Here is a 66,331-nt window from a genome sequence, read left to right as displayed (position 1 = left end):
GATGACAGTGGAATTGCTGCAGCATCTTCCCTGTCTGAATATGCCATAAAATTTCATGAGATGGTATCTAGAAGGGCTTCTACTTAACGTCAGTTTCTGTGGAAATAATCTTTTATCACTCATCTTGACTTTGATATTCTGGGAACCCTTCTAATTCCAAGATCGTTCTACCAGTATTAAAAGGACTTTTACAACCTGCCAGAACAATGTGGTCCAATCCAGCAGTGAATTTGGCAGTGCATTGGAGGTGTCAGACTATTTAGATTTACCCCTATTTGTATAACTGGCTCACAAAGGCCTTACAGAAGTCATCGTACATGTTTACTTTTTGAGAAAGTGGGACTCGGAATAAATTGAAAGAAATCTTACCTTCTTATACAGAAAGTTTTTTTTTGTCTGGGTGATGTGTAGATTTCAAGCAAGAAAGGTTTTCCTTCCAGAGGCAAGTCTGCCATTCTCAAACATGAAGATAATTCCAACCAACTGTAATATTCTTCCTCAGAGTGATAGGCCTTATGGTTTCAGTAATATATTCTTCCATATGCTTATATCAGAATGAGAATATTATAACATTGACTGGTAATAAAGTACCTGTTAAGTTCAGACAACACATACATGAAAACTAATTCTTCCAAAATTGGTATTCCTATCTCTTACTGCATGGACGAAGCATATCCCACCCTGGGATGGGGAACTTAGGTTGTTTGAAGTAACAACCCACCGTCATTTTCTTTTGAGTGAATGTTTGCATGTATTCCACTTCTAATGACTCAAAAGCAATGATTTTGTAGGTTGGAGATGGGTGCTCAATTTATTTGAATTTCTGCCAAACCAGACATTGGATCTTAATGCTGTGTCTAGGGAATAATATGGTGTAGAAGTGTGGACAGATCACAGTGTAGCTGCCCTGCAGTTTTCAGAGATTGGTATGCTTTTGTGGGAAGCTGCAGAAGCTGTTTGACCCCTGGTGGACTTTAAACTGTGGGTTTAAACTCATAGCAAGATTTAATACAAGTAAGCATCCATTAACACAGCATTTAGGTAGACATTGCTTGATCCCTCATTCTGTCTTCCACACAAGAAGTAGCCTAGGGTTGCTCCTGAATGACTTCAGCCTGATCAGGTAAAATGATAGAACTTTAGCTACACTGAGGGTGTTCTCTGAATCTGCTCAGTTTTCTGTTTGTATCTTGCAATACTTTGCTTGTCACGTCATACCTATATAATAGTCTCTTGTGAGAGACCTTGTCAAATACTTTTTGAAAGTCTACATTATCAGCAGTTTCTATTTTATATACTACATTGACACATTAAAATAATTCTACCAGATTAGTGAGGCATGATTTTCCTTTGCAGAAACCATACTGGTTAGACCCTACCTTACCATAATAATGTGCTCATTGTGAATTTTTTTTAACTATCATTTTAACTAGTTGATTAGGTAAAGATGTAAGATTTATTGCTCTGCAATTCCCTGGAATACCCTCAGAGACTTTTTAAAATACAGATACAACACTTGCTACTTTACCACTCCTGTGGCATAGAAATTATTTCTAATGACATCTTTGCTAATAACTCAGTCATTTCACAGATGAACTCCTTCAAAACTCTTGGATACATATAATCTGGATCAGTTTGTTCCAGGTCCTCTTTATTAACCAACAAAGAGGAGTTTTGGGTAGGTAATTCCCTAACATCATCTGTGGTGAAGACCCACACACAACAAAACAACCCGTAACATTTAGCTTTGCAGCTAGGTGCTTATTGTCCTTAATTTTAACCCATACTGACCCAGCAGATGCACTGATTCTTTTGCAGGTTCCTTGCTTCTAATATATTTCAAGAATTCCTTGTTTCTTTTATAGTGTTCGCTGTTTACTCTTCAGAATCTATTTTATACCTCCTAACTTCCCTCTGAGATATCTTATTGCCTGCTGTAACTTATGTTTCTGTTTGTTAGCTTCATTAGGATTTGATTTCCAAATGTTGAAAGATCTGTTTTTCTTGAATAACTTTTTCAATCTTGCCTTTTAGTTATATATTTCTTGTGTGGCTGTCTCTTTTTTGCTTAGTAGTGTGCATGCCTCCTTAAATGTGGTATGGATTTGACTTAAGAAAAACATAAGATAGTCCAAGAATTTTACTTTAGTACCTTTGACTAGCTCTCTCCATATTGAAATCTCCCTTTCTAAAGTTTAGAGTTACTGTACCAATTTCTGGAATCTTATTTCCCCTTAAGAAGTTGAACTTAACTACTGTATATTGTGGTCACTGTTTCATAATTCTCAAAAGTGAGTCTAACAGTAGCTATTCTGTTGTGCATAAGACTGAATTGAAGAAAGCCTCGCCTCTTGTGTGTTTTTAGAACTGGTTGTTTAGAGAAACGATTTTAATGATTACGTCTTCAAACAAAACTTTGTCCTGTTGTGCCATTGGACCAGTTCCCCCAGCGATGTCCTAGCCTTGGCTGGTAGTTTGACCTCTGAGTAGTGTGTGCTTATCATTTTGAGTCAAACTATTAGTGTAGCCCTCCTAATATATTTACATCTGACTGCAGAAGCTTTGTATCCATCCACATTCAGCCACGTGGTGTTCTCCATTCAATACTTCTCATTGGATTCAATTGAATCTTTTAAATAATGTGCTGTTTGGCCACCTCTTTGGTATAGTCTTATCTTTTCTGTGTAATTCATAGTGAAGTCTTAGCCTAACTGATGTCATGTTTCAGTAATGCTTATTATATGAAAGGCCTCTGCCATTGCCAGGCATTTTAATATTGCTTTTAAGCTTCTTGCATTTGTACATAGACCTCACTTTCACTTTTTAACAGATGCCTTGTTCATTTACCTCCTTATACTTTGCTGATGGCCTACACGCTTCTTGTGATCTTTTCCTGGCCTGGTTTGTTTTGGGTCCTTCCTTTCACTGGATACAGATTTTTGTATTACCTACTTCCTTGATCTAAGTTCTGTCTAAATTATGTGCTCTTTGGTTTCTGTCATCTTTCCCTTATGTCCTAGTTTAAACACTCAGCTAAAGCCTTATTAAATTTATATGCTAGCAATATGGTTTTACATTGCTAAAGGAGCAGGCTCCACTTTAATCAAAGGGTCCCTCTTCATAGCCACACTGTGAGACCATGACTTCCAGTCACCTAGAGACAACTAAGGAAAATCTACCTTATCTGACTAAATTCTTCTTGATACTTCTCCCATAATAAACCACCAACTTGTTTTCATTTATAGTGTCCTAATGAGGATCTCACAGGGAAAGTAAAGAGCTATTGATTTTTACTTATTTGCACAGAAATACTCACACACAACGCTTAAATGGATCCAGAACTTTAAGGCAATGTAAGGGCTATCAAATGTATCAAGCTTGCTGTTACAGTACAGTAGTTTCTGCTTTATTTTCATGTACAATTTCAGAGTATATAAAACACAGAAAATGGAATATTTTCAAGGCGGAGTAGGTAAAAAGAATATCCTAAAATCATGGTTTTCCTCTCAAGACACAAACTGTCAAGAAAAGTTTGAGCTTTCAGTTTACAAAAGATTCACACTTGGTCTAACTAAAATATGGCAGCATCTATAGATAGCTGTATGTACTCTTCCAGCATATGCTATTTGCTTTAGGGTGTTAGGGCTTTCATAATGAAAGCCCGATTGTGTATACATGTATGTACATATATGCATGCTGTATCTTACATATTTAAATAGTCAAATATAAAATGACCCAGGTAAAATGATTCACTATCTGTCAAGTAGCCAGTAAGTGGCACAATTAGTATTTATACTGTAATGTATGAACTTTTATAAAATATTGGACTGTTGGACCAAAACTATGTAGCTGACTTATGGCTAAGTATTTGCTTTATAATTTCATTAGATCATTTTACTGTTCATTACATGAAATGTAAGCCAGAATATCAAATTCTTGGGGTGAATGCTACTTTAACCCTTTCCTTATAGTACATCTGTTTATATACAGAACAGATTCTATTCTGTGTACCTAATTATTCCTTTAACAGAATGAAGATTGGGGGATAAATATTACAAATTAAAGGAGTGTTAGTTAGGAACTTCACAAGTTAGGACACACTTAGAAGGAAAATAAGGAGATTAGCACTGTCATGTTACAAGGGCAAGAAAGCATAGTACTAGGACTACTTTAAATCTAGTTTCCCTCTTACTCTACCTGTTCTCAAAGGCCTGGGCTACACTAGGGAGGGAGGTTTGAACTAAGATACGCAACTTCTGCTACACTATTTGCGTAGCTGAAGTCAAAGTATCTTCGTTCGAGTTACCTGGCTGTCCTCACGGTGGCAAGTCAGCTGTGGTGGCAGCAGCTCCCCTGTTGACTCTGCTTACTTCCTCTGCCGAGATGGAGTACAGGCATCGATTTATCTCATCTAGATGAGACATGATAAATCAATCCCTGATAGATTGATCACTACCTGCTGAGTCAGTGGGTAGTGAAGACATACCCTAAGCCATTAGTTTTTTCCTGCCCCCTGCAAGTAATACATAACCACCACCAATTTGGGAAACAGAGCAAGACCCATTCCCATGTTTAAGATGGTGCACTTAGTTGTATCCATTCCTACCTTGTGAGTAGTCAAACAAGTGTTATCTCACTGAAGATGTGTGGGTCAGCTATTTCACTGATTTATAGGGTGTAGCTCTGACTTCAGTAGAGCTATGCTACTACTGATCTGACTCAAGTGTAACTAGTTACAGGCCTATTCAAAACCTACTAGCTTTCCTTTTTCTAGACATGGGGTTTGTCCAACTGTGGTAGGTAAAAAAGGCCATGATTGATTATGCCAAACTATAAAATGTTACTTTAAACACACACTACAATAGACAAGTAAAAATGACAACCTTCAAGGATGATCAACCTTTAAAATCACCATTAACCAAAACTGTATTTTACAGTAGAGATTATTTAAGTTTAATAACTGATATAAGCCTGTACTAGGTATTTCCATATTAAAAAAATCCTTAAGTCACTTTAAGTTTAAGTACACAGGGCTAAATGGCTTAGGAAAACCCCATCCTGATGTGTTGAGCTGGTGTGTTTAGGCTCCTTTAAACATCTCCAACAGAAGTTAAAGGCCACCTGTACACCTTTTGCCAGGATTTCCTAATGGGCAGTCCTGAATAATACTTTAGCATGACATTCCTGTTTGTCATAAAGTCACTTTACAAGTAAATACTTCATGCTAACTTGTACATCCAAACCTACATGTGCTATCAGTGGGGAACATGTTAGCTTAAAACTTTTTTTTTTAAAAAGCCTGAAATAGAGGCAAGCAAATTTTAAGGTAGATCAAGAGTTGAGTGAAGTTATGCACAATGCAGAGTTAAGAGCATTTAGGGTTTGTTTTGTTTGTAAATTAGCTTCAGCATGTACACACAGAAACAATTCCAGACCCAAAACGTGCAATGAATTATTGACAGTTTGTACTGCTTGTGTCCAGAGCATTCACAATCTGAAAAAATTCAGCATACAAAAGGGAGTGGTTTACTTTTTCAAAGCAAGGGGTTTTAATAAAAGCTTGTAGAGCATGTATTGTAGAGCTAAACAGCAAGAATGCAGGTTCCCTACTATGATAGGCACTGAGCATATCTTTGAACTCCCCTAATGGTTTTTTAGGTAATGTAGAATGTGTGTGTGTGTGTGTGTCTTCTTTCCCCATACTTATCCCCAAGCAGATTTCTAGTAGCACATTGCTAACAATGTAATAAGCATGTACTGTATCTTTTCCACTATACATGATGTGAACCATTTAGAGGGCAGGATCAAACTCTTATGAATGCCTAATTTAGTGGCAGCCCTTTAAAGTTGTGAAATGTACAAAGGAAAGCTAACTTGGCCTTGGCTTGTTCAGACTCTTGACCCTAGCTGGCAAAGTGTTCCAGTCAACTTGCATTATTTTTTCCATATAGCTTTCATACCAAGAACACAGTACATTTTTAGAGAAACAATACCTTTACTACAAAACACAAATGATTATATACAAAATGGTTACTGAAATTCTGCTTCTGGACTGCAATGACAGAAATAACTACCTGCTGACATTTATTTACGTTTCCTTAATACTAGGTACATGACACCACTGATCAGAGTAAAAGCAAATGCAATCCAGGCTAAGATGAAAGAATATCCATATTGGCCACTAAAATCAAACTCATATCCAACACTCCTGTGCAGATCTTCATGCCTATTTGTGTAAATGGAGGCTGCCATCATAACACACAGGCCTGGAGGAGAAAGAAAGAAAGAATTAAAACAATGTCTGTTACTTTTTAAAAAAGATTTAAAGCAGTTATACAGGCTCACAGTGTGTAGTTCAACCACTCTATTCATCCCCTGCCCAGATGCTGCTCTTTGCAATCATAACTGTATTTAGAGTAATTCAGGGCTTCCAAATCCTTTTCTTAAGCCAAGTTGAAATAGTCATGTTACTAAAATACAGTCAGAGCTGGATGAAGTTTTTCCAATCAAAACATTTTTGGCAGAAAATGGAGATTCTGTGATACCAAAATGTTTTGTGAATGTTTTTTTTAAATTGTCAAAACCAAAGTCCAAAAAAAAAAAAAAATCAGAACATTTAATTTGAAATTTGTTTTAAATTTAAAATGTAGTGTTAAGCTAGAAATCTAACAAATGTTTGGCAAAAAGCTTACCAATTATGTACAACATTTTTCTGCTTCTGCTTTGTGTTGTACCATGGCTCCATTCTGAACCCTATTTCTCACTTTTAATGGAAGGGCTATTGAAGTGAGACATGTCAAAGAACCACTCACATGACAGGAGCTGGATCGTAGAAGTCAACACAAATCTTTCTCCTTGCTTTAGGCGGAAGAGTTGAAGAATGAAAACCAGAAATGCCACACAACACAGAATAGTAGACAGGATCATGGTGGCCTGAACAGCCTGCACAGACTGATATTCTGTGAAAATAGAACCAGGTTTTATTGTAAACCTTCCTCCCCAGCCGCTTCCACTACCAGCACCAACCCTTACCTGTTCCCAGGTAGTCTGTTCTTACTGGGATTTGCTGGCTACCCTCCTTCTTGCAGCTTTCCCTTCTTGTTTAAGCCACTGCCTCTGTGCCACCTTCCTACTTCCACTCACCCTTCCCCTCTTACTGACTTTTCTAAAAGATGTGCTGTAGGAATTACATGGGGGACATTTGGTGGTCTATACCAGAAGTCAGACTGGATGATCCCAATAATCCCTTCTGGTCTTAGAATCTATTACTGCTTTCCCATTAAAGGCAGCTTTTTAAACAGTCTCTGCCAGCCCTGCAACCACAATGCACAAATGGAGCTTCCCCAGCCTCTCACACTACACCTTCCCAATTCCATCACTTGCTTCCCTTCAGATGCTTCTGTCTGTTATACAGAGGTGAAGTCAGAGAATATAGCAGTGCAAGCATGATCTGCAGTATTCAGGATGGATTCCAGCAGTGGTGTCCTTTAGAAAGTACCTAAGGTCAGGTGTTTGAGGATTCCTGTGCTAGTGTGTCTCTGGTTGCCTTTTCTTAAATAAGGAAGAGTGGACAGTGCAATGCTAAGCAGACGAGTTACTGTAACACAGGCCAGTGTGAATGGCTCACTGTTCTGCTTTCTACACTGTGGCCCTATAATACAGGGTACAGTTGAAGGTGAAGGGATGTGTCTGTACTGAAATTGGAGGTGTGGATTGCAGCAGATGTAGACGTTCTTGAGCTAGATTTAATCTAACTAGCTCAGGTACCAACAGCAGTGAAGCTTCGGCAGCATGAGTGGCAGTGCAGACTAGCCGCCCAAGTAGAAGCCTGCCAGGGAGCCCCCTGGGTATGTACTCAGGCAACGAGCTCGCTGCTGTCGATACCTGACCTAGTTAGATTAACCCTGGCTCACGTTCATCTACACGCGCTGCAGTCACACGTCCAACTGCAGCGTAGACACCCTTGGTCTTGATATGCAAAGCCTTCAATAGAACTGACTTTAGTTATTAAAAACACTGTCTTGCTCCAAAATAATGTCCTCCTGTACCAGGTATATTCCACCACCACCACCGTGGAGATGGCTCGTGAATGCAGAGCAGGGCATTGCAGCAGACCTAGAAGAGGTAAGTGACCACGGACCTACCGGCTTTCAAAACTCAGTGTAAAACTCTACTTCCATTAATCTCTTCCTCAGTTTAGTCTCACAGCCCTGTAAATTAATCCAGCTATTGCTCTATAAACTGAAATGGAAAGGCTGTGGAGACTTTTAGTTTGGTTTTGTTGTGTTTAAATACTTGAGGTCCTTACTGTAACCATACCATGGTGGAGGCCATAAATTACCTTAATAATCTTCATAACTCCTCCCTAAATGGACTTGTAGACAGACAATACAATGATTTTCTATCCATCCATGATTATACTTGTCAAATTGTTCACCTCTTGGATATAGACCAAGAATGAATGGATGGGATAAGAGAAATTGTTACTACTGTTTCTCTCGTAACTGAAATACATCTTTTATTCCCAGTGAAGTCACTCATGTTAAAAATGGGATAATCTAGTCCATATTGTACATTGTTTTCCCTTAGTTAAGATTTTGCATTGCGTTCTGTTTTGTTAATCTTTAAGTTAGACCCCTCAGAAGTATTTCTGGTAACTACCATTAATACTAGAAGAACCTGAATAGCGAATAAGTTAGAATTTGAAAACTGGAACTTATTTTTAGCATTTAATGCCCTTCATTGCAGTCACATGGGACCTCCGTTTTGTTTTAGTCTCACTAGTTTGCTGTGGACTCTTGATGCCAGAAAATAGGGGGTGTACTTTATCTCAGACCTTTCAAAACACACTCTAGTGCTCTTTATGAACATTAATTCTCAGTTCCTTTGTAGGATGGAGAGAAAGCAATAGCATCCACATTTCATAGATGGAGAAATGGAGGCAGAGAAATGGAGATATTAAGGTTTTTTTGTCTTGCAACATTTTATAGTTTATTTACATGATACTGTTTAAAAAGCAGCTTCTAGTTTGACAGCTTAATAGTATGTACTAATACTCACCTGAATTGTTTTCATTAATGACTGTACAGTTGGTGATATTGATGCAGACTTTCCAGACATCTGTAGAAAAGTCTTTTCCTACCCACCAGGCCTGTAAAACAATATAAAGGAAATATATAAAAAAAAATTCAGACCAGGAAAGTTAGACCACCTCTTAAAATTGTTTTATAAGAAAAGTGTTTGGCTTAAATATATTAACTGTGTCCAAAAACTGTACTGTGCACTTCTTCACAGCTCTACAAGTGGGCATCCGTGTATAATAACATTCTCAGCACCCATCTTCAGCCACTTAAATTACTTGGAAGTGATGTTTCAGCCTAGAGATACAGTCTAAGGATACAATTATGTAGCAACCAAGAAACTGATCACAAAGATCAATTGCTACTCACTAGGTTACAAATGAATAAAAACAGCTTCTGCAATAAATAAACAAACATACATTTCCTGCATGAACTGGTTACACATTTTGAAATGAAGTAAATCTTACAATTCCAATCGCTAAGTACAATTTAGTCTTCTGTGAAGAGTGGGAAGGGAATGGGCAAGAAACAAATATCCAGTTACTTTGTCCAGATGTTGGAGAGACTTTCTGCTGCTCAGGCAAGTGTTTCAGGTGCTTTTTTAAGGACTGATTAAAAATCATAAGTTGTTCAGATTTAAAACTCTGCTCATGCCATATACCTGCTTCTAAGTGAGGAACTTGTACATTACCGTGTCTGGAGAAGCACCAATTTTCTGCTGGTCAGATGTCCCCTTACCCTCAAGAAAAAATAGAGATCAGATTCCTAGCTCCAGCTCCCAGAGTTCACATTTTCTAAATTTCAAATGTGGCCCCCTGAAGATCCAGGAGTTGGAATTTTCATACGTGTTTAAGTTGCTTCTTTTTCTGTAACCTCTCATGTATGTTTGCAACATTTGTATTTCTCCCTATGGCTTAAAACCCAATCAACAGGTGAAGAGCAGTGGGAACTGTCTTACTGTAAATATATCCAGTGATGGACACTGGGGTAGTAAGCACTACTGGAATACTATTAATCTCTGCTCCATTGCTATGGTTGGAAAAGTAATAGAGCTCCATGTGGGGAAAGGGGGCACAAATCTTTCTACCCATCTATGCTACAGGAGGCTTACATGGTAGATCTCTGCAAGGCAACAGCGAAGTGTGGTGGGTATAGTGAGGTTAAGGTAGGCGAGTGCACGGAGCACAAGTCTACAGTGACCAGAACTATAAAACAGAAGCTGATGGCTGCATCTGCTACTCCTAGCCAGAAGTAGGAGATCACCAGCCAGAAATGCCAGTGTCTGTTCCTTTAATGAACAGAAGTAAAGCCTTCTCTGGTACATTCAGGTGGGGCCCTATGTTATGTGAGCATATAAGATACTCTTGTAACGCATGTGAGCAAGGGAGTAAAACTACAGGCGTGGGAAGTTGGAACCTTGTGCATGAATTTCCTAACTGATTTAACATCAGACATCATGCAAAGTTGGTATTGACTTATCTGTACTCTTGGTACAATGTCCAACTGTAGGACATCAGACTGGAAGCGACTAGTGACTCATTAAGGTCCCCTTGTGATATTACTATTGTTGGTATACCATTTGTTAACACAAACTAGCACTGTAGTGACTGAACGCCTTCTTCATAGCAACACTACAAATACTGCAAGCTGTCCAGCCAAGCATATTTCCTGAGGAAATCCAGACCAGTTAAAATAGCTACCTAGGCCTTTATTCTGCTGGGCTTGGGAAAATATGCCATTTAAATATTATCTACAGTAGTGTCTGCTGCTGGAATAGCCCATAAGAAACCTAAGAGATTGTTAAGTCAGTTAATGCAACAATTGTTTGGAAAGCAGTTCTGGAATTAGTCATTTTACAAGGAGAATTCAGACTGGATAGTGTCCTGAAATGCTGGATATTAATTCAAGGAAGACACAGATAGACAGTTTCACATCTGCACTATCAGGTTTTATTATGGTATTGACTTATCTGTATTCTTGGCCTTTGTTCAAGACTAAATAAACTGGCAGTTTAAGGATGGCACAAAGAAGTGTTACAGTTCAATATAGCATTTTGAACACCCATTTCTTATACGGTTTTATTTTTCATTATATTCAGCACTGTGCAAAACCCATTCAGGCAATGAGAAAAAAATTGAGAAGGTGGTTACAAACCTATAGGTTTCATTATTATTATTTTTTAAAACAATGCAACTAGATGACCAAGAATGCATGTTTCTTTATAGCTAGGGTTACTTGGGTTTCATTTGCTTGGACACTAGTGTATGATATTTGCACTGAAGTTAACATATTTCCTAACTGTCTTTCAGTCAATATTTTCCCAAAGTGTTTATAAAGGAGACAACTGATAGAACTTGAGTTCTTAAGATAGAGATGTAGGACTGAACGGGACCTCCTGGGTCAGAGTCCAGTTCCCTGCTATCGCAGGCAACCCCGTCAAAGAGAGTCAAAGTTTTGCAAACAAAGTTTCTGCTACTGTTGGGAGGGGGAAGGTGGGGGGGGGGGGCGCTTTGCTGAGCTAGTTGAAAAACAGATGGAGATACAAGCTGTGTTTTCAGTATCCCAAAAGCCTGTGTGTACATTTGCCTTCTTAGCAAGAGTGTACCATGATAAGTAACTGCAGTGGCAACAGTGGGACAAAGGGTGTTCAGCAAAAGATCCAGATGAAGAGCCAGACACGTACAGATATTGCTAGAGCAAAATCCCTTTATGTAAGAGCAAAAGGTCAGTAATGGGAAAATTCACCTTTCCAAGCAACACTAAAGTATTTCTAAACTTTGAGGCTCAATTGACTCCAAGCAGGCACAGAAGCTGTAACATATTTCAGCTTCTAGTGTGTCTTCCATGGTACATCTTGCATAAATGTATTAATAAGCCTCTTTCTGAAGGCTTATTAGGCTCAAAGTCTCCCCCTACACAAATATTAAATTTACTGGCTTTGTGTATGTGACATTGGCAGAAGTGCAGTAGAATCTTCACCTCTCCCCAAAGCCACAACTTCAGCCTCCAAGCTATAGTAGTGTTTGTAGATTGCTACACTTCTTCTGTGTAGGGTTCTTGGCTAATAGATCCATGTAAGTGCAGGCCCATGGGCCACATCCCCCTGCCCTGCTGCAGAATGCTGCTCTGTGAAACATAGTGCCGTGGCATTGATTTGGATTGCCTCTTCCAGGCACAGTGGCAGCAGGAGGTTTCAGGTCTTTCGAGCAAGTACAAGAAGCCTAGAATTTCCCCATTAAGTAGATCAAGTGTACTAAATCTTAACACTGTCAAATGCTTTTGAGAGCTCAAAAGCAAATCTTAAGATAAGTATATGAAATAAACACAAAACCAAGAGAGAAGAGACTGAGCTGCAATATGTTATTTTATACTTACAAATAGCTGGTTTTTACCCAGGCTTTTGGGAAGTGAGGGATCTGATAAAAAAGGGGGGCATTGTTGAGGTTAAATATGCTAGTTAGTTACATTTTGGGTTGGCCTGATGAGCAACTAATTTAATTTTTGATCTGACTGTATTTTTAATGTTCAGCTAGACTCTAGGACCAGGAAATGTTTTTCTTCACGTTTTATATAAAGGTGTATTTATATTTCAATTATGATTGTGCCCAGATCACACGCTGGGGAAGCTGCTTTTTCTGTGAACACACAGCTAGACAACACATAATATGACGCTTGAGTCAGTATAACATGGAGAAACCTATGGCTCTGAATTACAATTTCTAGGTGGAATGAAACTTACATTGTCAATGGTTGAGATGAACAACAGCGCTGCTGAAGTTATGTGAAACACGATAATGAAAGCCAGAAGAATCAACATGTTTGCTCCTTGAAGGTTTAGCCTGAGATAAAGCTGTTTAAAAACAAGGAATATATACAATTAGATTATGTAGTGATAAACTGAGTAGCTGACATCTTAAAACAGGGATATAATCTCAATTGCTTGTGGAATAGGAAGGTCTGAGTATTAATTAGTTTCAGAGTAAGGAAATACTGTACCTGCCAAAATGTTACTATTCTGTATATTTTGAGCCAGGAAGTTAGAGCACTCGCTTTTATAAAAGATAGAAGGCTCACCTGTAGCTTTGGTCAATCTTAGTATAGAATAGCATAATGCAACAATTTCACTGGATATACAGGATTAGTTAGTGAGTTCCTTATGTCCTTTCCTGTTGCAATGAGTTATAATTAAAAAAACAAGAGTATGAATGGGAGTGTTGCATTTTGAAATATGCCAAATTACAGACAGATGCATTGTGCTACCCTTGTTGGGTGACACACAGTTCTACAGAATTTCCTAGCTGCACGTATATTTCTGACTGTGAGCCTCTCCAGCAAGCAAACAGGGCTTAGGAGATCTTGTCTTTACTTTTAGGAAAGTTAGTGTTTTAAAGACCAAGGGCGAGATCCTGGCCCCTCTGAAGATGATGGAGTCCTGGCAATGTGATTACAGTAGGGTCAAGATTTCACCCTAAATCTTCAAGGAAGAAATACTGGATTCGAAAGGATGCTATTGCCGATCAAACCAGGACAAGATGAAGCAGTTCAGGAATTATTCGCTAGGTTTATCAATAACCATGGTATACTAGATTATACCATACCAAAAAGGTCTTTAGTTTTTCCTTAAACAAAAACTATTCTAGGTCTTTTGTCTATTGCTGACTGAGTGTTAGTACTTTTCCCACCAAAGTGTAGCTTTGCTCATACTCATTGTAGCTGATTTACTGTCAGTCACTTAATTTTTTTTCTGTTCCACCTTTATCTTATTGCCCAGTCAGCCTAGCTTTGACATCAAGAGCAATCAGAAAGGGACCACTAAGAAAGAGGTATGGGTAGTCACCAAACACAGAGCGGAAAGTATGGTCTTTAACATATTTAAACTTGTGTTATTGCCTGCTATCCATTGCATTTTTTCCCCTCTTGCTATTTAAGAATGCTTGTCAATGAGAGTGTATTTTAGTTATGTTCAGTTGTGTATTTTTCTGTTTCAAACTCTTTATATTTCAGTATAAGGCTATTGTATATACCATTATGAGTCACACTGATGTGTGACTGAAATTAAGATGTTTACATTAATGGATGTTTCTCCATTTCCTTTACTATGGAGGGTTTTTTTTAAAATGACCAGATTCACATAACAGACTTAATTTAATGGTCAATCTATTTTTACAAATTTACCACAACCAAGTTGCTGCACGTCTAATCGTCTCAACCCCAGCCTTATCTGCTGGACTCATCAACTACATGTACACTCAGCAATGCAGACAGTGAGTTTAACCAAACAAAAGCCTCTTTTGACAGCATTTTTAATGAGCAATGGATCTACTGGCATTCCCCTCCTCCAAAATACAACTACTCTGCGAAAGTTGAAACAAAAAAAGCTGACAACATATAGACATACTGGAAACAAGGAGTTCCAGACTAATGTGCTGAGTCTACTATGGAGTATCATAAGATGTATAAACCCACTTAACAAAGCATTTTTTTGAGAAAAGGAAGACTGATCTGATAGGTCTTTTCCATATATAGTTGGCAAAATCCTACTGGAATATTGCAAAGTTAAATCTGGATTCTAAATTAAAGGAAACTACTATTTATGCCGGTCTAATTACTCACGGTTAAACTTTGCCTTTTCCACATCTAGCCTTGTGTGCTAATTTTCACCAACAAATCTAGGTTATTATATGACTGAAGTCACTAGTCATGTTTGTTCCTATTAATGTCATCCAAGCTCTTCCTTGAACGAAGAGCACAAGTCTTGTGGTTTTGTATACAGGTAGTTTGAAATCATCTATACCACTGATCTCCATACTGAATGGAGAGCACACTCCCTCCCCAGTTTAAGATTTCATTTGCTGGACAAATTATTCCCAAACAAGGAATCAGGAATCAACAGGTCAGTTGCCACACCATGAGAGAAGCAAATTGTATTACAGTATAAAAAGCAGTATGATGCAATTCTGAGTTCAATTCATATCTCCTATCCTGCTGTACAAACTAACCAGATTTGCTCAAATTAAAGTCAGCCTTGTAAAATCAAGTTTTATCAGCCTAGGGGGAAAAAAAAAACAAAACAAAAAACTTAACCAAGTTAATGGTTTTGATTTAACTGATTTTCAGCCACAGATTTAAGTACTTTAGAAAACTATAGATAAACATCCTCCTTATTTCACAGAATGGGTCATGAGGAATTAGAGATTGGGTATTAACTTGGTTAAGGCACAAGAAGTCAGTATTACTAACCTTAAGCTTTCAAAACACTTCAATCAGGTCCTCAAAAAAAAAATCTTTAACAAAAAATGATTTTCTGCCATTGAAATTTGGTTTAGAATCTTCTAATAACTTGAATCCAGGAGCCAAAGCTTGAAGAAAAATCACCCCATCTAGATTAGCAACCCACTAGAATCTAAACTCTTTTGTGCTCAATCCACTGGCCAACAGCTCCCTTATGATGTAAATAATGAAACTGCTAATGATTTTAGTCACCTGTCAAATTATTCAGCCTGGCCACACAGATGTTTACAAGACCCAATGCTCAAAGAATCAGAAAACCCTGCTGGTGAGGTACATTTAATTGATAGGAGAGCAAAAAATATTTACAGGTGTCAAATTCAGCACCTGGGTGCACTACGAATTTAACAGTGGCCAAGCAGGGAGATCCTTCCTTGTGGCAGCCAGAAGATAACATGCAAATGCCAATACCTGTTGTCAACTATCCAGTTAAACACAAGTCAATGAAAAATGCAGCTTCTTCAGCAGTGACAAGCTTAACCTATTTTATAAATTACATTTTTATTACATCAGAATTTCTCCCTAAATTCAAGTAATTGACATAGACTCAAATCTCCCAATTTGTTGTTTGGAAGCCAGCCAAGAAAGTCTGAAATCAGAACTATACTAAAGAGCTTTCTCCAGGTTTGGGCTGGTAAAGGGGCCTTATTGGGATCCAGGATGTCTACAGCTTCGTTAACTGAGATCATACCAAACTAATAAGGCCCAAACTTGGGATGCAATGCATGACAAAGACCTACAATGAGGGGAATTTCTTTTCCCTCTTGCAGAATGCTTGAAGTCTTTAATGCAATTAGCTTTCTAGACCAGCAGTTTTATGATTCTTCATTGCAGGCATGGTTGGTTTAGGATTTGCTAGGGTCAGCAAGTTTGGGTGGAATACAAATAATTTCTGGACTAACATGCCCTTCATAATGAAGCACACTGAGGCTTGATAGACTAAACTAGGGCTTCTGTGTTTAAATATAAAGCTGCCTGTCTTTTTAAGGTTTGAAAAGAAATAACCCTTCCTCAACTGCCTCTTTCTGGAATGTCTCAGAATGCATTGCTGTAAACCAAGGAGACTGGCCCTTCAGGATACTGGGGAAGAGAGGGAGATGCCTCAAGTGCTAGCGCAAGACAGAGCAGCAATGGGAATAAACCTGCCACCCCAACATGCTGTAGCAAGGCAGAAACTCAGGAAGAGGATGAAGAAGTCTGTGTGGCCCAGACATTACTAGCAACAGCTCACTCCCCTTTGCCTCAGGGCTGAGAAGAGCAGAGGTATCCCTGCCTTCAAAGTAACAGAAGCGGTCAGGATGTATGTTCTACCTGAGTGCTGTAGAACGTGGGCACCAGCAGAAGCAGGCAGCGGCTTTCCTCCCTGAGGCCAGCCTGCAGTAAAGAGAACACCCGAAACAGCAGGTCTCACATACCACTCAAGAGACAGGAAGAAGATGCAGCTTCCTCCTCCTCTAGCCAACTGTCCTACCTTAACCTGAGAGACAAGGTGAGTGAGGTAATATCTTTTATTGACCCAACTTCTGTTGCTGCAACAGACAAGCTTTCGAGCTACACTGAGCTCTTCAACACTGCGAACAGCTAGTTTAGCATGGACAATGTCTTGTTCTAGGGCATTGGAATCGTGAGTGAGGTATTCTTCCCTCTGACCTCCTCTGCAGGCAGCCTCTTTCTCATAGCAGTAGGCAGCTTCGGCTCCCCTTCCCTGGCTGAGCTAGGGAAAAAGAAAGGATTGGACCTTCACTGAGAGAAGTTCTGAGGCAGTGGGGAATAGAGGAAAACACTGAGGGTCAGGAAGGGATAGGTCCTATGGACAGGGAATAGAAGATGGGATTCACTAGGGGCTTTTTGGAGGGTTTGTGCCTTTTAAGCTAGCTTTCTCTGCTCAGCTCTCCCCTCTGCCCAGTGAAGTCCAACATGGTTCATACACAGCCCTAAGGTGGCCTGACTTTAGATGCTTTTCCTGGAGAGGCACCTGAGCTCAAACAAATGCAGAGGAGCTCTCCCCACCTTTGAGGAAAAGATCCCCTCAGCTTTGTGTGCACAGACACCCCCCTCCTCCCCCATCAGCACAGAACAAAAGGAACATCTCTTTCCATTTCTCTTACTCAAAAGCAAGAGGCACAACACTCATCTCAAGAACATCCTCAGGGTATGTCTACACTGCAGTGTAAGCCCAGGGTTAGCAACACTCAAGTTAGTAGACCCTGGGTTTGTTAACCAAGGGCTTGAGAGCTACACTAATTTGTAACCTCAGGTTAGGAATAGTTGGACTCAGCGTCCCAACTTGTGGCTCCAGGGTCCACATTGCTTTATATAGCCCTGACTCCAACCACCCATAGCCCAGATTTTCTAGCATCCTCCCAAAATGTGGCCGCTGTAGCCCTTTGTATGTGGGGCAGTGTGGGAAAACTTGACTGTCCACCAAACTTGATTGCTAGAGAACAAAGAAAATTGGCTCATGCGATTGTGGAATACTTTTGACAAATACCCAGAGCACAAGTCCCACAGGGCTGTGTCTACACAGTAAAGCAATTAGAGCTTGAATCCTGAGCCCCAGCTTGACTCAAGCTTGGACTCTCCATCCCTGAGGGATCCTGGAACACTGGATTAAAGTGCTTTGTGTGTAGAAGGAAGCGGGGGTTAGGCTTGAGCCTGAGTTTGAACCTTGGGCTTACACTGCAGTGTAGATATACCCACAGCTGGCCCATATCAACTGACGGGCTATAAAACTGTGGTGTAGATGTCCCTTAAGGGTTCCCAAGCCTGGGCTCCAGCTCAAGCCTGGATGTCTACGTTGCAGTTGTATAGCCCCACAGCCTGAAACAGCTGACACAGGTCAGCTGTGAATGTTTAACAGCAGCATAGACATACTCTCAGAGGCCAGGCTACGCAATCCCTGTAGGCCCTCCCCAGAGTCAGATGCTGGCTTTCTCATGCCTAATCCTAGGGGAGCAGCTCCAATTCTGTTCCAATCGAGAAAGAGGTAGTTTGATTCTGAAGCAGTGTTTTTCAGTCATTCTTCCTCTTCAGAGTTTGTGCAGGTTTTTTAAAATGGGAGGTTGTGATGCGGTGTTCCGGTCCCCCCCTCTCCACACACACACACTCTGCTGCTAGGGTTGACGAGGGCCAATAAGGAGGCTAATTAACCTGAGAGGCCACAGCTGTCTAGGACTGCTGAGGAACTATACCCTGAAAGGGGGAACTTTGAGTGACCTAGCCAGAGGGCTGAGTCACGGAGAGGATGCTGCGGTTAATGAGGGGCTGCAGAGTTGGAGAGAGAGGTGGTGTGCAAACCATGGAACAGGGTGTTAACTGAATGAGCTAATCCCCAGAGCGACCAGCAGGAGGCATCGCGAGTTGTGTGCCCTGTGACAGAAGTAATGAATAGATTTCAGCTGTGTATCTGTAGGCATCCCACATTCCAATATGCTGCAACAGCAGTGGTGCCTTTGTAAAAATTAAGTCACCTCTTGGATGCTGGTGGTGATCTTTGCTATATAGTATTTTGTGGGGGTAGGGAAGGAGACAGTAGGTGTAAAAATTGTGTCGGGTTTTTTTTTTATATCATTTGACTAATCTCTTCTTCCTCCATTCACATGGCCCTGTACTTATTCCATTATGTGAAGGGGGAAAAAACCCAGTCCACAAGCTGGCAGGGAGGGGGTTAAAATCCCTCCTCTGGAGAAAGAGGCACATGTATTCCCCAAGTGCAGACTAGAAGGGCTGGCCAGAAGTAGGAAAGTGATTCCCCCCTAGCTATCTATAACAATACTGTACTGTGGAGAGTTAGAAGGTAAATCTGGCAATGGGTCAGGAAAGATGGATCTGTATGAAAATGGCTGGTGCAGAACACTGGATGGACCATTTTTCTCCAAGGAACTTTGTTGTAGCAAGCCATGCCTTGGCCATCCAAACCCCTCTGGGCATAACTTACCTGATAAAAGTGCTTAGGTCAGAATGGTCATTTCTCATGGAATTGCCAAGTTGTACATAATATTACAAGCTTTTACTACTCCTAGCTTTGTGTTGCCATGGCCAGAGTCACAAATCCATGCTACACTGCAAATTTTTGCACCTACAAGTAATATCATAGACTTTAAGATCACCTGAACCTCGATTTCCTTGATATCCGTGTAAAGCTGCTGCACTTAGCATATCGTTGTGCATGTGCACACTTGTATAAGTGCTGCACATCTTCACCAGGTGTGCTCGTGGATGCCAGGTTTGTATAATTTTTGGTGGTGCCCAGAACAGGTCCAAGCAGAGCTGTCTCATCCATAGGACGGACTGGGGCAACTGTCCTGGGCCCTGCGCTTTGGGGAGTCCTGCACATCAGGGGGATGCAGGATCAAAGGCAGCCTGGGAGGTTAGCAAGGGGCCTAGCGCTGCCAGCAACGAGCAACCCAGCCCCAACCCACCCTGCTCCACCCTTTTGGTTCCCAGCATCTCTTGGGGGGGGAAGAGGTGGAATGGTGGCAGGGAGGGGGTGGAGTAGGGGCAGAAAGAGGTGGGGTGGGGACTTGGGGGAAGGGATGGGGGACTTGTGGGTGGGGCATAGCAGGAGTGGGCTGGGGCTGGGTTGCTTGCTGCTGCCAGGCCCTCCGCTAACTCCCCAGGCTGCCCTGGACCTTGCATCCCTCTGAAGCGTGGGGTCCCCCAAAGCACAGGGCCTAGGGTGGTTGCCCTGGCCAGCCCTATGGATGGGACAGCTCTAAAAATATAAGCCCAAACATTCATGGAGCCAGGCCTATGTTCCTAAATATTGGTGGGGCCCTGGCATTACGGGCCCATATAACTCGCCACCTATGGGTGTGCTCATGTCAATGTACAGTGCAGTACACCATGGATAGGTCTTCTAGTGCACAACCCACCATCATCCAACACAGTATCTTCTGGGAAGTTTTGGCAATGCATGGCAGGACAGAAACAAGTTGTGCAGGGATGATTGGGAGGAAGGAGTCAATTTCCCAGCATGCAACTGTATCCATCCCATAACATTAACCATAGCCTGTAATTTTCACACCTTTTTTAAAAATTCCATGAACCTACATGGTTCTCCTCACTGTCTGCCATCTTGACAGAAACATGGAGCCCGCACAGCTCTGCACTATTTTCATAAGCATTGCAAGCACAGAGTGCAAAATCCTCTAGAATTTACAGAGCTGCAAGAAGAACTGAATCAGGGGGAATATGATGATTCCTGGTAGGGCAGATTGCTGTGGGACATAGCGTGAACCATGAGTGGCAGAAACTCTCTAAATGTGTGTGAGGGCGCAGGGCCCTCATCCCACCCCTTCTCCCAAGCACCACCCCCTGCTCACTCCTCTTTGCTCCCTCCCTCCCATCGCTCACCCTCACGGCCAGTAAAAACTGGGAGGGCATAACCCTCCCACTTTTAAAAGTGATGGGTCCCCTGTTCAGGGAGCCACAGTAATGCCTTGTGGTGTACTGTGCTCTTCCTGGCCCAGTTATTTTGGGGAAAGTTAGGATTCGTATGATGCTTGGTGTACACCTGTGAATATAACATTGTCAATGGACCTATTAATCTTGTGGCGCTTGCTATATATTTAGGATTATTCCACTGTTTGTCACTGATCCTATGAGTTGTCACACTGTGCAGTGACAAATAAGTGGGTGTGTTCGGTACCACGAGGCATTCTGTAGCATACGTTGTGAACTAATCAAGAAGAATTATTTTCCAAATAATAGAATTTTGAGTAACACAACCAGTGTAATGAAAAATCTGTGAAATTTTAAAGCAAGTACATTAACAATTTAATAAATTAATGGAACAGAGCTTAACAAGGGGAAAGAACATGCATGTCCATTTTACCTACACATACAGCAACCATGGCTTTCACAGGTCAGCCTATGTGAAGCTGTGGCTGTCCTTAATGTCCCTTGGTGTGGAGTGGTATGGGTAGGGGTGCAGCCCCTGAAGCCACAAGGGATACTGAGGAAGCAGGAAGGTGCTATAATGAAGTTTTCCATGGACTGCAAAGAGAGACGAGCCCGTGATTGATTGTTGAACCTATAGGTCCACAAGAGTCTGCAGCATCCATGTTAGCTGTCGGAGAAGCCCCATCATGTCCTGGTTCATCTCTGTCTCCTTTCCTGATGGGCGTCCTGGGCCTTTCTCCTGTCCATTCTTTCCTTGTCTAAGCTGTCTGCAATATTCAACCTCCAGGCCCTTTGCGCACAGTCTGATGCAACACTGGCTAATAGGATCCCTTTGAACATGTCATCCAGAGTCCTCTTTCTCCTCATCTGCCCTCAGGCGTTCTGCAGGTGTGGAGGGGGAACCCCTCAAGGCTGCAGTGGCAGCAGCTACAGATAAAACACAGAGAGGTACTATTGTCAGTATAGTCACAACAGAAAGCGAAAGTTAAGATTTAGAACTCCCTTTCCATGCTCCCCTAAAGTTTTAAACAAGATATGCTTATTGACACTTCTGCTTTGAAGTGCTTGAGCATGACACCGCTCACAACACCAGCCAGGGTGAATATGGCCTGTCAAGGGTGAGGGAAATGAAGAAGGAATCGTTCATTTGCATGAAACTAAGCATAGGGCAATGGCACTGAATACTGGCACCATCTTCCACAGGCAGTGGTGATTTTAGCTGATATCTCTCCTTAAGGTGACATGGGTTGAGAGAGCACAGCTGCTGCTGGCATCTTAAAGCCACCTCGGCCTGTATGCTGCTAGCCTGTGTACTGCGATGGTGTCTGCTGAAGTTATCACCGACTGGTGTGGGAAAGTGTCCTACCATGGAGGAAGAAATAAGGCTGCCACCCCTAGAAACCTTCAAGGAGAGGACTGCAGAGTACCCCCATCAAAGTTTCAAGATCTCTCAGGAGGATGTAAGGGACATGCTTGTGTACATAAAAAACTGGTCTGTATTCCCCACCCCTGCCTAACTCTACAGGGGAAAGAAAAGAAGAGAACTTCTTTCGGTACTGATAACTACTTCTCCTTGTACTGCTACCTTTCCTAGTGTAAGTAAATTAATGAAAGGTCAATAACTGTGTCTTGCTACGTTAGGGGCACCAAACTGTAATGGGAAATATATTTACCCACATACCTGAGAATCGTTCCCTGGGACTGACTGGACTGTGGTGGTGTCTCAAACTGGTCCTGACGCATGGCGTAGCTGGAGCCCATGGTTGCACGTCTCCCACCACCTCCTCGCTGTTCATGTCAGAGGTCTGTGACTGGATCCTCAGAGGTATCCACATTGGTCTGTGGGGAGGTAGAGGGGTCTCCGCCAAGTACGGCATGCAGCTCTTTGTAAAGCACTGGATTGACTTCCCCAGTCTTCTGTTGTCGTTCCTTCGCTGTCATGTGCCATTGCTGCTGATTCCTGTCACACCCCTTCTCCTGCATCCCCTGTGCAATTTGCCGGTAGATGTCCACATTTCTACAACTGGTCTGTAGCTCTGCCCACACAGCCGCTTCTCCCCAAGGGCTCCAATCTCTCTTGTGTACTCCAAGCCAGAGCACATCTGGAGCATGTAGCCGGCATGGTCAGCTTCACACAACAATGGAGAGCTGCTGTGTGTGCTCGCCAAGCTGAGCAATCAGGAAAAGGCATTTTAAAAGTTGCAGGGCTTAAAATGGGGCAGAGAGAGGGGACTTCTGGTGTCTGTGACCCTGGGCAGTGGAATTCACAAGTGTGATGAGAGCTGTCAGTGTCAGGCATTATGGGATAGCTGCTAGCAGACTGTTAGGATCGATATAGGTAATGCAGCGTCTACACTCACGCTACATCAACCTCAGTACATCGACCGCAGCTCAGTGCCGGTTGGGGAGGAGGCGTTACTGCATCTCTGTGACAGGGCGTTTAGGTCAGTGGGAGACAAATTTAAGCACAGACACATGAACAATGAGGTCTATGGAGGGCAGCTTATGTGACATAACTTTGTAGTGTAGACCAGGCCTCAGCCTATATTGCTTCTCTCATAACTCCCCCTTTTCACAGACGCATGTCAATTTATCTACTGTGTCTGAGGCAGACTAACTCTCAGCAAAACATGCTGGTTTGAAATTCAAAGGTGACAAAAAGGTTGAGAAATCAGGTTACATGCGCTTTATCTTATACCCTCCTATAAGCAGCTACTTCTGCTTCTCTATCCTTCAAATCCCTTGGCATGTAACATGCCACCTTTAATTTGTACCATTTACATAAACAATGGCCAGTTTCCTTCCAGAAGCCACTTAAAGCTCAGAGGAAACCAGATCATTCATCACTTGATTTTGTCTCAAGTGATTTAGTTGTGTAGTTCTTGAACATTAGGAAGGGTTCAGATGAGAAGACTTCCATCCATCAATATTCAGACACTTCTGTATCTTGACTGTTTACTTGTCCAGATAGTACAGTAACCTATCCATTTTTTTTTTGTATCCTAGTTGTTCACTTTGTCTTGTCAGCCACCAACAACACTTTTCCAAGAGTTCTCTTCATGTTCGCAGTTGTACCCAGTTCTTTCAGCAATAGATTAACCCCTCGTTGTAGCCTGCCAAGCCAACAGCATGGCATTTGGCACTGTATTCAATGTTGGCTCTCCCCTTGCTATTTCAAAATGGAATACTGTATTGTAACTAGTAGACAGTTTTTCAACAAACACATTATTGGACAGGGAATAACTTGCCCCTGCATGACATGTTAGCAGCAGTATAGGGATCAATACCAGTCCCTTACTCTTACTAAGAAAATAAGGCAGCTTCAGCCTCCTGACTTGTTTTCTGTTATTTAAGTGTAAGACAATACAGGAAAAACTAAGTTTTGCTTGTTGTTCAGATTAGCAAGTAGAAGACAGTCCATCTCTGCTAATGCAGGACTTCTCTGCAAAAGAATTACCACTGCTTTCCAGTCTAGATGCCATCTCTGGTGATATAACTCTTTCCACTGAGAGACTTCTCCCTGTCAGGAAGTTTCCTGATATTCAGCCTAAATTTCTCATCTTAATTCCATTACTCCTATTTGGAACACCCTTTTAAGACCTCTACAACTTTAACTCCATGATGTTTATCACTTAGGTTTTTCTCTCCTTCTGTATCAACTGTTCCTCCCCCTTCATATGGCAAGTGTTTTTTTGGTTGGTTTGTTTGTTTTTTACTGAAGTTCAAAGCTTGGATGTATCTACCTTGACCTCCTTCATTGAATAAAGCCTGAGTTCTGGAAGGCAACTTCAGCATCCCACCCTTTGCTTGTCAAACTCTTCCACTATTTGTCAATTCTTCATTTTCTGGGACCAAAAGATTTCTACCAAGGAAAGATGTTCTACTTATTTTATCCTGTGTTCACTGCATTTAGGTGATGGTAATTTTACCCTGCAATGTCAACTCCTGTCCTCTGCCTATTAATCACAAACTAGCTCTTCATATCATTTCCATCTGGGCTATGTACTCAGGAGAAAGCAAGAGTACCCCTGAGTTTTTAGAATACACAGAATCCAAAATTCAGAGATACAGTATCTCTGTGCAGTCTTCTCAGAGTTTCAAATTCTAATCCACGAGCAGTTGTATGGAAGCTTAAAACCCTTGAGTATTCCGACTTTATGGCAGCAGCCAGATCATGTCCATGCATCTCCAAATCAAGGTGATTATCCCAATTTCATAGGGACATTGAATAGTTTGAATAACTGAGCGAATTCAGTGTAAGATAGGGAGAGGATCTTACCCTAACTTGTTGTTCAGCATCTGGTTAAGAACTTCCCAACCATTTGAGATTTGTTAGAGTGCAGGAAGAAGAGCAAATGTCCAAATTTTAACTCATGATTTCAAGCCTTAGCTGTATTTTCTACGTCATTATAGCTCAAAACTGAATCAGGAGAAGCCTGTTTCATTTTTTAGGAACTCCGAGTACTGTCAAAGCTACATGTTTTTAAGTTAGAAGAAAAAACTTTGTATGGATTGGCATGAGAGGTTTGTTACCTTATGATGTATCACAAGATTTTTGATTTAATCACAATAACTTATTTTACTCAGAGTTCTTGTGCAACATCTCATGGCATCTTGTGACATATCACATGGTAACATAGAAGCCAGTTCAGGTTTTCATTGTACCTTTGTCCCTAAACTTGTATAAAATTCACTGGTTTGTAAGAACAGACTGGAAACTTACATTTTTTTAAAATCTAGTATGCAGGACTTCTTTTCCATGGCCAATAATCTTCAGTTAGAAAAGTAAAATAAGCTGGTTCAGTTAGTGGATTTTTTTTTTTCAAACTAGCAAAAGCTTTCTCTGCACACTTGTCAACCTGCTGAGGCCTAAACATGGGACAATATGCAAGACACAAAATTCAGGAAACTTAATACTGTTAGATTAATTCCTTTAGTGAAAAGAATTAACTTCAGTTTCATTAGCTGAAGCTATTTAACATTACATTTGCAGGGTGCAATTTTGGGACTAAATTGAGCATCATTCTTTAAGATGAGGGACAGATAAAGAAGAGACTCTGAATGCTTTTCCACTTGGATAAATGTGTCAGACTTTTTAAACAGGCTAGACTATTAAAATAAGCATCATAAAACCAAATAAATAGAAGTGCCTCTCAGATGTTCTTTGGGACACTGCCTAGCACATTCTGCAGTTATTTTCTCCTTCAAAGTATGCAGCTACAACAGATTCCAGGCAGTGGAAAAAACAGGCCTACTATTTGCTTAAGTTGTTCATTAGCCAGCTGTGATGATTGAAAGTATTCTGGCAAGTATAAACTGTGATTGGGCGTCTGTGATAAATTGAGGGGGGTGGGGAGAGCTCCCTTTTATAGACACTCACCCAGCCAGTTAGCTGTAAAATCCCTCTTAGTAGCTGTTCTCTAATTGCTCTACCTGTAAAGGGTTAAAAAGTCTCACTGCTATGCATAGATAAAAGGAAGTGAGTGGGCACCTGGCCAAAAGAGCCAATGGGAAGGCTAGAACTTTTTAAAATGGAGAAAAGACTCCCCTTTTGTCTGTCTGTCGGTCGTTCTCCCGGGGAGAGGCAGACAGGGCAGCAGCTATGCAATAAGAAGCTTGGGCCAGGTATGAAAAATCATCAGTATCATACCTAGAAACTACTCATTTAAAACTCCAGCAATGTAAGTAGATCAGGAAATGTCTAGGAAGACGTGATTAGGTTTATCCCTTTTATTTCATTATGGCTTGTGGACTGCTCTGTGCTAGCCCCAGGTGCTTTTGTTTTGCTTGTAAACTTTAAGCTGGACCTCAAGAAAGCTAGTCTTGGTGCTTAATCCTTGTAGTTGCTCTTTTAATATCTAGCAACAGTCTGAGTTCCCAGATGTATTTTTCTCTCTCTTTTTTTAAATAATAAAATGTACCTTTTTTAAGAACAGGATTGGATTTTTGTGCCCTAAGAGGTTTGTGCACTTGTTGTTTAATTAGCTGGTGGCAACAGCTATTTTTATTTTTATTTTTCCTCAGCTCTTCCCCAGAGGGGTGGTGAAAGGGCTTGAGGGTACCCCACAGGACGGAGTTCCCAAGTACACCTTTCTGGGCTCTCAAAGAGGTTCTGCACTTGAATGGTAGCAGCATTTACCAATCCAAGGTCAGAGAAGCTGTAAACTTGCAAGTTTAATACGAGCCTGGAGTGGTCAGTATTAATTTTTAGAACCCTTGCGGGCCCCCACGTTCTGCACTCGAAGAGCCAGAGTGGGGAATCAGCCTTGAAAGCCTCCATGATAACTTTGAACAAGCCAAGGATTGAAGTGTTAGTGGTTCTACTTTAATTAGCCTTCAATGGTATTAAAAATTTGACTGAATGTAATTATTTTGTACTCATTAGTATTTGTCAGAGTGTAAATTAAATCCATAATAATAGGAGAAATTTAGCCAAGAATGAAATTCTGGTCCAATTCTTCCTCCCCTCTCCCTGCTATGCTGGTGTGAATCCAGAATGTGAGATTTACACTGGTGTAACAGAAGCATTTGGCCCCTTTACCCATTTCTAAGTATTCCAGGAGTGGTCCTGTTAAGACATGTTCCTGCCCCAAAGTTCATATCTACTCTTTTTTCTCAGTCATTCAACCCTTACCCATGAGTAAATCCAGTCAGGGTTAGATTAAGGTAATCAACATAAGGTAAACCACGTACACCCTCAATGGCTCTGTTCTCCACTTAGTGGCAACAGGGTCCCACCTCCATTCAGTGATTGCAGCAAGGACTCCATGCACCCTACCTACCCCTGTAGGCAGAGTATATCTATTTCGGAGGATGGGTGTGTGGGCCCTGCTCCATTCTCCTTCTCCTGCCACACAGCCCTTCACTGGGGTGATGTTAGCCCTTTCGGGTACAAGGGCAGGAACAAAACAGCCAAGTTCTAGTTAGGTGTTTAGCTATTGAATTAAGAAATTTACTTTTGGCAACTAGATTTTAACATGTTAGCCTGTGAATACTCTTCAAATTATTAGCCCTGAGGATATGTAAAGTTGTCAGGGAAATTAATACAATGTATTACACACATAAAGACATTGCCAAGAAACTGCAAGCTGGATTCTGTACTTGTATCAATAGTTCTCTGGTCAAAGAAGTGAGCTGCTATTGTTAGGTTTGTAGCAACCTGCTCATCACCTCTTTCTATAAAGTGTAGTTTTATGTTCTACAGAAGTTTTGTAATTAGTCTTGTCATAAATATAAAGGGAAGGGTAAACCCCTTTGAAATCCCTCCTGGCCAGGGGAAAGCTCCTCTCACCTGTAAAGGGTTAAGAAGCTAAAGGTAACCTCGCTGGCACCTGACCAAAATGACCAATGAGGAGACAAGATACTTTCAAAAGCTGGGAGGAGGGAGAGAAACAAAGGGTCTGTGTCTGTCTATATGCTGGTCTTTACCGGGGAAAGACCAGGAATGGAGTCTTAGAACTTTTAGTAAGTAATCTAGCTAGGTATGTGTTAGATTATGATTTCTTTAAATGGCTGAGAAAAGAATTGTGCTGAATAGAATAACTATTTCTGTCTGTGTATCTTTTTTTTGTAACTTAAGGTTTTGCCTAGAGGGGTTCTCTATGTTTTTGAATCTAATTACCCTGTAAGATATCTACCATCCTGATTTTACAGGGGGGATTTCTTTATTTCTATTTACTTCTATTTTTTATTAAAAGTCTTCTTGTAAAACATTGAATGCTTTTTCATTGTTCTCAGATCCAAGGGTTTGGGTCTGTGGTCACCTATGTAAATTGGTGAGGCTTTTATTCCAACATTTCCCAGGAAAGGGGGGGTGCAAGTGTTGGGAGGATTGTTCATTGTTCTTAAGATCCAAGGGTCTGGGTCTGTAGTCACCTAGGCAAATTGGTGAGGCTTTTTACCAAACCTTGTCCAGGAAGTGGGGTGCAAGGTTTTGGGAAGTATTTTGGGGGGAAAGACGCGTCCAAACAGCTCTTCCCCAGTAACCAGTATTAGTTTGGTGGTGGTAGCGGCCAGTCCAAGGACAACGGGTGGAATATTTTGTACCTTGGGGAATTTTTGACCTAAGCTGGTAAAGATAAGCTTAGGAGGTTTTTCATGCAGGTCCCCACATCTGTACCCTAGAGTTCAGAGTGGGGGAGGAACCTTGACAAGTCTAATTTGAAAAATTAAAAATGTCCTTACCAACTAATAAAAATGGCCATACTGGGTCAGACAAATGGTCCATCTAAGCTAGGATCTTGTCTCTGACAGTGGCCAGTGGCAGATGCTTCAGAGGGAATGAACAGAAGAGGACAACTCTGCGTGATCCTTCCCCTGTCAGCAAGTCTCAGTTTCTGGCAGCCAGAGATTTTTGGGACACATGCAGCATGGGGACTTAAGCTGGCTTAACTATGTGACTCGGGGTGTGGATTTTCCACACCTGAGTGATGTAGCTGGGTTGATCTCATTTTCTAGTGTAGCTCAGCCCTGTATAGCCTCCACTCTGCTGGACTTCTGGCTGCACATCTCCTACTCTTAGAAGGGTTTTCTGGGTGGGGGTGGGTTTTTTTTGCAGGGAGGGGATGTGAATGGGTGTCCCCCACTCCCATACAAGGCCTAAGTAGGCAAAAAAAGCCAATTAATCCTGTGACAGGCTGCACCTGGAAGAGAGTCAGGGCTGAGAAGGTCTAACTGACGTTGAAGCCCCACTCAGCAGGGGAAGCCTGAGCAGTATAAAACCAGTATAAAGCGCAAGAAGGAGCAGCAAGAAGGAACCCTGCAGTCCTAGTCTCACTAGAGTAGTGGGGAGTTGGTAACAGATGGGGGAGGGTCACTTAGTCTCTCCTCCTTGTTAGCCTGGAGAACTCCCTTGCAAAACTTCCCTGTTTGCTGCTCCTGTTTACAAGCCAATGTAACACCCCCATTTCTATAATCTTCCTTTTGCCTACTTGATTCCCAGACAATTGAACATACTGGAGAACTTAGGAACAGTGAATGGTTTAAATGTGGTGCACATGCCAACCATATTCTGAACTAACTCTTTGTAACACTGCATAAAACTGTCAAACACCCATGTGACGCTGTACCCTAACTGATTTGAAGTGATTCTGATTTAGTGATTGTGCTCCACACAGCTGAAAGGGGGACTGCTGAGGTACACCCTGGATCCTTCACTAAGGAGACAAGCTAACAGTGTTTGTGTCTTATGAACAGAGGGTCACAGCCAAGCCTGGCTGTAACACACTGGAAGGACTTTTGTGTCTTACAGAACGTTGCTCCCCCAAAGTATCTAGTTAAGTCAGTCTAGGTTCTAGAATGGATGTTTCATTTCATGTGTAACCATTTGATACTTCTTCTTGCTATCACTTGAATCTCTACACTTTATTCAATAAACTGTTACATATGTTTACAGCAAAAAAATGTAAGTACTCTGCATTATGTGGCACAGTGATCTGAGGCGAAACTGGCAAGCCGGGGTGTACTGCTTCTTTGGTAGCAGCAAATATGTGAATACTGCGAGTGTCCAGTGGAAGAGGGGTTGGACGCTCCAGGAATGCTCAGGGGTTAGAGTATGCTCATCTCTAACCTACAGAGAGAAAGAGGGGGGCCTGCATAGGCCTGCAGGGCAATACTTGTGTTGCCCTCAACAATCCATTGTCTTTACTCATACACAAGGACCCCTCCTGCTGTTTTTTTTTTCTGTCAATTTCCTCTTGAAGATTTCATAATCTCTTGATTAGCATTTGGCTCAGTATGCCAACAGGCATTCACTGTCAGACATACAATGTCCAGTACACACTACCGGACAGAGAGAGAGAAGCGTCCTGTCTGGGACATATTACCTCCTGGTTACCTGCCTTAACATAATTTTCAGAACAGACAGTCCTCGACTTTTCTGACATTTGACTTATGATGCACGGTACTTACGACATTTCTGAATTGACACCCTGATTCAACTTACAACAATTGGTTTTGACTTTGACACTTGGTCCTGCAATGGAGTGGACTGCAGTTCCGAGTTATGACCTTTCAACTTATGATGCAATTTTCAGGAACCAATTGTGTCATAAGTCTGAGGACTGCCTGTATAGACAATGCTTTTTAAATAGTATCCATATACACATTTTGCAGTGATTAAGATGAATAGGGGGCTACTGGCTCCTGTAAAATTCTATACACCGTCTATGCACTCTGCCAGTTGGCACCCAGAGGTTCTTGGGTCACAAATACATTGAAATCTCTTCATGATCAAATTGAGCAAAACTGATGTTTTAACTGTAATGAGGTCCAAAATCACTACTATTTAAAAAGAAAAAAGCAACAGATTTATTCAGTGCACAAACAACCTATCTTCCAAGGACAGAACAAGTTCTACTAGGCACTTTAATTCCATGGCAGGTCAGTCAGGTTATACCAGCAATTTACCCCCACATGCTTTAAAATCCTTCTCTTGGATTGCAGTGACCCACAGGCCTCTAAATTCCTTCCTATCTTTGGAAGAAATCACATACGTTGTTCCTGCTCCTTCAACCTACAGTCCCACTGATTAATATAAAGAGAAAACAAAGTATTTTAGAAATTCAATTTTGAACTATATAGCCGGGTGATCAATATGAGTGGTGGTACCTAAAACTGATCACTAACACAAATCAACCATCTCAAAGAAACTGTAGAATTTCTTAGGTTTATATTTTTGGGGAGGGGTCTTCTCCATTTTTAAAGGAGCTCCAAAGGTTTCCTTCCACATCTTGCATTTTGGTCACCAGGTCTCATGAAGAAGTATGTGGGACTCTATGGAATCTTCTGGCATAGTTGTCTTTCTAACATTGAGGAGCAAGAGACTTGAGGCCAGTTTTACTGAAGTTGGAGCAGGGAAATTGGGGAGTAGCTGTAACTCCCCAAAAGCTCCAGAAAAGCCTTGTGAGTGCCAGTTCATGGAGGGAGTGAATGAATCCATGCATGTCCTAGTCCCACTCTGACTGGGAAGGAGCTTGGCCACTTTTTTTGGTGTGACTGGCCCCTCTTTCAGAATCTCCCCAGTGCAAAGTGTCAGGCTTTGTTCTATCAGGCCCTCCAGCAGTGTCTATGTTGGCAGAAATCTGGGGTCAGTCTGGCTCAGTGAACTCTTCAGAATACTACTGAAAAGGCTGACCAAATTACTTTTGTTGCCCTAATTCTAGACACATTTGTAAGAGTACAGCTCAACAAATGACCTCTACTGAAAACAGACTGCCATTTATTCAAACTGTTATTCCAGATGCACTGGAACAGCTAGTGTGACTTATGCTGTTCCACCTAATTAGCCAAAAACAAAAGAAGAGTCTGTCTTTCCAAATTAAGCAAAATGCATCTAATTCAGTACAAGAGAAAGATATAATTGTTTTAACTTTGGCCAATGATATATAATATTGATAGCTATCTAATACTTTATGCTCATGAATATAACAGTTTCAAACTGTTTTGATTTTGGTTTAGAATCAGACACTAATTCTGTAGATAATGAGAATTTTTGCTTTCAGCTAATGTAAAATTTACAACTAAACTGCCAAGAACAAGGGTGATAAATACATCTATTACCTGCAAAACAATCAGCCATAAACTGAAGAGAGCAGATTCTTCAACTGCTAATATTTCATTCCATAGTGATCCTGTCAGGGCCATGAGTTATTGTAACATATGATTGGAATTAAAATTCAATTGAGAACAAGCAGCTTTATTCTTAGTGATTATTTCTTCTCATCTTGATTTTGATCTGGTGCAATTGAAAGTGAAACTTGTGGCTGTCATGCGGTCAGGCTGTTCCAGAAGATGCATTACAAATATTTTGTTTGGCAAACTAATGGACCATTCATTAGGCAGAGATCGATCCTGTTCTGTATAGCTGTCATACTAATGTGGGCTGATGAGTCTGAAAGTGAGTATAATATGCTGCTTTTCATTGTTGATCAAGATTGAAAATAAGGTTGTGGATTTTCAATCCCATTTAGGAAGATCTGGCATGCATTTTTACAGCCATTCCACAGGAGTATGTGGTATCCTCTGAAGTAATCATAGAATCATAGAATATCAGGGTTGGAAGGGACCTCAGGAGGTCATCTAGTCCAACCCCCTGCTCAAAGCAGGACCAATCCCCAATTTTTGCCCCAGTTCCCAAATGGCCCCCTCAAGGATTGAACTCACAACCCTGGGTTTAGCAGGCCAATGCTCAAACCACTGAGCTATCCCTCCCCCCAAATAGTCGTCTCTATGTAATCAGTTGCTTCAGAGAACCCAGGCTGCAAATAAGCAGAATACTCAGGCATCTACAAAATTCAGGAGGAACTTCTTTCAAACCTGCACTCATGTAATATTTAAGAGATGCACAATCAAATTTTAGAGAGGGAAGTCTCTATGCATCCTGTTAACAAGCAGTTGCTGTCAACTGCATATTAATGAATGCAGCAACTTCAACACCTGGAAAGATACTAGGACCAATTATTAAACAATTAATCTGTAAGTACCTAGAGGATAATAAGGTGATAAGAAAAAGCCAGCATACATTTGTCAAGAGTAACTCATACCAAACCAGCCTAGTTTCCTTCTTGACAGGATTGCTGGCCTAGTAGATGGGGGGGATGCAGTAGAGGTCATATCTTAATTATTAGTAAGGCTGTTGCCATTCTCATAAGCCAACTAGGGAAATGTGGTCTAGATAAAATTACTATAAGATGAGTGCACAACTGGTTGAAAGACCATACTCAAATAGTAGCTATCAGTGGTTTTCTGTTAAACTGAGAGGGTGTATCTAGTGGGGTCCCAAAGGGGGTTAGTACTGGGTCTGGTGCTAGTCAAAATTTTCATTAATGGCTTGGACAATAGAGTGGAGAATATGCTTCTGAAAATTGCAGATGACACCAAGGTGGGAGGGGTTGCAAGAACTTTGCAGGACAGGATTAGAATTCAAAACTTTGACAAATTGAAGAATTGGGTCTGAATTCAACAAGATGAAATTCTAGAGACAAGTTCAAAGAAGGAAAAATCAAATTTATTCCCCATTTTATAGCTATGACTGGCAAGGTGGTAATACTGCTGGAAAGGATCTCCAGGTAATGGTGGATCACAAATTGAATAGGAGCCAACAATATGATACAGCTGTGTGAAAGGCTCATATCATTCTGGGGTGTATTGTATGTAAGATAATTGTTCCTCTTTACGCCACACTGTGCAGTCAAATTGGAGAGAGTCCAGAGGATAGCAACAAAAAATAAGATTTTTCTAAATCTTACCTATGAGGAAAAGTTAAAAAAAAACTGCATGTGTTTAGTCTTGAGAAGTTTCAAGAGACCTGATAAGTCTTCAAATATGTTAAGGGCGGTTAAAAAGAGGCCAGTGATCAGTTGTCTATATCTACTGAAGTCAGGAGAAGAAGTAATGGAGTTAATCTGCAGCAAGGGAGATTTAGGTTAGATATTAGGAGAAACTTTCTAACTACAAAGGTTATAAAGACTCTAGAATAGTCTTCCAAAGAAGGTTGTGGCATCCCCATCTTTGTCAGCTTTTAAGAACAGGTTTGACAAACACGTATCAAGGATGGTCAAGATCAATGGCTCTCAACCTTTCCAGATTACTGGACCCCTTTCAGGAGTCTGATCTGTCTTGAGTACCCTCAAGTCTCACTTCACTTAAAAACTACTTACTTACAAAATCAGACATAAAAATACAAAAGTGACACAGCACAGTATTATAGAAAAATTGCTTACTTTTTCATTTTTACCATATAATTATAAAATAAATCAGTTGGAATATAAATATTGTTCTTGCATATCAGTGTATACTGTATGTTATATACAGCAGTATAAACAAGTCATTGTATGAAATTTTAGTTTGTACTGACTTCACTAGTGCTTTTTATATAGCCTGCGGTAAAACTAGGCAAATATCTAGATGAGGTGATGTGCCCCCTGGAAGACCTCTGTGTACCTCTAGAGGTATGCATACCCCTGGTTGGGAACCACTGGTCTAGGTTTACTTGGTCCTGCCTCAGTGCAGGTGAACATTTCTTGTTGGCAGCATGAACAGAGAGTTAGTAGCTTCCTGAGTGTTACCTGGCTGAACTGGGGACGGCTTTGGAACATTCTTAGCAGCTATCTCCAAACAGGACAACCTCTAAAATTTACTACGGAGTGTTATGAGCAACATAAATTACTAAAGGCCATTTGCCTGAATCTGGCAATTAGTCCCTCTGGAGGAGAGAGGACAGCTCATCTGGAAAGAGGTACAAGCATGCAGCTGTAGGAAGGCAGATGGCTTTTAAAAACTCTAGTCTAGTTAAAGAGGAAAAAACATTTAACACCAGCAAGAATTTCATAAGCCAAAAATCTGTACTGAATTATGTTTAAATATTTTGTGCTTCCACTAGGGGGGGCACAGTAGTCAAGATCAGCCCGAGTTCTTGTTGGAGCGTAGCAAACCCTGCAGTGAATCACATAGAAAGAGACTATCCCAGAAAAAGTTTACAGTTGTATTGTCCAGGCTTTAAGTTACTTGCAATAAAGTGAATTTCAAGTTTCTTCTGCCCTCCCTCTCCGCCCCCAAGTTCCTCCTGGATTTTGATAGGCTGAGCAATATCTTCCGATGAAGACTCTCTTCATATTTTTTTAAAGTCTAAAATTTCAAAGCAAGATAGTTTGACAGAGAAACTAAAAGGTTTCCAAAGTGCTGCCTGATTCTCTGGGGAAGTGAATAGTTTTCAAGGCCACTCTAGGCAGAGTTTCACAGGAGAAGGGCAACACCTTTTAAAGTTTCAGAGTAGCAGCCGTGTTAATCTGTATTTCCAAAAAGAAAAGGAGTACTTGTGGCACCTTGGAGACTAACCAATTTATTGGAGCATGAGCTTTCATGAGCTACAGCTCACTTCATCGGATGAGCTGTAGCTCACGAAAGCTTATACTCAAATAAATTGGTTAGTCTCTAAGGTGCCACAAGTACTCCTTTTCTTTTTACCTTTTTAAGTGCCAGTTTTAGAAGGACCAGCTAAGCAGCAAAAGCCTAAACAAAAAGTATTTGTGGATGTCCCATTTTTAGAAATGTTTGTTCTAGACAAACCCCTGCTTTCTTGGTCTCTCCCTTTCTTTGCTGGAAAAGCAATTTCTCTCCCTCCAGCAGTGTAGAGATCCCTTTCCTCTCCCTCTCCACTAAATCCCATCTGGCAGCCAGCACTGCTTGCAAAACTTTCTCTCATAATAAAATGCAACACCCTCCACCAACCCCTCCCTCACTAACCAGCAAGGCTACTCACGGGCTGCTTGTGTCCTCAGGAGTTGCCCAGAGATCTGAGCAGGGAGATGGTGGCGAGCAAGGCAGATCCGAGGGGAAGATGCTGCAGGACTCTGGGTTGTTTTGAAGGTCTGGCTCTCTCCAGCCCTCCCTCCCTGGATGAATGATGTCAGAAGCAAACTGGGTGTGGAAAGAAAATAATTTTCAAAAGAGCCTCTCAACTGCCTGGAAATGCGGAGGGGGGTGTGTGTGGAGGGAAACCTGGAACAAACTTTTCCCGCCCGTTTCAATCTCTGAACACATACAGATAGTTAGGTCTCCCTTTCCTGCATGTTAATGGCTAGGCTTGGCTTCCAAACTCTTTGTATTGGGGGGTCACAGACAGCTCCTGAGGACTAGAATTTCTAATTTCAGTCTCCACTGAGACTTGAAGGATTTCCCCTCTTTACCTCCCCCTCCCTCTCTTTTTTTTTTTTTTTTAATATTGCCAGCCTAATAAATTGGCTTTGTCCAAGAGGAACGAGAAAGGTGGGATGCTACAATAATCACCCATGAGATTAGGGAGAGTGCACACACGGGCCTAGGTTTCCCTTTTAAAAAAGCTGTGGGATTTGCAAATAAATTACTGTTTGTTTCTGCAGTTTAACAGAGACATTCTCCACCCAGGGCACACATACCCCTGCGGGTACTCAGGGGTACATCAACTCATTTAGATATTTGCCTAGTTTTACAACAGGCTACAAAAAAGCACTAGGAAGTCAGTGCAAACTAAAATTTCATACAATGACTTGTTTATACTTCTCTGTATACTATACATTGAAATATTCCAGTCCATTTATTTATGGTTATATGGTAAAAACACTTACTCTTTTTCAGTAAGTGTGCTGTGATACTTTGTATTTTTGTCTGATTTTTGTAAGCAAGTAGTTTTTAAGTGAGATGAAACTTTGGGGTATGCAAGACGAATCACACTCCTTAAAGACTAGGGACCGAATGGCTAGGCAGCAGTTCTGCAGAAAAGGACCTAGGGGTTACAGTGGATCAGAAGCTGGATATGAGTCAACAGTGTGCACTTGTTGCCAAGAAGGCTAACAGAATTTTGGGCTGTATAAGTAGGGGCATTGCCAGCAGATTGAGGAACTTGATCATTCTCCTTTATTTGACTTTGGTGAGGCCTCATCTGGAGTACTGCATCCAGTTTGGGGCCCCACACTACAAGAAGGAAAAATTGGAAACAGTCCAGCGGAGGGCAACAAAAATTATTAGGGGGCTGGAGCACATGACTTATGAGGAGAGGCTGAGGGAACTGGGATTGTTTAGTCTGCAGAAGAGAAGAATGAGGGGGGATTTGATACTGCTTTCAACTACCTGAAGGGGGGTTCTAAAGAGGAGAGATCTAGACTGTTCTGAGTGGTACCAGATGACCGAACAAGGAGTAATGGTCTCAAGTTGCAGTTTAGGTTGGATGTTAGGAAAAACTTTTTCACTAGGAGGGTGGTGAAGCACTGGAAGGGGTTACCTAGGGAGGTAGTGGAATCTCCTTCCTTAGAGGTTTTTTAAGGTCAGGCTTGACAAAGCCCTGGCTGGGATGATTTCGTTGGGGATTGGCCTAGCTTTGAGCACCCGGTTGGACTAGATGGCCTCCTGAGGTCCCTTCCAACCTTGATATTCTATGAAAGAGGTACAGTACCGTGGAAAGGAGACCCAGGGCTGGATCAAGGCCACACACACAGACCCCTGGGGCCCTGCACCATAGCACTAACCCCACTGGAGTGGAAGTAGTGGCAGGCTCTACTCATGCACGGAGGTTCCGACTGCTGTGCAGACTGACAACACTCTTTGCATGAAGTGTAATTACAGTCAAGGCTGTCTCAAGACATTAGCAAGACAAGGGGAGTGAGGGTTAGGGACCCACTTCTGTTAGTGAGACAGACAAGCTTTCAAGTCACACAGACATTTTCTTCATGTCACAGAGGGGCTCCTAGCCTCACAGAAAAATGCATGGTGGAGCAGATTAGTTAGCATGTTAGACGCTAAAAATCATGGACTGAATAGACACTGGATCTATGGATTATTACAACAATCTGTAACCCACTAAACCCTCTCTTTCTGTTCTGTGCCTGCAGAGGTGCTAATGGGCCACTCTATGAATGGTCCCTTACAATATGCGCTAACTACTTTATGCTGAACAATCTGTTCCACATTGCATTTTGTTGGGTGTACCTTTCCCAGACTCCGGGAATAGCTCTGTGTGGCTCAAAAGCTTCTATGTCACCAACAGATGATGGTTCAATAACAAGTATTACCTCGCCCACCTTACACCACTCCTTTTGTTACTCTGGGGGTGCCCACCCTCAACCCTCTGCTCCTCATCTCCATCTAGGTGGGGTCTTTGCATATGAAGGGAGGACTTGGGCCTCCTCCACCTAAGTGTATTATTTCCCCACCATCTTTACAGCAAAACGTGGTGTGGGGGGGAGGCTGCCAGTCTAGCAAAGCCATAATGGGTTGACAGCAGTAAGGCTTCCCCCAGCACAGTCCTCTACTTGCCTGACTGGGCCTCCCCATGCACCTGTTGTGAGAAGGGAGGGGAAGTAATATTTTCCCCTGGGTGGAATGAATGAATACCTGTGCTGAGCTCCAACACCTGCGAGTGCGTACTCCACCACCCCCTCCTTCTGCCCTTCCAGTCATGTATGCAACTGAAAGGGCAGCTGGAATGAGGGAGGAGAGAGGCTGTGCTCTTTGGTTTCAAGCAATTGATTCCCCAGAGGAAGAGGAAGAACAGCAGAAAGGGGCTGCCCTGAAGCTCTCCTCTCCCCTCTCCCCCATGCTGGGACTTGGTGCTGGAGCTGCAGCAGATGAGAAGGGAGTCTCCTAGCAGCTGCAAGCTGCAGCAGGAGGAAGAACCCTTCCCTGGCATGCGGAGCAACAGCATGCAAAGGCCTGCCTCGGGGGCAGCCCAGCAGGAAGTAAAACCTGTCCTGGGCAGGAGGTAATGCTGAGCTCCCTGGGGCAGGTACTGCTGAGTGTTGGATCCACTACCAGCTGGTGAGCAACTGCACAGCGAGGATACAACTTGCAAGGTAACCGAATGAGACTTCAGCCTCTCACCTCTACCTTACCCAAGGAGAGGGCCCTGAGTGAAGGAGCTGCAGTTGTGTCAGTTTCTCCTGCCCCCGAGGGAGGGGGGGAAAGGAGCTGAAATAGCACTGGTGCAAGACTGTCTTGTACAACACTATAGGCCATGTTGTGCTCATTTACCCCGGCTTCTTCCCCCTACTGGGTTGTATGTCAGGTTGCAGTCTGGCCCCATGTAGTGAGGTTAAAGCAGAACTGTTATGTCTCTGGAGCTATATAATTTTATTTTCTGAGAGCCCACAGGTTCTGAGAAACAAGGTGGGTGAGGTAATATCTTTTATTGCACCAACTTCTGCTGATGAGAGAATCTTTTGGGTTGCACAGAGCCCTTCTTCAGGTCCTCGAAAGCTCCCCTCTCTCTCGCCAACAAAAGTTGGTCCAATAAAGGATATCTCTTCACTCACCTTTGTCTCTCTCCTATCCTGGGACCAACGCAGCTCCACCAACACTGCATACGTGGATACTGTTGTTTTTTCCAAAAACTGAAGCATTGTCCATATTCCATTTTAGGGGGAAATTCCCTGGGGTAGAGTTTACGGTTTTATTTAAAGCAAACAAGCAGCATAATAAATCATCGTGACTGATCCATTGAGCAATCACTTATCAGTGATAGATCCTTATCAGTGATTGCTCAATTATGTCAACCCTAGTGACTTTTTTAAACCTTAAATGATATTTTGCCATTATTGGCCAAAGGAGCAGCTCCTGCAATACTTAGTATTTATATGCTGTCTGACTGTTACGGTGCTTGAAAGCATCCACAAAGAGGAAGCGCCTCTAATGGTTAAAGCAAGGGACTGGAAGTTAAAATGCCTGTGTGCTATTCCCCAGCTCTGTTACTTTGCTGCAACCTTTGGGGAAGACACTTATTCTCCATGTCTCAGTTTCAAGTTGGGATTGTTCACCTACCTCTCAAAAATGAGGTGAGTTAATGTTTGTGAAGCTTGTCAGAATATATGGATGTTAGGTGCTTTGTAACCATGCTGAAGAGTACTATTCACAGTTAAAGTGGGCCAAGCCTCTCTATCAGCCTTTAGGATTTGTTCCTTGGCTCAGACATTTCACCAAGAAATGTCTTAATTCTGATGGATGTATTCAAATGTCCCACTAAATATTTGTAAAAACAAAAGGAGTACTTGTGGCATCTTAGAGACTAACACATTTATTAGAGCATAAGCTTTCGTGAGCTACAGCTCACTTCATCGGATCATTGATGAAGTGAGCTGTAGCTCACGAAAGCTTATGCTCAAATAAATTGGTTAGTCTCTAAGGTGCCACAAGTACTCCTTTTCTTTTTATGGATACAGACTAACACGGCTGCTACTCTGAAACTAAATATTTGGCCATTGTTGTGCCTTCAGTCAGAGCATCTCCAAGAACATTTCCCTACCAGTAATGTAATCTACAGCTGACTATTAGAGACAGTGAAGCATAGTTTGCTCAAGTGACTCTTAAGATCACCACAAGTCAGTGACAGAGCGGGGTACAGAACCCAGGTTTTCTGACGTACCATCTCTTGCTTTCATCAGTAAGCACCACTGCTTCCTTTAATGCACAGAACCTTTCACCTAGTGGATGGGGTGATGACTTCTGTAACCATATCATTAACATGGTGACTACTACTTTCGTGCAATGTTTTACATATTTTCCCCCCCTGGGTAATGCCAACTGCCAAACAGGACAAGGAGAGATACCAGTGCTGCTGTACAAGAGTCACTTTCACATACTAAGCTTTTAAGCAAATCTGAAGATATCTCCTGGACATAGTGTTAATTGAACCATGGTAAAAAGTCTTTACTCCATGGATTCATTATAAATAGCTATGACACTCATGACATTTTGAATACACACTTTCTCCTCAATCTTCTCTAAATGGTTACATCTAATTAAACAGAGAAGGTTAATGAGAATCCACTAGGAAAGTTCAAATCCAGAAGAGGTGAAATCAGGTCTAAAGCTAGCCCTTAACTTGATGACTGTACTGTAGCCACAACCAATTTTTGGAGTTTTCTTTATTATGTATGCTCATGAAAGACTTCTTTTGTCTATTTTAATCTGCAATATTCAACAATAAGGTACAATATCTTACCCTTGCCTCTCCATGCAACTTGGCTTCTACACATATTTGGGCATAAGACTAATCATTGTGTCCTGTTGGCAGTATTAAAATCATTCTTCCTGTACTTTGAATAGCATGCGTACATCTAACATCCCATCTTGGTATCAAGATCATTGGGTCTCTGTCCAACAGGGAAAAGTGCTAACTCTCAGCCATACGCCACTCCATCTTCTCTGCTTTCCCCTTCAGTAAAGGTGGATCAAGATATGATTAAGAACAAGTAGGAGCTCCAGTATTGGCTTCCAAGTAGGACCTGAAAGGGAAAAGGTTATTCCATCCTTTCAAACATACAAGTCAGAATATTAGTATCCTTGAATGTTACAGGCATGACACTAGGAAATTCTGCTACCAATACAACAAATTATAATATGAGTATTTAGGGGTATTGCTTGAGCTACCGTTTTTGTATTAAATCAAAACTCTAGTCTCAAAACTGGAGATAACTGCTTTCCCATTCAGATTGTTATAACCTAGGTCTGTTTGTTATGTGCTTTCATTTTCCCTGCAAATTGAGTACATGTCAGATTCCTGTACTGAGTACAGTATTTGGTATTATTTTTATTGAAAGAGGGTCACCTATATTAGGACAAGCTATACTGCTCTTTTGGGATACAAAGTAAAAGGCCATTTAGGCCATCAAGTTGGTCCCTGGAAAGGATAACATTTTATTTACTGCAAGCATTAAGGAATTAGATTTGGCTTGCTTAGTTGGTTTGGCATATAATCTACTGACTTGCCCTAAGTAGGGGAAGTGTAGAAAATGGATACAAGCCAGAGACCATATGCTAACAGCCCAATTACCTGAGTAGGGACTTACTCAAGTTTTGAATATTGGTTTCCTTTCACTTGAGGCATTTTGTGTACGAAATCAGCACCTGGCTAGAACTCTAGGTAGCTAGGTCCTTGTGTTTCATGTTTAAATGTAGGAAATAGGAGACAAGAATTCAGAATGCCTGCTATCTCTTATAGTCCGAGAGAAGCCAGGGCTCTATTGATCATTATACATACAGGGCAGTGGCTCTCAACCAGGGGTATATGTACCCTTGGGGGTACACAGGTCTTCCAGGGGGTACATCAACTCATCTAGATATTTGCCTAGTTTTACAACAGGCTACATAAAAAGCACTAGAGAAGATAGTACAAACTAAAATTTCATACAGACAATGATTTATTATACTGCTCTACGTGCTATACATTTAAATGTAAGTACAATATTTATATTCCAATTGATTTATTTTGTAATTACATGGTAAAAATTAGAAAGTAAGCAATTTTTCAGTAATAGTGTGCTGTGACACTTTTTTGTATTTTTGTCTGATTTTGTAAGAAGTAACTTGAAACTTGGGGGTAGGCAAGGCTATTCAGACTCCTGCAGGGGGTATAGTACTCCAGAAAAGTTGAGAGCCACTGATAGAGAGCACTGGGAGTAACTTAGAGTTCAGACATAGGCAATCCTCCCTCACTGTGTGTGTTCCCTTTATGATTTATTGCTTTAGCTTTAGCTACTAAATAAATGTGTTTGTCCATGAGTCACTTCAATGTGATTCACGACAAAATCTAGTGTCCTGAACTGGCCTCTTCCTACACAGTCCCTGTGTTCAAAACTTCAGGTTTTGTATAGTCATGTATTCCAAGTTACTAGGTAGGAGGAAGTTGGCAGAGACCTGAAGTGATTGCGTCCTTTGTCAATAGGGAGGACAAACATGTTTTCAATAACCGCGTTGTTGCTGGCCTGAGTACAGAATATTATTAGCTAGTGGAGCTAGAGGTAGTTGCTTATACCCTTGGGCCTGAAGAAGCAGCCTGCAGAGGTAAATAGAAGGGAAAAGCTGGAACTGTGGAATCAGAGCAATGGAGGCTGGGCCTCTGAATTTTGAAAGGGGACAGGGAGAAAAACCAGTCCCTCGTTTTAAAGGCTGTGCCCGCTAGCATAAGCATGAACAGCTGACTGCTTGGGCTGAAGAGCTGGAAATTAAGTCATTTAAACCATGCTTTTGATACAAACAAAAGCATTTCATAGAGAATGTGTTTTTTAAAAGCATGGTGGTTTTAATGAAGTATTTCTGGCTGTGAATTATGACTAGAAAGGGGATAAGTTAGTGTGTTTCATGCCAAAAAAAATAGAACTTACTAAGAAGTAATTTTTTTTCTTCCTTTCACTGTAGGATAAATGGCTTAAACTTGCCAATAAGCATAATCAGCTTCTTTCTTGCTCCCTCACTTTCTCTTCCATATATTTTTGCTTCTCTTACAGTTTACTTACTCATTTGGTTTTTTTTAGCTAGAAATTAGATGCTTCTAGATCTTAATATCCTGCCAGATGACTTCAGGCTTCTCACTGAACATGCACCTTGTTCAATGGTTCTACCACAGGTCACAAGTTCTCCAGGCCTGGGCTGGTCTGGAGACCGTGGTGAGCTTATCAACCCAAGGACCCAGTGTAGTTGATGAAGGATGTAGTACAGGAGCAAACATGTAGTGCAGGCAAACTTTTTGGCCTGAGGGCCATATTGGGTTTCCAAAATTGTATGGAGGGCCGGTTAGGGGAGGCTGTCTCCCCAAACAGCTAAGGGTGGCCTGGCCTCCGCCTCCTATCCGACCCCACCCCGCTTCTCACCCCCTGACGGCTCCCCCAGGACTCCTGCCCCATCCAACCCCCCCTGTTCCCTGTCTCCTGACAGCCCCCCCCCCCCCCGGGAGTCTCCTGACAGCCACCTCCCCCCGGGACTCCTGCCCCATCCACCACCCCATGCTCCCTGTCCCCTGACCACCCCCGGACCTCCCACCCCTGACTGCCCCCCCCCAGCGGGGCACCTGCCCCATCCAACCCCCCTGTTCCGCACCCTCTGACCACACCCCCAAACTCCCCTGCCCTCTGTCTAACCCCCCCCACCCCCAACCGTGCTGCCTTGAGCACCAGTGGCTGGCGGCGCTACAGTCGCGCCGCCCAGAGCACAGGGTCAGGCCGCGGCTCTGCAACAGCAGTGCGCTGAGGCTGCTGGGAAGGGGGAACAGCAGGGGAGGGGCCGGGGACTAGCATCCCGGGCCAGGAGCTCAGGGGCCAGGCAGGAGGGTCCCGGGGGCCGGATGTGGGCTGCGGGCCGTAGATTGCCTACCTCTGATGTAGTGACTGACACGTTCTCTTGGTTTGACTACACAGACATGTCTGAAGTTCTTCTCTTATTGCTCTAGCACCACTGTATTTCCATCCGTGGGCGCACTAGTGTAGACCAACCAGTGGGTTTTCTCCCACTGCACTAGTGAACAAGAGTCCGCTTCGACAGCAGGGTGTTAGGGTACAGGTGATAGATTCATCTTGGAGAGGATATTTAAGACCAAGGTCCTAGAATTTGTGGTCATTGAAGATACCAAAGCACCTCTATCATGAGCAGTAGTTTTAACCCTAGTGTCGTGAATTTAGATGCATGTATCCAATCTACCAAAATTCCCCATTCAGTCTCTTGAGAGAGGCATGGTTCGTTGTCATAACTGTTAGTCACTGTGCCACCATTAGTTGACAAGCTTCACCACAGTATGCAGTATGCTAATTAACCTCTGTGTAATCTTCCACATCAGTCTGTAAAATCTTTAAAGCCTATTCTATATATCCACATTAAGTCATAACTTACTGTTTTAACACATCTGTATAAAACTCCCTTTTGGAAGATCTTATTTCTAATAGCAGGTCTTGAAGTCCCTTCAGCTGGTTTGATAACACAGTGTACTGGATGGATCATTCTACTTCCAGCTCCCTCAAAAAGTAAAGGTATGATGAGATTGCCCATTGGTAACTGCTAGTAGTAAATATCTCCAGTGGCCAGGACAGTCGATGGGAGGGCTCTGAGTCACTACAGTGAATTCTTTCCCAGATGTCAGCGAGACCCACCAGCCAGACATGCTCAGGATCTAACTGATCCCCATATTTGGGGCCTGTAAGAAATTTTTCCCCAGGTCAGATTGGCAGAGACCCTGGTTTTTTTCACCTTCCTCTGAAGCATGGGTTACTTGCTGGTTTGAACTAGAGCAGAGGTGGGCAAACTACGGGCCACATCCAGCCCGTGGGACCCTCTTGCTCGGCCCCTCCCCTGCTGTTTCCCCTCCCACATGGCCTCAGCGCACCGCTGTTGCAGAGCTGCAGCCTGACTCGGTGCTCTGGGCGGTGCCGCCAGCCACCGGTGCTCCAGGCAGCACGGTAAGGAGCTGGGGGTTTGGATAGAGGGCAGGGGAGTTTGGGGATATGGTCAGGGGTGTGAATAGGGGTTGGGGCGGTCAGAGGGCAGGGAATAGGGGAGTTGGATGGGGCAGAGGTTCTGGAGGGGAGTCAGGAATGAGGGGGCTGGATGGGGTGGCACGGGGCAGTCAGGGGTGGGGAGTCCAGGGCTGGTCAGGGGACAGGGAGCAGGGGGTGGTGGATGGGTCAGGAGTTCCGGGGAACGGGGCATCAGGGATCGAGAAGCAGGGTGGGGGGTTGGATAGGAGGCGGGGACCGGGACACCTCTGGCTGTTTGGGGAGACACAACTTCTGTGTTTGCCCACTCCTGAACTAGAATAAAAGGTGGATTCTCTGTAACTAGCAGACTTTAGATCATGATCTGAGGACTTCAGCGAGTCAGACAGAGATTAGAGGTCTATTACAGCAGTGGGTGGGTGAGGTTCTGTGGCCTGCAATGTGCGGGAAGTCAGACTAGATGATCACGATGGTCCCTTCTGGTATAAATTCTGAGACCTAAATGCTTTATCCTTGTTTGAAGGAAGCATTTTCCCCCATTACTCATGAGAGTCTGTACCTCTAATGCACTGTGCAGAGGTTGAGAGCCAGATGCATCCTCCCCCGCCCCCCCCCTCCCGCCACCCACCCCTTTTCATAAGCCAAATGACTGGTTTTACATGAAAGTTTACAAATGTACTGGGTGTGACTGTCTTGGCTGACATAAATGATTTCAGGACTGGGACATAAATGTGGGTATGGAAGCCTTAATTAGGCACCCAGATTTGAAAATTTAAGCCGTAAGCTTTTTTGTGTTACTTCAATTCCTGATGGAAAAATAAGTGATAAGCTAGGATCTGAGATTATATTAAAACTTAATTAGTTATTATTTTTCCATTACAATTATAGTAGAATATTTTTCTGCTTTTTAAAAAATGAATATCTACTTATCTTTTTGGAAAGTTTCCTTCTTTTGGGTCCATAGATAATTTCAGGATACTCATTTCTGAGGAGGAAGCAGTGAGATTATACTACATGATCCTTTTTCAGAGTAGCAGTCGTGTTAGTATTGTATTCGCGTCTGTATTCGCAAAAAGAAAAGGAGAACTTGTGGCACCTTAGAGACTAACACGTTTATTTGAGCATGAGCTTTCGTGAGCTACAGCTCACTTCGTCGGAATGCATCCGATAAAGTGAGTTGTAGCTCACGAAAGCTTATGCTCAAATAAATGTGTTTAGTCTCTAAGGTGCCACAAGTACTCCTTTTCTTTTTACATGATCCTGTAACTCTAACATAAAAATCTAGAATCGCTCTTATTTTCTCCCCCATTGTCTGTAGTTGAAGTATTTGTACAATTACTCCAATCCTGGACAAGGATTAGTAATTAAAGGAACCCTCATTTCTGACGTATAGGGTACCACCACTGGAAGGTACGCCACAAAGTGTGTAAAAGAAAAAACTTACTTACAAAAATTCAAAATACCTTTTACTCCTATGGCTTAAAATTTAACATTACTATTTTTTTAATAGTTACCTGGTTAGTCTACTGCTTCTTTGAAACCCACAGCAATGACTGAGCTTGCACTTCGGTTTTCCCTTTGATAGGAGCCTTTCCCAACATAATCTCCTTTGTGTTTGACTGTTTTAGGCATACTCTCTCTCTCAGTATCTTTTTATTACTATTGTTGTTGTTTTTCTGGGTTTAAGTTTTTGTTTAATTTTTTGAGGACTCGCTAGCTCTTTACAAATAGACTCAGGTAAAATAAGCTATTTTATTAGTCATAACTTAATTTATTGAAACTGATAGACTATAAGAAATTTAACTTGCATTTCACCATTTTCTGTTCTTTATTTCCTCTTTTATTTAATTTTAGCTTGACCCAAAAAAATAGAACAGTTTTACTTTGCTTTCTGCTTAGTTCCATTTTTTTGGTTTCACGTTGCAGGATGGTTGTAGGGAGGTTGGGGTTGTTGGGTGGTTTTTTTGTTTGTTTGACTACATTTCAGGAAACAATGTTTTAAACTAAACAGCCATTTGTTTCAATTAAAATAGTCTAAAAAATTATCAATTTATTTTTATTAACAACGGTCTTATGTAAAAGCCCATTATTAACACACACTAAATTTGGGGTGTTAAGCTACCATTAAACAAAATAACTGCTCTACTGAAAAAGAAAGGCTTTTATCATCCAGTGTTGACCTCATCAGAGCTATTGTCTTATCCTTATTTCATCTTTCAGTTTTTTATAAACTTAGATTGTCTTTTTATAACCTTTTTAAATCAAACTTTAAAACTGCATAATATATTATTACAATTAAGCTCTCATTGTTTGACTTGATGGGTCAGGTCTAAATACTGGCTCAAGGTCTTTTTTTAGGATGATTTTGCTTAATGGAGATTTTTAGATTTATAGGCCTGACGCTACTCATTTAGATATGACTTTGTAAGTGGCTTTCCTTTGACACTTTCTGAAATGTAGAGTCAAAAAATGACTGCCTTAGTGGGAGAGCCTAAACGTACTCTCCCAGTCCCCCAGGGGATTGCAGCCCAAAGCACACCATAAAAGCCCCATATGAAAACACTTTATTGTAGGTCCCCAGCTCAAGTTATTGGCTTTGCAATTAGTAACCCCTTTGACTCTGCCTTACTGTCCTTTCTCATTTCCTTTCATTTCTGTGTCTTTCTGTTTCTTCTTTAATTCTTTTTTTCTATTTTCATTTCATACAGTTAAGGTGCTGGTAATTAAGTTACATCCTAATAAAGTGGCACACTCTTAGTCATTTAGACAAAGAATAAATAATGACAAATTTTGGACTTAATGGTAAGTTTTAATGGTTTCCTTTAAAAAAAAATTTACCCTCCTCCCTCCCCCTACATACAGTAATGAGTGAATACTCTCTTTATGGGACCTAGTCCAACCTACTCTTTCTGAAAAATTATATTTTAAAAAGTTGTCAAAGATGGTTAGGCTCCTCCTATACATGTATCTCCCTACAGAGTGTTAGGGGTAGTTACCTTACAGACTAATTCTGCCTCTGGCCACATGCAAAAGTTTTTTGTTTCACTTAGGAGCCTCTTCATTTTCAATCAATAGAATAATATTTATTTTGTGGTATTTTATCTAACACACTGGAGAGGCAGTAATTACAGGGTAGTAACAGACACTGTGTGAGCAGCAATGTGTTCTTGGAGGAATTCTGATGGAAAAATCCATAATTAGTATTCCAGGCATGGTACAATTGTGGGGGGAGGGGGGGGGAGAAACAAGCGTACAAGTTTAAACCATTTAAAGGCCAGTTTTAAAGGTTTTCCTGCCTTCTGCCAAGAAGCTCCTGCAATCAGTAAGAATCTACCTAATGCCTATAGCAGTGCTACCATCACCCTCATAGCTTTGGAAAGCTGCAGTGTTTCCTGGACTTATTCACTGTCTGTCTCTTTCTTTCTTTTCCCCCTCCTTTCCTGCTGATCTCCAGAGGCCCACGTGAGGGGAGCTGCACAGACCCACAACTCCACCTGAGTGGGTGCATCAGTCATTTGGTGCCTTAAGAGACTCAGCAGCAGTCTCTTGCCTTCCCCTCCCCTGCTGCAGGTGTTAGGAGGGTCTTTGCCCTGATCCCCATGGACCCTCAGATCCTGTGAGGAGTCTCACAGGCCCCTGCCCATCTACAATGCTTAATGTGGCCTTTGTAGACAAACTTACTAACCCTTTCACCCCCCAGTTTTAGCAACTTTGTCCCCGATAAACCGATGAATTTAAATAGGATCATTAGTGTCCCAGCTCTTTAGGTTCAAGGGGGCTGAAAACACTATTTAGCCGTGGGAGAATCTGCTGAGTCTAATAAATCCGTGGCTGTGAGAAAGGCTAGCAAGCCTATTAAAGGTTGGAGCCGGGGAGCTGATATTTGCTGCTGTTCTTCCTCCACTCTCTACTGCTGCACCTACAAGCTACTGCTATTCCAGTCCCTCCCCCTACAGGACATGGACGCCAATGGGATCTATAGAGAGGGACATCAGAGCAGGGAGGTATTGTCCCCAGTCAAACAGATTAATGTAACGCAGCAATTAATCTAGTTCTGCTAATTTTCCTTTTCCTTGTCATGCAGCTCTACCGAGGTGATGTTAAAATGAAAGGGATGGATCTTGTGTGTTCTCGTGCAAAGTTCCCCTTTTGTATTAATGCTGTAAGTACTTTATGAAAGCCAGTAAAAATTCTAACACAAACCGCCAAGACGAACTAAAGCGTTACCTCTGGAAATGTTATTACTTGATCGGACAAAGCTATTTGCTAATGCAATGATCTCATTCTTAGAAGCACAGGTTTTTGGAGGCAATATTTCTGAGAATGACTTAGAAAGATAGAAGTATCTATTAGGTCTGAGTGCCTGCATGTCAGGCTATCCTTTTTGGACCCCTTGATGAGTGTTTTTTTGTTTTTGTTTTTTCCTCCTCATTCAGTGATTGTGAAGACAATGACTAATTAAATATACTGAGTAACTGAACCTGGATGTTAAAATTCTGTCGTGTTAACATTTGACAATCCTACCTTTGTGTGGGGAAAGAAATTGGCAAAGATTAGAGACAAACTGAGAAAAGTAATGTGTGCAGCCCTTTAAAGTGCAGTATGTCAAGGTCCTCATACACTGCAAATAAACCTGTACACTTGTTTGCCTGCTGCCAAAGTAATTTCAGTAGCAACCTAGCCTTCTGTTTGTCAGCTTTGCAAATGAAATACAGAAGAGAACAACTTCAAGCAAGTCAACGTACTAGAAATGTGAAAACAGAACACCAGTCCATGGGTTGTTAATAAGAGCTTTAGTGGACCTTACCCATACAAAACTCCCATTGTTTGAAATCAGTGGGTGTTTTCTAGGAGTAAGAACTTCAGGGATGGGCTGTAATTGTGCTAACAAAATCCAAAACTGAGTCAAAGTGCCCTACCAAAATTAATTTTCCAAACTAGCCACTTGTATTAGTTAGTTCACAAATATTATGTCAGTTCAAATTGTGACTTTGCCAGCCAAAAACACAATCTGCATCGAGCAAATGCAGATACCCTCAAATAGATTTAGTGAAGTGATAAAAATGCCAGCTAGCACCACCAATATATAAGCCAAACATCGACATATTTGAAATGGCAACATATGTCTAGAATGTGGGAGATGAATAAAATTCCATTTATCTCATGGTTGGTAAAGATAAATTAGCACTTGATCTGGGTTCTATTCCCAGCTTTGCCACTGTTCTGATGTGTGATCTTGGGCAAGTTACTTCACTGTTGTGTGCCTCAGTTTCCCAATTTGTAAATTAGGAATAATGCTACTGACCAGCTTTGTACAACACTTTGAGACCTACTGTGAAAAGTGCCATATAAGAGGTAGGTATAAATACTATCATAGTAGTTACCTCTTAGTAATGTCAAAGTATATAATGGGATTTACTCATCATAGATTAAATGGGACCTGTGGGTGATAATTTTGGATTAATTTTCAGATATATTTGTCCTGCTGTAGCAATACTCGTATAAATAGGCAGCTGTACAGTCAGTGCTAACCAGGAAACAATCCTGCTGCTCTACCATGTAGTATCATTCCTGTAGCTTTCACATTTAAATAATTAAATTCCCAGGAATAGCAGGCCTATTCCAGAGCTACACACAGACACACACACTTAAAAAATTGTTGAAAGCCAGCAATTCAGTCATTTCCAAGGAATTTTGGCTAGGTATATTGTCAGAGGACTAGAAGTTGTATATTGGACAGATTCTTATTTTAGACTGCATACTTTCTAAAAATGCACTAGCTTTGTATAGCATGTAATTTTGCCTCTTTATAAGGCTCTCTATTAGCAGACCACAGCACTGAGGCTCCTAGTTCTACTGAAATCCAATGTAAACTCCAGAATTTTTCTAAACCTCTTGTCTTCCAGAAAAAAGCACTGTGAAAAATGGGACCCTACATATTTGACCCCCACGGAAGTCAGTGGAATCTGCACATAAGTGCCGAAGGGAGAATTGGGTGCTGCATGAGACACAGGAACATCACTCGACTAAAATCTGCCCTCAGCCACATGCTTGTAAATCCCATTGACTTAACTAGGAGTTGCTACAAACATAGCTGTGGGCAGGATTTTGCCCTGTGTTGTTTCACAGTGGAAATTATTTTCACAGATGATGTGAGAAATAAAACTAGGTGGGCATAATATAAACCCTTCTCTGAACAGGAATCAAGCTGTCTTCAGTGAACATATGGGCAATGCCAAAAAAAAAAAAAAAAGGCATGAATTGACAGTGTTAACAAAGTTTATGGATATTACTTTTAGGATTTTATTCCTACTGAGAAGTCAGTGCACTATCATGATTGCACACACAGGTGTTGGCAACACTTCCAATTTTATTGTGAGTCTTGAAATATTAGGTGTTTTTCTTAAAGCCCCAGCTCCTGGAGTCATGAGCATCTCCACTTCCATTAAAAAAGTATGTTTTTAATGTCCAAGGTTGCAACAAAAAGGTAGAAAACATGACTTGAATATAATCTGAAGGCTCAAAAAAAGAAAGCAAAGATAATACGCCAAATTTGTTATTAAAAATCTCTTGATTTTAATGCTAATCTTATGATTTTTTTTAAAGACCTGGGTCTGTCATTTATTTATTTATTAATGTTTGGCGTTAACAATACTGAGATGTCAGATTCAAGCGTGTGTCTAAATGCCAAAAAAACACCCCCACAACTAAAAATCTTCCAGCAATACCCTTTGACTGGTAAGTTGCATGTTGTTTATTTGAGTGCTGACAGCGTGTTTTGAGTTGCACTGAACATGGAGTAGACTGAGCCTCTGCCAAAGGTGCCTATATAAAGATAGACTACAAATCAGACACAGAATACAGATTAATAGGCAGGATGGAGGAATTTGTGCTTTAGGAATGGATTTGAAGGAAGGAGGGAGATCAGTCAAGGACCTTGTTCCAAGTACAAGCGGTTGCGGGGCAGAAGGTCAGGAGCTGAATGAGAGGCTGTGAATGGAGCATCCGGTCAGTCACCTTGGACATCACTAAGGTAGCAAGCTACACAGTGGAACTGAGAACAGGGAGCTAAGCTATATAGAGTCTTGAAAGCAAGGATGGACTTAAGTGGAAGCTTGGGGGAAGTCAGTGGAGGGGTTTGGAGAAAAAAAAGGCTGATGTGATTGCAGGGGGGGGCAAAGCAGATGATTTGTGTGAAGGGGAAGGAGGTGGGATGTCTAGGACCCAGGAGAAGGGGTATGCAGGAGTTAAGGTGACAATCTGGATAAAGTCTTCCTAGCAGAAGTGGATGAAAATATTTGCAGGAGAATGTGGGAGGGGCGGGGGGGGGGGAGGGGTTTCAGTAGGCTGTCCACTGACTGGGTCCAGGACTTGGCCCTTACTCTGAATCTGAAAATGTTTGATTTTAGAAATCGGGGAAGAGGGTCAAACAATTCAAAAGCTAATTCAGCCAAGCAGTATTTCCTCACTGATTGGAGCTGAAGTGTTCCTTAGAACCAGCAGTGCTTTTGGGACAGCTGTTAATCTGAATACTTGCAGCAGTTCCTTTGCCAGACAAATGTTGTCTGTCTGCCATGCAGATGGGGCCTTTTCTTCATTGCTTCTTGCATTTATCCTGAGATCAGTCTAGACTCGTCTAGATTCTGGCAGCTTTAAGTAAACACATGCCTTGCTGGCACACATGTAGGCTCCTCGCTCTGAACGCAACACAGCTGGAAGGCCCAGGTTAGACTGCTGATTTTGAAACCCTAGCTGTAAGTTTGTGCTTCTTGAGAGCTCACTCTAAACTCCCCTGCCCCTAGTCAAAACATCATGTGGGACAATATTTATAGGCCAATGAGTAGGAAATTTATATAGTCTTGGGGTTCATCTGCTCCTATTTAAGTAATGGCTGTCAATATTCAAGAAAAGACATCGGGACTAAATCATCCGAGAAACCTAGAGAGCACTTTTGTTCCTGCAAATAATCAGTTTGTATGTAGGTTTATAAAGAACTGATGGTAGATGAAATCTAAAATATATCTGAGAGAGGTGAATAACAGGAAATCTCATGACGATTCACAATTTATTTTTATTCTATGCTATATAACACACCTTTTGTGCTTAGAGCGTTCAAGGAAAATGACAAAAAGGGCCACATGCAGCCCTCTAATCAACCCAAAAGGTTAAAAAGCCTGTTAAAAGGGCACTTTCACAAATGACTGGCTGGCAGCTCAAACTAGGGCGACCAGACAGCAAATGCGAAAAATCGGGATGGGAAATAATAGGAGCCTATATAAGAAAAAGACCCAAAAATCGGGACTGTTCCTATAAAATCGGGACATCTGATCACCCTTGCTCAAACCCACTATTTTTCTTTTATGCGAGGCTGGGCAGCTAAAGAGGCAACCACACCCCCATTTGGCATTAGTGCAGGAACATTGCAAAGGTTTTTGGAAACTGATTCCCTCTGCTGCTGAGGTAAATTATTCTAGTGGGCAGAACAGGGAATCTGGTCTCCTGATTTGGTTTGGTTTGGTTTTTTTCCTAACTCCGCTGCTGTCTTGCCTTTTGATATATGGCAAATCATATAAGCTCCCATCCGTGAAATGGAGTTAATGCTGACCTGCCACCAGGGACCTTACGAAGTCCAGTCTGTTTGTTTGTAAAGTGCTTTATGATCCTATCAAGAAAGTTGCCGTACAACGGAAAGCTATAAAGTGTAAGTGATTATTATAAACTAATATACTACTCTTGTTTATAAAGCACCATGGCAGCGTTTAACTTGCTGGATTTTGAAAGCTGAACTGAAATGCCCGATACATCTCAATCCTGGCTGGAGTGCAGCTGAATGGTGTGAGCAGCACTAAGCCACCTGGAGGGCTTCTGAGAGAGGTGATTTGCTACTCACAGTTCCCCTAACAGTGCAGTTCTGCAGACTGGCAAGAGCACTCAAAGGAATACTGTTCTCAGGGCCCTGGATGTATTTTATGCCTGTTTTGTGTCTAAATGCAATTATTAAGCAGTCAAGTCAATATTTGCTGGGCAGTCAGTAACTGCAGATACTAAAAATGACAGCTATGCACGTTATTCAATGAATTACACTTAAATATCTCTGTTCTTGCCATTCTGACTCTTCCCTGGAGTGTCCTCTTGGCCCCATTCATATATGCATAGTTCACTTCAGGCATTGAGGCTCACTCATATTGCTCTGCACAATGACTACGTCTCGCTATGCAAATACTGTGTTTTGGATACTTCAATGCAAAGAGTTTCATACTTGGATATAAAACCAATCAAAAATCCTACTTGATACTGAGCTGTAATGTATAGGGAATATGTCCCAGACATGGAAAAAAATATGGCCACCTAATGTTCAGAGTGTGAAATCTCTCCACAGGAATACAATTATCTTGCACCCAATCCAGGGTGACCAGATGTCCTGATTTTATAAGGACAGTCCCGATATTTGGGGCTTTGTCTTTTATATAGGTGCCTATCTTTCTTCTCCCCCATTCCCACCCTCATCCCAATTTTTCACGCTTGCTATCAGGTCATCCTAACCCAGTCAGGTGTGAAGTATAGTATAAATGCATTATGTAAAGCAATATTTTTTCAGGAGTGTAATAATATGCGTTTGGAACTCGCTCTCTATGGCAATAGACCAGAGTTTTCCTTGGGTGAATAAAAGGAATCAATGCACAATTGACCTGTTTTGGCCAGGCCTTTATTTAGCTGATATCATCCCTGTTGCAAGGTATTTTAAATTTAGTATATTTTATTTTTGTTTTTAATTGCTGTAAGTTGTCCCCATGCCAGTGCAACAGGCAATGTTTGTAAATCTGTAAATAAAACTGTCTGCCATCTGTCAGAAGAATTTGAAATTAGAACAGTGCCCATTTTAGAAATACATTGCAGTATATGGGGGGAGTAATTTAAGATAGAAGATGAGTTTATAGTCCCTTGGAGACACCAGAGATCCACAGATGTATAAATAACAATCTTAGTAGAAACTCTTTAGCTCCTTCTTAGGCTCTTCTTTTGTGAAGATGTTTTTCTTAGAGCTTTTCCTGAAAGACAAGAAGAGTGACAATAGCATGCTTGACTGGATGGAAGGAAACTGTGTGATTCACTATAGCTTTTTGTAAGTAATGTTATGTAGACATGCTGAAAGTAGATGGTGTTTACTGTCAGAAAGAATTACCACCTTCAGTGCCTGGTAACTTGCTCTATAAAGCTACCTCTACTTCCTCTTCTATAAGGATAGTCATTTCAGTTTGGAGAAATACTGTTTCAGCCACCATGTTGGGAAGGGCTTGACCTACAGTATTTTATGTCTAATTTTTCCGAGTAGACGGAAGCATGGAAGGCTGATAAACTTGGAGGCCACACTCAGCTCTCAATGGTTACTTTCTGGCTAGCGCCTTTTTCTTGAATTATAACCAAGGCAACAAGATACATGTTACATCACCACCCAGAATCAGTTATAAGACTCTCCTGTTTAGTTCTTCCTCCTCCCCCAAATTATACTTAATGAACCGTATCCCTCTGAGGATCTGATCCATCATGCTGATGAATACATGCAACTCCCACCGAAATCCATGCAAGGTAGGTACTTGAAGAGCTCTCCATGTGTGTTGCGTCCAGGAGCCTTTTTGTTGTTGTTGTTGTTGTTACAAGAGCCTGGTGTCCGTTTTTCTCCCTTGTAGAGAAATTTAACTTTTTTTCACCTGTTTTCCATACTCTAAAATAGAAGTAATTTTAGACTAAAAGTACAAGATGTGTTCTTTCTGTAAAGACACATCACGCACCAATGCTGCCAGTGATATTTATTTCATGTAATAGGCATTTTCCCTGGCTAGCAAGAGTAACAGCTGTCCCATCCCACCTCTCGGCATTTTAAAAAATAATAGAAAATTGCACAATTTCATAACACATGTTTAAACCACATGTCTTCAAACATGTCAAAGGTACTTGCCCTTACTTTGGCCTAAATTCAAGGCAAAGTAGAAAGGTTCACTAGAAGCTGATGCAGAGTAGTTGAAATAAAATACATACAATGTTTTTCACCAGTGGACTTGCATATCTCAAAAAAACTGAACAGAAACTTTCCAGAGCAGTCCTCGTTTGGGCTGAGACCAAGCACCAAAAATTATCCAATGTGGTTTTGCCCCTTAAGGACATTAAATCAGGAATGATTTGGCAGTGTTTGGTAAAGAAAAGGTTAAAAACCTAATTTGACAGCAAGAAATGAACAGGTGTCTCCCACCCTCGCAGCACTGACGAGGGATTGAGGAGATTGGGGTTGGACATAGCTGGGTGTGCTTATGCCCTCAAGAATGAGAATTCTGTAAGAGGAGAGGAGAAAAACTTATTGGTGTCCTGGCAGCGGAAGTCTCTCCCTGATATAGAAGGACACTTAGAAATTCAGGTTGCAAGAAGCCTTCTTCCTATATGCTTGCGCTCTAGCTGTAAGGAAACCATCTGCTCTGCATTTGACTTTAGCCACAGGAGTCTTCACTGGCTTTTGGAAGAAAATAACTGAACGTGAGCCAATTAATTCCCACTGGGGGTACACTGTAGGCTGCTGATCCTCGCAAAGGTCTTAAGATGAAACTGCTTCCTAATGCAACAGTAGCATGATGCTAATGTGATTAAATCAAGAACATCCTACAGTAAGTTATTTTTATGCTACATTTTTTGCACTGAAGTGATGGAAGTGTGTGTGTTTCTGATCACGCTTTTGAAGGCGGTTATGTCTTTGTTCCTAGCATCTCTAAAACTCTAGTGTGATCAGTGATAAGTTTCAGCTCTTTTGGCAGACAAACACTGAAAGTCCTCCACTTCCCACCACAGCCCCACCAAGTTCCCTAATGAATTTGCATTAAAACAAGAGTCCAGTCCTAACCGTCACCTAAATAGTCCTCACTGCTATAGCTCACAATTTTTTTTTAACATGAGTCCTGTTCTTTTCCCATTTATTTATAGCAGTAAACTCCAAGGAGGGCTGTAATTAAAAATGTTTGGTCTGAGTTCAAATAAAGGGCATTAAACTTCATCGGTGTCAAATTTTTGGTTATTAAAATAACCCACTTCTGAAGAAATGTACTGTTTAGCAAACCTGTTTCTGTATCCTGTTGAGCTGTATCCTGTTGCTCCCTCCCTCTCTTGTAGGCTGGGGAAGGAGAAGTGCTCTTTTGTGGCCTTTGAGCCAAGGAGTGGAGTGGGGGTAGCAGCCTGGAACTCATCAGCAGGGCCGCCCTGCTCATCAGAAAGGCTAGCAGACTTGTGAGCACTGCACGTGCAGGTGGTCTGTAAGGGTTGATGAGCTTATGATCTACCGTGAAATTTCTCTCTGTGAAACAAACAATTTTTCTCCTGACCATAAGGTCCCTCAAACCTGTACCTGGGGGAGAGAGGGGAGCTGATTGATGCATGTACCCAGTTTATACATATTTAGAGTGATCACCTTTTCAAAAGACAAAAGCAGGACACATGCAGAAGCCCCACTTCCTGGCCAGATTGGAAGATGGAGCCAGGCCATAAGAGCCACGCATGGAGCCTGGGCCTTTGTGGGAGAGCCCTGAACCCTCTACCTCACCTTGGTGGGAGGTCAGAGGGCCTAAAAGCAGCCCCTGGCCTGTATCCTTGTCCTCCCAGAACATGCCACCCAGGGCAGGTGGAGGGTCTGGGGCTCCCCATAGTGGCCCAGGCTTTTAATATGGCCTGGCTCCTGCCTGGCCAGAGCGTGGGGCCTTGGGGGGGAAGAGGAGGAGCAGGGGTCAGGGCCTTGTGGCAAGGGGGAGCTAAGGCCCACCTCAGCCCCCACCTCCTCCAGCAGGAGGAGGCTGGCGCTGCCCCTGATCCTTGTGCGGACACCGAGCAGTGTGGCAGGGAATCTGGGACAAATGCTGTTCCGGAATCACTGAGCCCTGGACTGGGACTTTGACTCTGCATTTTGGGACTGTCCTGCCCAGTTTGAGATGGGTGGTCAACCTTGGCATATTCCATTACTTTAAGCATTAGAAATTATCCTGAGTTTCTTGAAGTGAGCAGAGATCCCTGCATTCCAGGCTTAAAAAATTAAAAGGTCTGATCAAAATACTGGTGAATTCTTTCTAGGTAACAAGACAAAGCAATACAGGGCCTACTGCTGTGAGACCAGTCAGTTTGGTGATCAGAGTCCAATCACAGCTAGATTGAATGCTATGCTATAATCATAACCCAAGTTATAATCACCATTTTTATTGGGTCACATCTGGTATTTTGCCAGGAGCAATACCAGTTTTGTAGCTGAAAGTTCCCTTTGTCTATTCCCCTATGTGGAACTATTCATAACTATTGTATACTTTTTGTTTTGGGCTCTTTTTGTTTTGTTTTTAATTTTACTTGTAAGATATTTACAAGTAGAGTATCATGGAAGTAGCTGAATAAAGTCTTTAATTTTTAAACTTAAAAAATACAAAGTAGGAGCCCAGGGGGTGTGGTATAGAAATGTAATGCATTTCCATTGTTTGGTGTTCATACAAGTTACCTAGTTACCACTGACTCTATATATGATTTTCTGTATTTTCCCTCTTTCTTGTAAGGGTTTCCATAGTGCCTTAATATACCATGTTTGATTCTCTAAACTATGTATTAACTTTTTAAGGATCTAAGACCTTCATTAAAGATCTACTCTCCCTCTGGTGGTTGACTTGAGAGTGTAGTATCTAAGAGGAATATTTTTATACCATTAAAGGGGTTGAAACAGATTTAATCTTTTCACCTGGCATATTTAATGGCATTAAATAGTCTACCAGACTGCACAGGATATGGATGGATGCCTGATGTACATGAAAGATGTCGTATAATTCTGTTTGCCCTGTGAGAGGCTAAAATCTGGACTCCAGTTTTTTCTCCTCAAGGCTTACAGAGAGGTCTACTGGAAACTTTCCACCCCAGTGAGTTCGAGATATCGTCTCAGCTCAAAGCCCCAATCCCAGTGGAGCTGATGCTGTGACCCTCTTCGCTGAGTTCTCCTCAGTGTTTCCCAGAGATGGCTCTGAGTCTAGATACTCTCAACCCAGCCAAATTCTAGGAAATGTGCATAATGGGCTCGGACCATTATTACAAAGACTTCCTCCTTTTCCAGGAATTTGTTGATTTCAGTAACTCATACTGAAGTTTTGGGGGAAACAAATGTGAAATCCCTGTATGCTGTTCTGTACCCGTTGTCCCTTACTTCATTACCCATTCATCACTGTGATATACTTCCATTGTCAACCTTAGTTTTCTGCTGAATGTCAGGGTAAAGAGCAATGGAGAGTCTAGGCAAACAGAGAAAGCTAAAGTTAAAGTTAGACCAAGTAGGGCAAACATGTCAGGCTTTTCCATGGAGTTGATTGTCTTTATTTATTTCCTAGCCAAAACACAAGAGAATTGTGATACTCCTTGTCTGTGCACCTTCTAGATGCAGGAAAAATTAAGGGAGGGAGAATTGCCTCCACAGAAGAATGTGGTTTTCTTGAGCAAGTATAGCAGATTCTCATTTAAATGCAATCTTTCTCACAAATGAATAGAAAATATACATATGACACTTCCTTTGGATGAATTCAAGCCAGAAAATTCAGATCCAAAAGCTTGAGGTGTTTCTGATCTGAGGCCGGGCTTTGGATGCGTCTCCAGATTTATCATGTTAAATGTGGTTTGTCCTACATCTTTCTAGAGGGGCTGTCTTCTGAAGTATGAAACACCGCTGATTTCAGGAGGGAGCACTCTACACATTTCCTACAAGTAGCAATTACTCTAATTAACAAATTAATCCAGTTAATAGAAGCTTGGGTATCTGGCAGATACTTTGACTTTGGGGAAGTGGTTTCTAGTTGAATAACCTTACAGCCGTCCTCATAAGTATTCATTTATTAGAGAGAGAAGTTTAGAAAATGCCAGAGTTAATAAGGCTACAGATATCTCTCTTGTAGGATTGCTGCGCCTGAACAGACCGTTGGTCCATCTCTTGGCAATGGCCAGGACTGTGTGCTTCAGCAGGTGCTGTTTAAAAAGTCTGTCACAACATGCCTACTGTAAAATGGTATTGTTCAGAATTTTCTTCTTGACCCAAACTAGTCAATACATGTCTGATAGCCCTTGTCATTTTATCTTAATGCTAAGTGTAAACTTGCATTCTATTTCCAGCTGAGTCAAATATTCCATGGAAAGAGCCTCTCTGTGTCTTTTGATTCTCATCAAAACTAGAAAATTCATAGATATGTGAACAAATACCAGTTGAACTATTTAAACCTCAGGAAAGATGCACGGGCCTCACGTAGGTATGAATCAGCTTTCTTATTTTATCTGAGCGGATTCCCCTCCCCTTAGCCATTTCTGCTAAATATTGGGTGTGTACCTGGCCAGATCAGAACAACTCCTTAAAATGTCATCCTGGCCTGATGAGTGAAGTGTGTGTTTTTTTTTTTTTTAAAAACACATAATCTTTTATTGGGAGTGTCAGATAATACATTTCCCTAATTCCACTCAAGGAACAGAGGATGTAGGTGATGGGTACTCCCTTATCTGTAAATAACTAAAATGTAAATTGAAAATTGGCTAAATCAAAGATCAGGCTTTTTCTGTACTGGCCCTAATGCACACAGTATTTTGTAAAGTTCTCTATGTCTATGACTTTCATCCTCACTTAATTGTCTTCTACCACATGTTTAAATGGGACATGGAAACTTGATCTGTTTCATAGCAATCTAGTATAGTGGGCTGAGTTTTTCCACAAGACTCAGGCTCCTAAACAGTGAAAGTCAAAAAGCAGCAATCAAATGATCACATGACTCTGAGACTTTCCAAAAACAATAATTTAAAAAAAACAAAAGGGGGCTGGCACTTTTCTCCCTTATAAACTAGCAACAGATTTTCATGCACAAATCTTCCAGCTTTATCTTCAAATTCTTCCATGTTAGACTATGACTGCTTGTTACGTGAGAGCTGTCCGCTTCTGAAGACTTTTTAAAAGGTGAGCAGCAGCTCCTTTTCCTCCTGCAAATTAAAAAAAAGAGTAATACTTATAGGGCATCCTTTACAAATACGCGCAGGCAAAAACCTCAATCCCAAATCATGAATGATTTGTGCTTGAAAAAGTTCAACTCTGCTGGTTTATCAGCAGCAGCACAAAGCAACTACCGCACTTCTCACTCTTTTGTCAAATTCTTAGCACTAATGCAGCATACTTGTGGTTTATGCACCACATTCAAACTCAGATGGTCTGACTGGCCACACAGTGCATGGCAAGGATATCATTAAAATAAATCCTAGAGGTGTGATCAGACCACATTACAACCAGCAGTAGTGACTTGAGCAGAACAGTTAGCTAGCATTCTGCTCAAGTGCCATACTGCTTACTGGATTAGCTAGTTTTATTTGACCCTTCCAATCTTTAGTACCAAACAGTTAGAAAATGGGACTCCTATGATGACACTTTTACCTGCATCCTTGTAGGCTTCATTTTATAATCAGAAGAGAAGTTGCAGTGCAAAACTAATCCCTTTTCATTAGCACAGTGCTGCTTTGCTTTAAAAGAAACAACTCTGGGCAAGTCCAGCCCCTTCAGATGGTTTCCTTCAGACATTTGCCTCCCCCAACATCTGTTTTAAACAAAGATTCAAATTACTGGCAAAGTTAGTAATTAGTGCACACCTGTTCTAGCTGCATTTATCCAGCTATCCTTTCAAAGTTACAAAATTAATGGCTTTCTCAAGTTTACTCTGCTCACAATGGTCCTTGGGGATGGAGATCCCAATAAACATAAAAGAATTTCCTTAGATATGTGGATTTACAAAACTGCTATTTCAATTAGAGGCTCTAGTAATACTTTTCACTACTGGGGGGCCTTCCACCCAAAACACTTTATAAATAATTAAACGTGGCATGCCCGTAAGTCTCCTTACCGCTCCCTCAGTGAATTGTGGAGGCCAGCGGAGGATGTCTCACTGGCTCACAAAGGACTTCAAAGTCCCCTTGCATATTGTGTCTGTTCCTTTTGCCACTCTGTGAAGCAGATGAATGGTTTGAGGCCAGCCTAAGGTGCCTGGGAGTGGGAGCTTCTTGAAGAGCAATAATATACTTAACAGTGTGAATACACACTTGACAAGTAAATAATCACACATTTGGCAGTGACACAAGAAATATCCCTTTCTGGCTGTGCATAATGCCTTACCATTGAGCCGCACTACTGATTATCCTCATCAAAACACAAGAGAATGCATTTTGTTTACATATGAAGAACAAAATTTGATAAACTGATTCACCTCTGGGATGACGACAAGCATGAAAAATAGCAGCCCCAAAGGGATCTGTGTTAAGAAATCTGCGAGCAGTTGGAGAAGATGATTCTACTAGAAATTGCATTTCAACCTTAACTCTAGAGTGTACTGCTAAGTCCACTATAGTAATGCAATACATGTTTTTTCTTGATTTGTGAATGAAAAGTTTTATCTTGGGAAATGTGATCATGAATGTAAAGACTGATGATTACGTACTCCAGGGAACAGAGTTAAGGGTGTGCATTTATACTTTTCAACTCCTGATGTTAGACTGCACCATTTGGCCCTCATACTGTTGCATTTAGTATAGTTTTGCATTCAATTAATGTTTGTACTTTCATAGTGATTTCCAGCCAATAGATGGATGTTGTGAGAACTGTTTTAAAATCCTAAGATAGATCATTTGAGAGAGAAATTAAATGAGGCACAGCCAATAAGTGATTTGTCATACAGAGGTCAGAGGAACCAGGAATTAGAACCCAAATTTTCTGATTTTCCTCTGCCTCAGCCACTAGAATGCTCCCTTTCATCATACACAGGTGGTGTCTTCTAGTCATTTTAATGGTTCTTATTTTAATATATTTGCCTTTAATCCCCTCTGGAAATTTTCTCCAGGAATTAATAGATATAGAGCAAGCAATAGGAATTGGGAAGAGGTTAAAGAGTAAGAGTCTCTAGGAGTAGGAAGGACTGTCTGCTGGCTCAGGAATACACACTGTAGGAATTTTAAGTTTTTATGTATAATAGGGACTGAGCAGCCTGTGTTCTGACTGCTATGCAGGATTACTTGAATTAAGATTAAGGCGATTAAAATGGATTTTATGCACTGACTGACAAACATTGGGGAGAGGGTGTAAATCCTGGATTACAAAGAATACTTTGTGTACAATAAAACACTCCACCCTCCATTTCTAAATTCTAATTATGGTTCCCTAGATCAACATGACTTTATGAAAAATGATTTGCATAGAAAGCAAATTATTCTAGAAACAGATGCCTATAAAACAAAGGCAGAGAGCTTTGATCGAACAACCTGATAAATCCAATATTTACATTGTGGTGCCGGTGATCTTAACAAACACTATCTGGCTATAAAAGGCTATGGTATGTGTCTGTGTGCTGAGGGATGAAAAGGCCTGCTACTTATATATGTCTCTTGCATAACTTGAAGGGTCTGGCTGAGTCCCACAAAAGACAGGAAATGAGCATTAAACTTAAAACTGTCTCCTGAGTTTTGCCAATTGTGCCAAGTTCTTTCAGCTGATAGCTCTTAAAGAGGACTCTGCCCTTCAATAACCAGACACCAAGGGAGTGAGTTGAGGAAGGAATCTTTGCTCTGCTTTTCCTAGCTCTCTTGAGCTAAAGCCAAATCCGTTGTGTGTCTTTTTATTTTTTAAGAGAGAGAGTGCGTGTGTTGGGTTCCTCTAGTATGAAAAAACTCTCAATGGATACATGAGCTGGGGAAAATGAATAGCAAACAGATGTGAAGTGGTTGGGCCAAAGGCAATGTGCTCAATGGAAAATGCCATCAAGGTGGTTAGGCGCAGGCAAGTCTAAACACCATGAGTGTTACATGAATAAGTGGGCTTGTGGTAGTCCTTTGCTTTCTCTGATCCTTTTGCATGTCTTTGTCTGTCACACGTTTCCTCTTTGTCTTTCTTCATCTTACTTTCTGGCTTTTGGCTGTCAGATTCCCAGTGGCAAGGCCTTTCTGCTCTTTCTCTGCTACATTCATTCTCTCCTCCTGTGACATTGGAGACCAAAGAAAATATTATTCCTGCCAAGTCTACCAATGTTAATTCAGCAGCAAAAGATGGTTTTTTTTTTAAAATGGTTAATAGTGCACAGATCTTACTTAAATGCTGCTATGAGAGAAACCCTCCTTCTAGCCACTAAGTTCATTATATATTTACATTATTTTGCTTATTTTATAATGTCAGCTCGATAGGTCAGGGACAACTTCTCGTGTTTTGTACAGTCTGTCATGGAACTTTTAGATCTCACATCACTGGTGTCTGAAAATCTACACTGAGTATTGGGTAAGCCAGTGTCCTGGCCTGTAGTCCCCTTTTCAAATATATCCAAATATCTAAGGACTTGAACATACTTATGCCAGCAATTAATTTGGTCCTATTTTTAAAACACTAGATGCAGCTAGTATCTGACTGATTGCTTAATAAGATTATCTATAAAAAGTACAATTGAGCCACTTTCTAAATTTGAATTAGCTATCCTCCCCTCCATTTTTAGAGAAAGCATGTTCTTTAAATGAACAAGAATGCTAAAAGGTCTGCTTTCATCAACAACCAAAAGTTAGACTGACATCGCTTGCATAGGGTCAATCGAAGGAGGAGTTTCTTAAAGTGCCAAGAGGATGCTGATCCTATTTAAACATAGTCAGTGAACTGGTTCAAGTGTCTACACAGTAGAAAGTGAAAGGTCCACAGTTTGTTTTCCAGTTGTGGTATTTGGAAACATTCTTTAGTTTGAATTGTGTTTCTCTGCTTTTCCTCAGGTTGCCACGTATCTGTAATATGAAGTGGAGTTGAAGCAATTTCTCCAGATTTTTAAAGGCAGTTTTTTCTCCCATCCTCTCTGGATGACATGGAATATCACTGACCTGATTAACCATTTGTTTCTTAGGCTATGTTACAAGGCACAACTTACAGCGCTGTGCCGCTGTAAAGTCTCCTGTGTAGCTGCTCTTTGCTGGCAGGAGAGAGCTTTCCCGCTGGCAAAAGAAAACCACCCCCAACAAGCCAGCAGGAGAGTCTCTCTCATCAACAAAGCACTGTCCACACTGGTGCTTTTTGTCAGTAAAACTTTTGTTGGTCAGGGTGTGGTGTTTTTGTTTGTTTTTTTTTCACACTCCTGAGGGACCATCAAAAGCGCAGTGTAGACATTGCCTTAGTCAGCACTTATGCAGTTTGGATAATGTGAATGTCTTTTAGTGAACCAAAAGGATCAGTAGTCAGAAAGCCATCAGCCTATTCCTGGACCAGGCTGGCTATGATTTAGTAACCCTTAAAGAGGGGAACCCGCTAAGGGAGACAATCTCTGTAGGTAGAAAGTTAGGTGTTGAAACAGAAGATAAGTGGGCAGATAGTTCGGAAGGCCAGGCAGGCACAGTATAGAAGATAGTCCCAGAGTTAACCAGCCAGATGGTAACTGTGAGATGAGCTCAGGAGCTAGAGATGAGAATAGGTCTGATTTAGATGAGGCTGATCAGAGAAATGGGCATGGGAGAAGACCAGAGCAGCAGGGAAACTTGAACTGGAAAGTAATAGGTGAATGATGATAAAATCACTTTCTCTTTGTTAGTGGTGTCTGCCCCCATTTGCTCGCTCTCAGACGGGGCACCAGCAGCAGGCACCATGGGTATCTGTAACAGTTGCTCAGTGGCATGGGAGCCTGCATGAAGGGAAACCATTTGTAGTGACAAGAAAAGATCCTCCTTTAGCTCCATGGCCTTGGAGAAGTAGAAGATGGAAATGTTTTTACATTAGCCAGAACATTGGGAACATTTTCAAAGCCAAGGGCAGGAGTC

At 41.6% G+C, this 66,331-nt stretch overlaps 1 protein-coding gene across 1 annotated transcript; it reads right to left on the bottom strand.

The window, feature by feature from the left end:
* Nucleotides 1–5,680: 5,680 nt before the first annotated feature.
* EMP2 (epithelial membrane protein 2) lies at nt 5,681–36,131 on the bottom strand. Its single transcript, XM_073362466.1, has 5 exons — nt 36,031–36,131; nt 12,820–12,930; nt 9,061–9,151; nt 6,813–6,959; nt 5,681–6,266 (listed from the first exon to the last, which is right to left on the bottom strand). Exons 2-5 carry the CDS (start codon nt 12,895–12,897, stop codon nt 6,085–6,087), a joined length of 498 nt encoding a protein of 165 aa, XP_073218567.1. The 5' UTR covers nt 12,898–12,930; nt 36,031–36,131; the 3' UTR covers nt 5,681–6,084.
* Nucleotides 36,132–66,331: the final 30,200 nt, after the last annotated feature.

This window comes from Lepidochelys kempii, chromosome 10 (assembly GCF_965140265.1).
Source record: "Lepidochelys kempii isolate rLepKem1 chromosome 10, rLepKem1.hap2, whole genome shotgun sequence".
NCBI classification, from domain to species: domain Eukaryota; kingdom Metazoa; phylum Chordata; order Testudines; family Cheloniidae; genus Lepidochelys; species Lepidochelys kempii.
This window is presented reverse-complemented; position numbering and strand designations above follow the sequence as displayed.

Excerpts from the sequence above, each read along its gene's own strand:
- EMP2 (XM_073362466.1), bottom strand. The coding sequence starts at position 12,897 with ATGTTGATTCTTCTGGCTTTCATTATCGTGTTTCACATAACTTCAGCA. Across the intron at positions 9,152-12,819 it reads TCATCTCAACCATTGACAAT|GCCTGGTGGGTAGGAAAAGA; the intron begins GTAAGTTTCATT and ends ATTGTTTTACAG. Across the intron at positions 6,960-9,060 it reads CATTAATGAAAACAATTCAG|AATATCAGTCTGTGCAGGCT; the intron begins GTGAGTATTAGT and ends CTATTTTCACAG.